Here is a 72089-nt window from a genome sequence, read left to right as displayed (position 1 = left end):
TATACTTACACATGATGACAAACTCATCCTTTGTTTAAGAAAATTATAACTAGTGTAAACATTTCAAAATGGAATTTTTTTTTTCAATTTAAATGAATTGTGCATATGAAAATTATTTAAATATTTATAATATCAAGTTAATGGAATAAAACACTTTATTAATTAAGAAAAACTTTCAAACATGTTTTTTATTTTACTTATTCTAAAAAACTTTTTTATTAACTCAACTAAACATGTTTTTTTTTAGAACAAAAACTATTTTCCAGAATTCAATTCCCAAATGCAATTTTTTTTTTTTCTGAAAACACAAAAAACTGTTCTCAAAAACTGTTTTCCAAAACAGTTTTCAAAAACAACAACCAAATAGGTCCTAAGTCTCATACTCTAAGAAAGTGGTTAGCTTAATACCTCATCCTTTAGCGATATTTCTATTGGGATTAAGCCTCTAAACACAACACATGAGGTAACAAAGTCAAACTTATTTGTCTTCTTGTTATCCCTTTTATGCATTGACATTGATTTGAGCATTTAGTTCATATATTTTACATTGTACATAACATGGGTGCATTAGGAGTTACATGGAGGATACAAGTTATGAGTTATTTGTAAATAGATAAGTTATTCACAGTTAGTTTATGGATTGATTTGGACAATCCACTAGAGACTATAGTATACCACCTCCTAATTGGAATGATGACTTGTCTTGGTCATCGGGATGAGTTTTCCATGGTAAATGCATTAGTGTATGTCATGCACAGTGGACATGACCTATAGTGAATCATGATGTAAGGCTATTAATTGTCATAATCTACTAAGTTATTATACTGCATGGACTTTCAACCTTAAAAGGATATTGAATCTATGTCAAAATCAATAAAGTGTTTTGACCTATGGGTGAGATCTTAAAATGGTTATATATTTCTATTAATTGGGTCATTATTGATGGAAGTTGATGATAACATGTATTCTCAATAGAGGCGTCATGATATCTCATTGGTTTAGGACTATATATCCCCTTTAGTGGAATTTGACATATGCTCCTTGAAGTTGGAGTATGTCAATTGATGACATAATAAGTAAGATTTTTAACTCAAGGATTTGAGAGGTAATCTTGATAGGTGATAACACTACTTTATTATATTATAAACACTAATTCATAGAGGGTTTGCATGCAATGGATAGTAGGTTACAAACCTGAGTTTCGTCTCATTATTATCTATATAAGATATTGAAGTGCAGTTAATTCTCTATAATGGGATGTTGAATCAACTTCAAAATTATATTCTAAGGGAGCCAATACTCTTATGGGTCCCAATGGTCCCCTATCTAAGCTCATATACCATGTTGGCATGGTGTATGAGGGTTGGATTAACTCTTGGTTCACTCTTGTGCATAAAGGCATTTTAGTAATTATGCAAGGTTGCACATGGGATAGTGAATAAGGTCTTTGGATTGAGAAAAATGATTAATTAGACGGCCTATGTAGTTAATTAATCAATTAGGACCCATTTTATGCTAAAGTAAGTGACCCAAACCTATGTGGGCTTAAGTTATTTAAACTCAGTACAAGAACCCCATAAATACCCCTTCATGGGGTTAAGGTTTCCTAATGGTCGTTTGACTACTGTCTTCCAGATCCAAAGAGAAAACGAGAATCTAGACATCCACATTTCCAAAGTTCATTCTTTAGAATGTCATGGACATGGTTCTAGTTGTCGGGCAAAAGACTTTGGGCATAGGACCTCTAGAGCATTCATGCACAGTCTTCATCAGATGGATTTCAATCTAGGAACATCAAGATCGTAGATATGAGTTTTAATCTCTATATTTGTATTATTCCATATTTTTTAAACCATTTATTTTCGTTGTGTTAGATTTAGAGATCCTTAGGGATAGATGCATGCACCCTACAAGATCCAAGGCATGGGAATTGAGTAATCCAGGTTTCCTAGATAACACTTTCTTTCTTATCGAGAGTATTCGACTAGCATGTTTACACTACTACCTCTTATGCCTTTCCCTCACTCTTCTACCTTAACCCACTCTTCCTTGGAAAAGAAAAAAAAATCCTCATGATTGATATTGAGGCCATGAAGGATCTCATATATATAGTAGAAGATTACTTCATTCTCATGATAGAAGGTGGAGAGTCAATTCCTTCTCAATTTAAAACCTTTCTAAATAAGGGCAACTCATGCTTAAATCAAGTCTCTCTTGTTCCCTTGAGAAGAAGGTTGCCCCTTATTGCTAACTCCTCATTATAAAAGGAAGAGTTATTGTAGCATTATCCTTGATCATCAAGGATTGCCCAAGAAATGGATTTTTTTATTCTTTGGAAAATGAATCCAAACGCTTGATCCCTAAAGGGATAGATGCATCTATAGATCTTAGGTGTAACGAAAACTAAATAAGTCTTTTAAAATTTATTTTAAGGTGATTAAAAGTAGAATCCATACATCAAATTTAGTTGTTCGCAAATCATTTTTCCAGTTAATTAAAAAAGACATCAAAAACCTAGGGATCTTTCATTCGATAGCTTTCTCTTAAATCTTGGCAATGGAGATTGGTAGACTTTGTTCTATAAGGATAAAGGCTAGGGTTTTCTCTCTTTAGAAGATAATAATTGTTAGGAATTTAAAACTAATCCAACTTATGGTAATCACCCTAGATGGGGGGTGAATAGGGTGATGGTCTCTTTTTCACAAATTTAAACTATGCAAAAATAAGAGACAATTATATGCAAGTATATAATAAACAAAATAAAGACAATTGCATATAATTTAAAAGAGTTAGGGAAGAGAGAGTGCAAACACGAGAGTTTATAGTGGTTCGGCACTTCCTTGCCTACGTCCACTCTCCTCAACCTCCTAACCGAGTGAGGGTTCCACTATCTTGAAGCTTCAACCAAGCTTCCAATCTCTTTACAATTGGATTATGGTTCTAATTCACCCTCTTGGACTTTTGGCTCCAAGCACCCTTTACACTTCTCAAGAGTTATCTCACTCTTGAACAACCTCTCAAGTGATACCCCTCACTTGAGAAAATTCCTCTCAAAGATATACAAAGATTGATCTCACAAAAATCCTAGTAATAGAATTTTAGGCTCAAAGATACAAGAAAAACTAGGATTGAATAGTGCACAAAGATATGCAAGTTATGAAACAATGGTGCACTCAAAAACACTCTTCTAAGGCTCAAATATATTCAAGAATGATTTGGGAAGGTTTAGCTTATGAAACAATGAAGTTTGGAGCCTTTTTATTGAAGAAAAAAGTCATACTAGCCGTTGGGGGTTCGACCAGTCGAGCTAGGGGTCGACCGGTTGACTAGCCGTTAGGGAAAGTGATCGTTGGGCCTCAATCGGACCTCAACCGGTTGAGGTTCAACCTTGATAGGGAAGAGAAGGCCACTGGGAGAGAGAGGAACTTTTTGGCCTCCCTCAACCGGTCCTCAACCGGACGAGCACAACCGGTTGACCGGTTGAGCCATTTTTTTGGCTCAACACTCAACCCTTTTCAACTTAAAACCTTTTAACACAAGTTTGAAAATCATTTAACACAAGGTTTTAGTTGAAAACATGAAATCATCTAATTCTTAAGATATTTAAAACAATATTACTCTTGAATGATTTTGGTGCATAAATAAAGAATGAAATGCATGAAAGTCCTAGTGCACCAACAACCTTACAAAGAGATCTTAAGAAGCTTTGATCTTGAAAAACTCTTCTCTTTAAGGTGGTCTTCTTCTTCATGATTTCTCCTTGGCTTGATTTGTCTTTGGATTGCCACTTTGGAAGTCGTCTTGCCTAATCACACTTGAAATATGATCATTAGTTCTAAACCTTGTTTTGTTATCATCAAAATCAAGATTAACCAAACCTTGGTTTCACAATAATGAATCATGATAGTCTATCCATAAACCTAAGAGGATTTATATATGAGTTCATCTTAGGCTTGGGTCACTTAATCTACTTCATTGATTCCTAATGAATTTATTAGCAGGATTAAACTCCAATTAATTAATTAACCAAATCTAAAAAAACCATTCATAAGTTGTGCAATCCTATATTTTTACCAAAATGCCTTTATGCACACATACGAGTGAAAACCTAAATTTCCCTCAAAATAACATGTCATTAAAGAGTGTCAGTTTGAGTAAGGACTATTGGGACCTATAAGAAAATATCTCCCTTATAATTCGATTATAAAGTTGACTCAACATTCCACTACATCGAGTCAACTATACTCTAGTATCATATGATATTAAATCGAGATGTAAATTAATAATTTAATCTATTTCTCAAGTCTATTACCTACTAAACATTACATGTAAGCTTCTCATAAATAGGTGTTCATAATTTAATGAGGTAAAAATTATCAACCTCTTAATATTACCTCTATCATCCTTGAGTCCTCTTATTATGTGATCGACTGATATACTCAAGCTCATAATAGGAAAACATAGTACTAATAGCAAGGGCAATATTTAAACAAAAACAAAATGAAATCTACTAAGAGTAAACAACTCATTTAACTAAGCAATTAACTACTCCTAAAAACTAATACATATGTTGAACTAAGAACTAATCAATAACTTAAACTAATTTAATGATAACTAGCAATTGCATTCTTAGCAACGATGGCAAATTTCTTCACTAATCCTCTATGATATATAAATTATTGAAGCTTTAATGCAGTAGCCAAGAAAAACTAATAGATTTATTATAGCTTATAGTATCTTGATATTATCTTCAAGGAATCAAAATAAATGGTGGGTTGTGCCTATGACAAATTAACTTGTTGTTGCTTTTATTTAAGAACCTAAGCTAAGAATTACTCATTAAAAGTATGATTTTCATATGGAAAACACAAACTTGATTTAGGAAAGACAATACATAAAAGCCTTAGAAATTTTTAAAAATTAAATTTTGATCCAAAGTAGATAAATAACATTTGAATATCTAATTAAGAATTATAGTCTTTCCAAGATTGAGTCATCTCTATAGATCATTAAATCTAGAACTTTGATTTTCAAACTTTGAATCCCAATTCTTAATAGTTATTCAATAATGAATGGATCATTGGTTTCTTATCTTAACACCCTTTATTCATCTAATAGTTTCTCCTCAATTAGTAATCATAGAGGATCACACCAGGTTAGCCATTGATCATATCCTCTTATGGATCGATAGACCCCTAGCATGCATCTACTACATCTTTAATAAGGATAAACTAACAAAAAAATTAATTCCTAAAAAAGCTTAAAACTTGAAACCATTAACCATGAAAAAATATACCTTTTTGCTACCCCATTTCTAGATTTTTCATCTTCAATACTACATCTCAAGAAAGAAAGAACTTATCCAATCATGGCTAAAAGTACTAATCGAATAATCGTTGGTTGAAAGAACCAACCTAATAATCATTATTGGCATTCAAGGAACAACAAAAATTTAGGAAATTCATCAAAAATATTAAAAGAAAATAAAAAATAACCTTATGTCTAATGATATAATCATCTTTATCTATTTCTCCATGCATGTCCTTCCCAAGAACACTAATGAAAGTACTTGTATAATTGTCTAACCTTAACCTTAACTAAAGCAATTCTAAAATAACTCAAAAATGATCAAAAGTTGAAAATGAACAATCCTCAAAAAAAAAAAAAAGGTTGAATTAATCATATGTCATAAGATTATGGGGTAATGGGAATTGAAGCCTTATAGTAAAAAATTGTATCAAAATGTCGATATCACATTGTACACTAAGGATCGATGCTATCATAAAAAATCTTTTGTTGAAATGAAACTGTGGTATTGATTTGATGATTGAAATTTTCTCTTTTACAATTTGCTAGCTTCAAATTTAGATTTTCAATAAATTTAGGTTGGGACAAGTCTCATTCAACTTTAATTCTCCCTAGAATTATACTCAAAAAGCACTTTTTCAAGTCTTTGTCAAAATCTAGATTTGGTATCTAAGTGGTGTTGAAATGGTTTAATAAAGACATCCTCAAATCTGAATCTTCTTAAATTTAAATAATACACGTCCCTGCTATTGAATTTAGTACTAAAATTTTAATACCAAGCTTTGTTGGTATCGACTTCTATTTTAGAACATATTAATATAAGGGACAATGTTTGAGTCTATTTAGTTCCTTCATCAAATTTTCAATATTGAAATGATTCTAATACTAGGTGTTATTAACAAATTTGGCATTGTTCATTATTTTGTTTCTGTATCAAAGTTTTGCACTAATATTATGATAAAAGGCTCCTTTGTTCAGGTTCCATCCATTATAGGGACCAATTTTGATTTGAGTTTCTTGGTATCAAAATAATGTAAAGAATCTGTTGGAATATCAAGATTACTCCATTCCAAGTCCTAGATCATAGGGGTGCATGCAAGACTATCCTAGGGATCTTTAGATTTATGTAACAGAAATATTCAAAATCATGAACCTTAGATCTAAGTGCATAGAAAACAAAAACTATGATTTGGATGTTTCTAGATCAATTCCATTCAGAGAAGAGGGTAGTGCGGATCTCTAATATTTTACAATATTTTGCCCAATGGCTTTCTCTTAGACTTTAGCATATGAGAATGGTGGAATACTCTATGTAGGGATCGAGGCTAGGGTTCTTATTTTTTTTTTATAAAAAAAAAAAAGAACTGAAAAAAGATGTAAAACTACCAACCCTAAATCCTTAAGGAGGTTTATATAAACTTGCATGTGGACTTAAGTGACTTAAGCCTAACTTGAGCTTTAGTCACTTAATCTAGCCCATTGGATCTTAATTAATTAATTAACCATATTGGACTTTATTTAGTTAATTAGTCCAATCTAGAAACATCATTTATAAGTTTTTGTGCAACCTTGCATATTTACCAAAACACCCTTATATACACACATGGGTAAAAACCTAACTATCCTTTAAATAATGTGTCACTAAAGAATATGAACTCAAGCAAGGACCATTAGGACCCATAATCAAGTGTTGGCTTTCTCATAATCCAATTTTGAAGTTGATTCAACATCTCACTATAAAGAATTAATTGCATTACAATATACTATGATATTGAATTGAAATAGAAAACTTGGGTTTGTGACTTATTAACAACTATATGAAAGCTCTCTGTGAACTAGTAACCATAATCTAACAAGTGAATGTTATCAACCTCTCAAGATTATCTCTACTATTCTTGAGTCTCAAATCCTCATATTATGTGATCATCTGACATACTCTAACTCTCTAAAAACATATGTCAAATTCTATTAAAAAAATTACTACGACCATAAATTTCATGATCACATGCCCTTAAGATCAGCCAAGAAGATATATCATCTCAAACCCATAAGATATCATGGTTCCCATCTTGAGAATACTTATAGTCACCTACCTTGATCAATAGTGCCCAATTTATAGGAAATATATGCTCACCTTAAAATCTCACTAGTAGTTTAAAGTCATTGAATACTTTAACACTAACTCAATATTTTCTTAAAACCAAGAGCTCATGCAACATAATAGCTTAGTGATAATAGTCAATGTCATCACTCACCATAAGTTCTATTCAATGTATAATCATATACACTAGTGTACTCACCATAGGAATTTCATCCTATTGATTAAGATAATTCATCCCTCTAATTAGGAGGTAGTGCACTACAACCTCGATGGCTTATGCAAATCTATAAACCGAGTGTGAATTACTAATCAACTTGTAAAGAACTCATAGCTTGAATCTTTTATACAAGGCCTAATGCACTCAAGTCATATACATTGTAAGTGATGAAAACCCAAATGCTTGACATTGATAAGGCAAAAATAGGATAGTGAAAATGAATTTGGAATCATAATATTAATAAAATCCATTTATTGTTAAATCATGATATACTTTGAAGGGATCTATCCTAAAGAAATCACAATCTAAAGGGGAGCAAAGATCTAAGATCCCTAGGTCTAAAGAAATATGCCTATTTTTAAAAAAATAGTATTTCTAGGGTGATTACAGTACACACCTCGATTTGGATGCTCTCAAATCTTTTCCAATGTAATATAAAGCAACTTTAATATCTTAGAACCTTCGACCCGATGGCTTTTTCATGGGATCTAAGCATAAGAGAAGTGTGATCTTCTCTTCCTTGATGAAGATGGTGAGGACCTTTTTTTTTTTTTTATGAAAAGTGAAAGAACAAGTCTTGCTAACCTTAAACCCTAAGAGGGTTTATATAGCTACTAATTGGACTTAAGTGATTAGGATCTCCTTGGGTTACTTAATCTAGGCCTAATAGGTTCTATTTAATTAAATAGCTCATTAGCCTCCAATTAATTAAATAGCCTAAGTAGAAACTATAAACCATTTAATTATAAACATTTATGTAACTCGTGCTTATGCAAAAGCACCAATGTGCATGCTTATGCAAAAGAAATTTCCCTCAAACCATGCGCCACCAAATATGTGAACTTGAGCAATGACCACTAGAACTATTAAGAAAATATTGATTCTTCATAATCAAATTTCGAAGTTGACTCAACACTCTACAAAAAAGAATCAATTGCACTTCAACATCATATAACATTAAATCAATCAATAAATTAATAAATTGTTAATTAATTAGTTTTTTGGGTCAACGACCCACTATTCATTGTATGTAGTTTTCCCATAAATTAATGTCTATAATCCAATGAAGTACTAGTTATCAACTTCTCAAGATTATCTCTTTAATCTTTGACTCTCAATCTATATATATCATGATCAATCAACATACTTTTTTCCATGAACAACATATGTTAAATTCCACTTAAGAAATTACTATAACTATAAATTTTTTAGTCATGAATTATTAAGATTACCCAAGACGACATACTTTCTCAAACCCATGAGATATTATGGTTTCTCTATCAAGAATATTTATTGTCATCTACCCAAAACACCAATCACCTCATTCATAAGAGATATATAATTGCTCTAAGATCTTAATCATAAATTAAAATCATTAATGACTTTAACACTAACATAAAATTCTGTCGAAATTGAGAACACGTGCAATATAGTAGCTTGGAGCAGTCATGACAACCAATAATCATTTTATCATGACTTTTTATATGTCCTATTTAATGTATGACCTTACACATTAGTATACCTACCATGAGATATACATCCTGATGAATAAGACAAATTATCCCACCAATTAGGAGGAACATTACAACTTCTAATATGACTTGAATATACTTATTAGAATCTTTCGTACAACTCTTGATATACTCAATTCATGTACAATATAAGTGATTAAATTTAAATATTCAAATATACTATAATGATGTAAATATGATTAAAAAAAATTATTTCAATACAATGAAATCAAATATTATATTATGTCACTACTTTTAAAGGCTCTATCTTAACAAATGAAGCTTTTGACATGATATTAGCTCATATTACTCTATTTTCCATCATTTTGTCGATTTTCCTTCCAAACAGCTTTAGATTTCTAAATCTCCTTGAGAACATTTTCTTCTACTCTTTTCTTGTTACATTTTTACTAAATTCACAAATTATCACAAGAAGTTTAGACTTAGTATTAGGATAGAGCCCATGAAAACATGACACGATGTAACAATATGAGTTTTCACTTTCATTTCACTATCCCACTTATGCATTCTAATTGATTTGATCATATAGGTTTAGATCACTAGCATTGTACATGACTTAGATGTATTAGAAATTGCACAGAAGATACAAGTCATGAGTTCTTTGCAAGTTGATGAGTTGTTCATAACTAGTTCATAGACTTAGTAAATTCATATAAAGCTATAGTGCACTACCTCTTGATTGGAGGAATGACTTGTCATGGTCATGTGGATGAGTTTCCCATAGTGAGTGCACTAGTATGTATGGCCACACATTGGACAAAACCTATGTTGAATCATGACATTAGCTATCAAGTAACCAATATTTCACCAAGATACTATACTGCATCAATTCTTAACCTTGAGAGAACATTGAACTAGTGTTGAAGTCTTCAGTAACTTTAACTTATGAATGAGATCGTAAGGTGGTCATATATTCTGTATGGATTGAGTTATTTTTTTATTAAGTCATATAATAATCAAAATTCTCAAAATAAGCACCATAATATCTTATGGGTTTGAAATAGTATGGGCCTGTTTGGTTGCTGTTTTTGAAAATTGTTCTGGAAAACAGTTTTTGAAAACAATTTTTAAAAACAATTTTTTGTGTTTTTAGAAAAAAAAAAATTGTGTTTGGGAACTAAATTTTGGAAAATAGTTTTTGTTTTCAAAAAAAAAAAAAAAACATGTTTGGTTGAGTTAATAAAAAAGTTTTTTAGAACAAGTAAAACAAAAAACATGTTTGAAAGATGTTTTTTTTTTTTTCCAATTAATAAAATGTTTTCTTCAAGTAACTTTATATTATAAATTTATAAATAATTTTTAGATACACGGTTCATTTAAATTAAAAAAATATATTTATTTTATTAATTTTAAAATAAAAATATTTTTTATATTTTTTTAAAATAAATCAAACATGATAAAATCATTTTTATTAACATTTTTTTTCTTGATTTAATCTTTAATTTTATTAAAAATTATAGTATATTTTATTAAGATGAAATAAAAATTTTTAAAAAGAATTAATTTAATTTTTACAACTAATTTTCACCTAACAAGCTTGTAAATAAAATAAATAGGACATGAATATAAATGCAAGGAGATGGTCATTTTCCAAGGGATCCCACGGCTGAAGATGGTGTTTTGCTTGGGTTGACCAATAGATTTTACCACCTAATATGTTTTGAAATTTGCACTTTATGTATGAAATTTTTTTTTACCAACCATGGCCCTTCAAAATATCTCTGCTCATTCCATTATTGAGAAAAGTGTTAACTCAATATTATTACCTTATTTACAAATGACTACCCTCACCCTCAGTCGTCTCTCATCTTCTTCAAAACTGAGAAAAAGTCACCTGCAAAACCCTCTCAAAGCAACTCATTTTCTTTCTCTTCCATGTCCTTAAGCAAGTTTTTTGTTTTTTTTTTAACAGAACAACTAAAAAAAAAATCAAAACTGAGAAACGGGAAAAATTAAGAATTGTTTTTTTCTATTTTCAATCTCGTTCCCCACTTTTCTCAGCATCCAAACAAGAAAATATAAATGGGAAAAAAAAAAACTAACAACACATGATAAAAAAAAGCTCAGATCTGGAAAAAAAAAAACACACACACACACACACACACAGAGAACAGGTGTTCTCTTTATGGTTTTTTATGTTCTGTAAACAGTAAAAAAAATGGGCAAAACACCATTTTTTTGTTCTCTAAAAAGTGTCATTTTGAGAACACAGAGAACAAGAAAAACAAAAACAACTTTCTTAACCAAACAAGTTTTTAGTATTTTTTGTTTTCAAGAACAGAAAATAGTTCTTGAAAACACCAACCAAACAGCCCCTATATCTCCTTGGGTGATCCCGACTTGTGATCATGAAATCTATGACACCCTTGTAATTCTTTTAATGGAATTTGACATATGCTCCTAGTAAGCAAAAATTTGTCAATTGGTCACATAATAGGGGGATCTAAGACTCAAAGATGGTATATGGAATTTTGAGAAGTTGTTAACTTCCATCTTGTTAGATTACACACATGAATTCATGGAAATTTTGCATATGGTGGTTAGTAGGTCACAAGCTTGAAAATTTGATTAAATTAGATTTAATCAATTTATTTTTTTGATTTAATTTAAAAGGATGTTGGAGTGTAATTGATTATTTGTAGTGAGATTTTAAGTTAACCTCAGAATTGTATTATGCGGGAGTCAGTATTTTCCTATGGGTACTAATGGTCCTTACTTGAACTCACACTCCTTAGTGGTATGTTATTTTGAGGGATATTTAGGTTTTTATTCATATGTATGCATAAATGTGTTTTGGTAAAAATATAGGGTTGCATAAAGTGTTTATGAATTATCTTTTTGGATTAAGCTAATTAATTAATTGAAGCATAAAAATGCTAATTAGTTAATTAAGACCTAGTGAACTAAATTAAGTAATCTAAAGCTAAGATGAACTCAAGTCACTTAAGCTCACAAAGAAGTCTATATAAACCCTATTATGATTTAGGGTTAGACACTCTAATTCACTATTGTCTTCCAAAGAGAGAAAGAAAATCCTAACCTTCATACATTTAGAGAGAGCAATCCACACTTTTCTATTGTCAAAATCTAATGAAGAGCTATTAGGCGAAAGATCTCTTGGTCCTCGAGATTGTGTTCTCTATCAACTGGAAAAAGATTTGGGAACATCCAAATCTAAGGTATGATTTCTTCTTGTTATCTTCACCTAAGAAAAGTTCTAAAGGCATATGTAGTTTTCTTGTTACGCTTAAGATCTTAATGCATGCACCCATTGGAGATCCAGGGCTTGGATATGGTTTTTCCACGATATCCCAACAACTATTTTAAGAGCCTTATATTAGGGAAAACATGATTAGATTAATTCTAGGATATGCTTGCATTTATTTTGCAAGGTTTTTATTTCTTCCATACCTAAGGAATGAATGCATAGAATTATTTTTTGAATATATATCTTGTTGCAATAGATTGAGTTGTAAGCTTTATTTGAAGAGCATAGACTATTTGTCTCTTGTAAAAAAATTATTTTTTTCTTCCATAGAATGGTTGTAAGCTTCATGATGGGAGCATAGAATTTTTTCAATGAAAATTTCTTTTTGGTTCTATGGTTGTAATCCAAGATAATCCCCTTTTGGGATTGCAATCATGAGAAGGATTGATATTTAGAAGATTTGAAAGCAATCCAACCACAAAATATGGTTTTTTTCTAAGAAGAAATGGAGAAAAGACAAACAAAAACCATGACAATTTATAAGCTTTGACTTTTAATATTCAAAATTCAGGTAGTCTCCCATGAGTTTCATGAGGCAAGCCATATATAATTTTAAAGCTTAAGAAGTTATGAATCCAACAATTCAAACAATTTGTGAATCAGTTGAGACAATGGAAATATGACAGATTGAAGTAGGGTTATGCAAAGGACAATGATACTTTGGAATTGAGTTTGAGCCTTGTGTGTGTGTGTGTGTGTGTGTGTGTGTGTGATGTCCCACATCGGATAGGGGAGCAAGTTCCTGACGCTATATATGTAGAGGCTCCTTTTAACCAAGTAGACGCGTTTTAAAGCCGTGAGGGTCTTCTTGGGCCCAAAGCGGACAATATCTATATGGTTGGGTGCGGGTCGTTACAAATGGTATCAGAGCCGATCCCCGACCCCGGTGTGGGGGTTTGTTTGGCTCCGTAAGGGGTGTCTGTCTGTTTGGCCCCGTAATCCCATGGGACACAACGAGGACGTTGTGTCTGCATGGGGGGGTATTTGTGATGTCCCACATCGGATAGGGGAGCAAGTTCCTGACGCTATATATGTAGAGGCTCCTTTTAACCAAGTAGACGCGTTTTAAAGCCGTGAGGGTCTTCTTGGGCCCAAAGCGGACAATATCTATATGGTTGGGTGCGGGTCGTTACAGTGTGTGTGTGTGTATTTTGTCAGTTTGGGCTCATTTTTGGGTCTTTTGTTAGGCTTAGTTTTTGGCATCAAGCTTGGATGCTTTTTCGGGATGTTTTGGATGTTTGATTGCAAAAAGGAAACAACTAAAATTAATCACTATAGGATTCTAGGACCATGAGAATCATTTTTATTTGGTTTCCATGTATGTGTTTATTTCCTTATATATGTCTAATTATATATGGATGTTAATGTGTGAGAATATGGATGTATATGAATTAAAATGGAAGTTTATTTATAATCCTAATTTTCTTATGCATGAATAGTCCTTCATATGCCTCTATGCACATACTCTCTTTCTACATCCTTTATACTCCTTTACCTATCTTTTAGTTCAAGATAAACATTAGATCATCAACTAGGGTGCTAAAATAAATTTGAGTTAAGTTGAATGGTTTATGCCTTAGATTGAATGTAAATCATATCGTTTGTGTAAAAGACATTATGGAGGTGATAGAGAGATATTCATTCAAGTTTGAAGGCATATTAGAAGTCAAAACAAGCCAAAAAAAAAAAAAAAAAAAAGAAAAAAAGAAAGAAGTATGCAAAATAGATTTTGGAAGGTGAAAAGACTCTTTTCAAAGCCTAAATTCTAAATACATAAATCCTTTCAAACTGAGGATTGCATAGAGGATGAAAAGTAATAGTTGAATTCAAAACCAGCCACCAATTTTGAATTCATAACTCATAATTTCAAACTCAACATTTAGGACGGTCAACAGTTACTTACCCATTCAAAATGATTTTGACTTCACCCACGAATTTCAAAGTCAAGGGTTGTTTAGGGTAAAACAAGCTTGAACCAATTCAAAATAAACTTTCCAAGCATCTATCCAATTCAAAACAACTCTAGAATATTTAGAATTCATAATTTTTCAAGTTTTTGGAAAACTTATGATGCAATTTTGATAAAAATGGTCAATGAGAGTGTACTATATGTCATGGTTATGCAAAGATTAGCAAAACACTTTTAGTTTTAGGGTCTTAGAGTTTCAGATTTTGGATTTTAGAGTTTTTGAAGAAGAAAACAATAGGTTGGTTATTTCTACTATGTTTGGCATTTTCTTTTTTATTTAATACTTGTTGATTTGGTTTCCTATGGCTTGTGTGCATGAAAAGACACCCATGAGGGGCTAAATAGCCATCTTAGGGTGTGAAACATGAAAGTCTAATGTTAGAACAAAAGGTGAACAGTGGGAATATGGAAAACCTAAATGGATTTGTCTAATGGTTCAAGGTAAAAGCAATAAGACTATAAAACTCTCGTAGTTTGGAGTAGGAAAGGACATGGTATAGTACTTCACTAAGGTGGCAACTTTAAAGTTGAGAGCTGAACCATAATCAATTTCATTAAATTGATGATAAATAGAAATTAGAATTTTAAAAGAAGAAAATTAGGTTTCAAATGTAATACGAAGTTATAGAACTCAAATTGACCACATGATCAACCACGAATCCTAAAAGCCCTAAGATTACCATAAATTAAGAGTCTTATTCACCCTAACTTCTATTCTCCAAATTGGATTGGTGAATCATAGGAATTAAAATCAATTATTTTCTTTGTTTTCTTTAATTAATTTCCTAAATTATAATCCATAAAACCATCTTTTTACCTTTGGATTTAAATAAAGTCATCAACCTAAGCTAATATTGACAAATTTCATAATCATTCTTTGAAGACGATACCCAACATATTACAAAGCTGTTGCAACTTGATCACTAAATTTTCTCAACAAGATAATTAGTCTGGGTATTTAGGGACAAGAAAAATAAATTACGTCAGCTTCTTGTTGGCCAAATAAAGATATTGGGTCATAAAAACTTCCAACAATCCTCAGAAGTTGTGACTAGAATTTTGAGGTAGTTGGTGGAACCAGGCCAAGGCGTGGCTATGTGGGATAGCGGAGAACACTTTGCATAGGAGTGGGTCATGACTTGTTGATAGTGCATGAGTTGGTCGAACATACATTGTACATAGTGAACTTTGGCATTGCAAATCAACATGATTGCTCCCATTACCGAATGAAGTTTAAGAACTAGGTAGACAATATATCGTCCAACATCCTTACGGTTGATCTAAGTGGGCCTTAGAGCTAGCCACATTGCATAAATGGTTCAAGGTTGCTTGGTTATAAGTAAGGGCCATAGGTAGGCTCTTGGAAGGTGTGCATTTTCCTGTGCAACTCTGGTTTTCACTAAGGTCATATGCACTCTAAGCAGGTTCAACTAAGGATTAATTCACTATCAAAGGGCATGAAAGGTTAGCATGACTATCTACTTCTATCACTAGGGTTTGGGTGACATTAGGTTGTAGAGGTCGTTTGGCAATGTCCCTACCTCCAGGTGACCAATCTTAGTTGGGGGCTCTATTGTTGCTGAGTGAGCTTTGGCTATCAGGCTCACTTGAGCAATCACTTCTTTGTTCTCATGATAGTCTTTTAATCCCTCTTCGTATTTTCTCCTTCCATTAATTGTTCTTCACGTTTTCTCCATCTGTGTATGATACTCAACCAACTAGACCTCCATGGTCTTTTGCATCACTATGAGATGCTGTTCTAGAGTAGGAGTGGGAGTCCAACCATCCTCCATAGTGCTTGCGGCTTAGCTGGTCACCATGTAACTCACACAATTTCCTATCCGTTCCCACAGACGACTTCAGATGTTTATGCACAAGCTTCCAAAGTAGGTCAATAAACGGGCAAGTTCAATAGCAGCTTGGCCTTGCTATCTGGTGATCAAGTGAGTAATGTATTCAATGAGGATGAACTCCAACAAGTAAGGGGATTCCCTATTATGCCCCTTTGACAATCAAGTTAGTACGAGGCACCTCAATAAAATTTACATAAAGTGATTGGCTCAAGGCTAGTAGCCTAATTCTAATACCCATGCAGTGGTTGATAGACAATTGAGAATATCCCCATTGATAAGATTGGTCAACTTCCAAACGTCCTCCTAATGTGTCAACCCTAAACGTGCCAATTAAAGAATGTGTTATGCCCACCCTGACATGCTATACTCAAGCGTTGATGCTTAGGGTTTGTAAAAATACTTAAGTTTTTGATTTCGAAAAATTCGAAGGAAAATGTGAGAGAAATAAAATAAAAAGAAAAAGTGGAAGAAAAGAAAAAAATAAAAAATAAATTTAAAATTAATAAATTATTTTATATGTTTCTTTAAATTCATTTCACTTAATTTCTTTCATTATATAAAAATTAAGTAATTTTAAAATATATAAATTTCTAACTAATTTTAATTATATTTAATTTTTTAAAAATTATAGTGGAATCAAATATGAGAAAACCATTTTTCTTTATATATTTTTTTTTCTTTTTGGTACTTTCTGGACTAAACATAAACTTAAAGAATTTCCCATAGGCAAGCTTCAGCCCAACCCTTATTGTCGTGGGTTTCTCTTGTCCTTGACACCTTGTTGAGCCTATAGTACGGTTATGCCTCTGGGCCTTTTCTGGTTTGCTTAGGCTCGAGCCCATTTATGCTGTTAGAGTGGGCCACTCCTTCACTAACCATCATCAAAGCTTCTTCATAGATCCCATTTTGAGCGTTTCCGGTTTTTGGAGCATACCATAAAATAATCTCTTATTTCAAGCACTTTCCATACAATAAGACTCCTTTCCCTACTTATTACGTCTCTATTTATGATTTCCCTACTTGTTATGAAAATGTTAAAAAAACGAATGATGAATATTAATGCACGTGGAGAAATTTTATTGATTTCATTATTTGAAGACAATTTTTTTACTAAAACTATTAAAAATCCTTTTCATTTCATCTATATCCATTTATTTGGAAAAAAAAAAAATAGATGTAAAAGAAATCATTAATTTTATTGAAACATTTTGAACAAAAAATTAAATCATTCAAAATCTTAAAACAAAATTTAATGTGAAATATTTTATTTGAGAGTTCATCTTAAAAGTCTTCAAAATTTTTGAAAAGTTTTTGTCACTAATTTATTTAAATTATTATTCGAAAACTAAATTTATTATGTATCTTATCAAATTAATTTTCATTTAAAATTTATTTTATAAAGTATTTAAAATTTTATTTTTATTAAGTTTTTAAGATTTTAGTTGTCTGCAAATTTAAATAACTTTATCATTTTTAATTTTTTAAACATAAAAATTAAAATAATAAATATGATTAAAAAATTAAAATAAATTGTTCCCTCAATTATTAGTGATTTTTAAAATAAAAATTAAGAGGGAAAATATGAAAAATATAAAAATAAAAAATAAAAAAGATAGGTATGAGTCTTATGACCAATTTCTTTTTTTTTTTTTTTTTTAAAAAAAAGAAAATCGCCAATTAATAAGGTAATATATAATACCTACTCGATCAAATAGATAAGATAAACCTAGCTGGGTTTGAGAACTTGTACCAATGTTCATCAAACAAATTAGTACAAGGGTCTTTGACAGGTCTGTCCTTAAAACCAGATGGAAATATCCTATGCTGCTATAGCTCCGTTGTTCCAATTGCAATATTAAAATTCTCCACAAGTCACATATTGCACATCAAAGGACATAGGAGGTACACAAAAGCCAGCAAAGATCCATCTTCAGTGTCCTGCTTCAGCGTCTGCCAAACAACAACAATCAATCGTCCTCTCTTTCAGGGGGGAGACCGCAAGGCAAAAGCATTTTCTGTTTGGGAATTACACATGAAACGAAGAGAATTAGATGATGTTATAGACACCAATGTGGGCTGTGGACAAAGGATGGATAAACCATTGTTCAATATAAAAGCAGGCATAGTATTGTGAAAAACTAGTACATCCTGAATTTAACACCAAAGCTTGTACTTCACATTTAGCTTACATTTTGAAAGGCAATTATCATGTACACAGCTTCTCAAGTAATCATTGCAAAAATGCTAAATTATCTTTGCAGACGAGAATTGATGTTCAAACAAATGCATAAAGAACCAGAGGATACTTCGGCAGGCTACATGTATTATATTACTAATATAGTAATAAATTGGAAGAACAATAAAGCAAATACCATATATTTCAGAAATGTCAAAGGAAAAAAAAAAATTGTAGTCAAATGAGTTATGATTACAAATTCAAAAGGAAATACCTTATAGTAAGCAAGCAATGAGGTCAGAAAAAAGAACAAAATAATAAAGGAGAGAAAAAATAATAATTCTAACATGCCCAAAAAGAAATACAAGAAGAAAAATTTGTAGCCTAATGAGGCTATGACCCCTACTTCAAAAGAAAATGGCATTCCAGTAAGGAAGAGCTCAGACCAATAGAGGAGAATCATGCCTTGCATTCCCACAAGTAAATACAACTAAATTTGATATAAACAGGAACTGGAAGGAGGACAAGAAACAAAAATACATATTCTCAGGATAATAAGCAATGCAGTATGTGAGAAAGATACACGTCATTCTGATATTTTTATTGAGACCAAGCAGGGCATGCCAAAGAAAGGTAATTCATCTAAAAGGTGGATTGTAATGCCAAAATCTGAGGTGGGTGAGGAAGAGGATAACAAGACCATATTGACATTCTTGATGTAAAAAAGCAGAATACCTTAAGTTGTCAGATCGATACAGGTAGGATTTCCAGTTTTTCCACCAAATCAAAATACTCTTAGTGGTTATTCTTGTGACATGTTTCAGATTAACCATTGTGAAAATATACATGATAAAAGCTGAGAAGTTCATATATGATCATATTTATTTCATCCAAACAGAATCAGACATTATAATAGACCCTATTTTCTGGGGGGAGAGGGGGGAAAGAAAAAAAGGAGGCAGGAAATTTGTTGAAACTCATATGGGCCAGAACAAGTTCAACAACAAATGGGCCTAAATGATGTTAAATCGACTGGTTCAACATTAACAAGCTGAAATGCAACAAAAATCCCACACAGCATGAAAGCTCAAATGCTTCAGTTTGCCATAAAAAAAAGGATCAAAATGGACCACATTTGGCCATATTCAAGAAAATATACGGCATCAGATAGAATTTAACATAGCAGTGTGGCTAGGGAAGACCATTCTTGACAAATTATTTTGTTCCCTAAATTTGTACACATTGAATCCCATTGTTAACCATCTCATGCACACATTTTTTTAATGGTTTCTTATATATATATCATATATTCTCTTTGAAAAGAACCCTGTTCTTCCTTGTCCTTCATCACCTTGGATATCATCTATGACACCACTTAAAGGAACTTCTGCTCCTGCCATGTTTCTGCTTATCCTTAAGAAAGTGAAATTCAAAGCCGATGGTGATGCTAATCAAGAAGCTCCAAGCATCAGAGATGGCAGATGAAAAACCAAGCTTGCCAGGTTGTTCAATGAAGTTAACCAACCAAAGCCAGTGGCAGAGCAGGAATTTATTTTAGAAGGGCAAAGAGGAAGACACTTATTCAGGAGGGCAATAACTAATAGAAGTGCTAAATTCAGCCTAGAGGTCAGTACATTTTGGCTTATCAAAGATGTCTAGGGTTCATCTAATACTCTAATCAATATTTTGTTTTAGATTTTTCAAGAAGGGCATGTGCCTCCCCTGCTCACCTGCTTTCATCCCTGACTACAATTCAATTGACAGCAAAGCTAGGCTAGTTGAAAAATTACTCACATACGGCAACCAGAAACCAAGCTTGGAAACTCCAGGTATTGGTTCTCACAACTCCACATCTAGAATCATGATGAAGGGGTAAAATGAGACTGGAAAAGTCTTGTTACCCTTTAACATCAGTAAACAAGTCAATAATACGACAGGGAGATGTTTTCTACGACATGGTCAGTATGAGACTTGTTACACTATTTTCACAACTTCTATTTTCTTGATCACTCAGTCGCAAATGAAATTTACAATTGCCTGTCACAAAATCTTCCATTTAAAAAGAACTTGAACAAGATTAAAAAACCCAAAAATAAATAAATAATCCAGAGATAGATTCAACAAATAAGAAAAAATAATATGTATGTCTGTTGGGAAATATTATTCCTTGGTGCTACATGCTAATTCCCTAACATTCACTGATAATATCCAGCAGGTTGGAACAGACCAAGATATTCATTATAAAATTCTAACCCTGATTCCCCTTTTCTATATCAAATCCACCACCTATGGCTGCCAGCACTAAGTATTGGTACTGCAAATTACAAAACAGAAAGGAAAAAGGTAAGTCAGGTAGAATTAGCATTTGTGAAAGATGCACAGTAGAAAATTCTCCTATGCAAATAGTTTTGGCTTTAAGAATATTTGGGAAATTAGGGCACAGTGAAACGCTTTTTTGCAGGCCCCTTAAAACATAATTTGCCTTGAAAAAGGGAAATTAAAAAGAATAAATCTTCTATACTGCAGAATGAGAGAGAAGGTCAACACATGATTATCTATCAAATGCTCTCCCAAAGGTTGAGGAGGTCCCTAAAATACCATATAATTCATCTTCAACCTTATTAGCTACTTCTGAAATCAGAAAATGACTTTTCTAAATGTATAAAAGAAGAACTTCAAACAATTTGCAGCAAAAGTGGGTCCCTCAAGGTGAGGCATTGTGAATTAGTTTTAAGGCCATAGCCTTAGTATAGGGTAATTGAGGCCTAAGTCTCACCTTGCTGAGGCTTACAGCCTTGAGGCTGTTGAGGCTTCAAACACTCGTGTTTTTAATAGGTTTTGGTCTTTCTTTGATTTTTGGTATATATTTTATAAGAGACTTGAGCCTATTTAATAAGTTTTAATAGGTTTGAACTTTTGTTATATATTTCACAAGTTTTAAGTCTTAGGTCTAGGACTTGGGTTAAACCTTTTACAAATAAGAGCTTAACCAGCTTCAATTTAAGCCTTTAAAAGAAACATTTTTTTTTTAAATAAATAAATAAAGAGAGAGACAAAAAGAAATAGAGGGTTGTTGGTTGCTATAACAGTTAGACTCATATATAATCATTATCGTGTTATTCATTGATAAAGGAAGAAGACCATTACAATTGAAGGATGAAGAAGAATGAATGGACATCAACACTGATTGGGAGGATGACAATGCAACTAGATATGATGTTGATTCCTTGGAGATTCTACTAGTGATAATGATGGTGGTGCTAGACTATTTGATGAAGTTATAAAAGAGAGTTAGATTTTGGAAGAAAGAAAGAGAAACTAAATTAGAAACTATTGATCTGACAATTAATTTTTTATTATGAAATTTAAGGTTTTCTTATTATTCTATTTCTATGTGATTTTTATTAGCATTTTTGTGAACTTTTGAGAATTTTTTATTTCCTTTTTTAAATTTTTATTGTTTAAGTGGAGGCTCATGCATAAGTTCTACATTGAAGCTTATGCCTTACCTTGTTAGAGTAAAATGCTGTAAGATTGTCTTTAGCTTTTTAAAACATTGAAAGAAGGTTCCAAGATGCACCCACTTGACAAAGAACTACATACCTCATTACTTAAGTAGTAGAATTTACTCTTTAATGATATCTTCCCTGAGCCATTTATGTACTCCCTTTCCCTTCTAATATCATGCTCATCATCAATCAAGAAAATTTACCACCAAGTCCATTAAGACACAAGGCTTTCTCAGGCTGGGCTCACATAAATGATGCTTAAGACCAATGGCAGCAGCAGCAAGCACAATATATATGGCACAAGTTAAAGGCTCAGCAAGGTCTAGGTGAACACAAAAGATATTGAGCTGATTTTTTACTTTTTAATTTTTTTTATTATATATCACTAAAATAAGAAATATAAGGCCTGAATACAGTGGAATTCAAAGAGATTTCATGCAGCTAATCCAAATAGTTGGAATATGGCTTTTCTAAGTTGAGTTTACTTAAAAATTGCCAGATGCGAATCATGAGATGATGTACTTTTAGACCCACATTCCATTGCAAAGGACATCTGATGGTAGCAATGCCACATGTAATAATGCAATGACACCCTCACTGAATTATCATCACTTCAACTTTGAAAGACCTTATCCCGACCAATGGGGCCAGCAACATGAACCTTTCTTTGCTATGTTGCTCTATTTAAGGCCACAATTAAAAAGGAAAAAAAAAAATCATAACTGTCCATCTTGTCTTTTTTAAAACCCTGACCAACATATGCCTTTTGGCTTCTAGCTTGTCCTTGTAGCACCTTCAACTTGAATTAAATCACTCATTGCTAACGTCTCTTTGTGTTTTTTTTTTTTTTTTAATGTGACTAAAGCATCAGGGCAATTTCCTCTCATCCTGTCTTCAGTCAGTACCCTCTCCAACTTCTCACAAACGCACTTGTTTCTAATTCATTGCATCATCTTTACTCCGTCCATGCTAACTGCCCAACATTATGAGCCATGATGACCTCTTCATTCCTCATAACTTTATTTCTTTATCTTCTTTTTCAGAAGACAGATAAATACTCCCCTCATAATAAGCCAACATACCCAGGTATAGACATATTAAACCCACCAATGGGTCAACTTTTTGACTGCTAAACAATTGTTTTTACCTCAATAACAATTTGGCTAATACTTAAAATTGATCTCTTTCCAAAAAGGAAGTCAAACATTTCTCGATCATTCAATGGTCACACAACCTATCACAGACATTTATTTTTGTATGTAATGTTTTTTGTACCTGGTACCATAGATACCAATAAGTCACATATGCAAGGAAAAGGAATTCTACAGGGTGTGGAGCATAATAGTGCATTAAAAATATGACAGAATGAAAAACAGCTAATAGTAAATATGATCATACCTTAAATTCCTTTTCTCAATTTGTTCATTAAACAACAATTTTAAAGAAAACTGCAATACAACTACTATAATACATAGAGCAAACCTGCATAAAATTGTAGCGCTCTCTTCCAATTGATTCGTTTTCAGCAATAGCAAAATACGCCAGTAAGGGGTAGTGGCCAACATATGATGCATAGCTATCACGCTGGATATTCACCGCCCATTCACTGCCCACACAAAACATCAAATCTAAGAAAGAAAAACCTATAAATAAAATGATGACAACCAAATCTAAAATAATAGGTTACTTACAATCTATTCAAGTCAGCATGACCAGTTCCAACATATTTTGCTTGCAGATGCTCAAGCTGGGAGTTAATATTAAACCTATCACTGGCCTGTGCAATTACAGATGACAATGTTTATCAATTACAAGTAAACATGGATAAGTGCTTGACACAATTCAAAGTATTTCAAAAATAAAAAATACTACACACAATATATAAAAGGATGCCATGACATGACTGAGCCCAACACAAAAAATGGATAGCAATAATATAAATAAATAAGAAAACAGAGATACCTAAGTTTGACTAATTCACCTAAATTTCTGTAATAACTTGGAAGAAGGTGAAGCCTGACAAATATAATATGCTATATACACGTATAAAAAAAAATGATGCCTTGAAATAGAATCAACAAAATTGCTTCTCCAACAGACAAATGAGATGTCATATATGTGTGTGCTGTTCTTCTTTGCATCATACCGAAATCCTTAGTACTCTAAATCGGATAAAATAGCAAAATTACCTCTCCAACAGACACAGTGAGATGCCATGTATGTGCGTTGTTCTTTTTCACATCATACCAAAATCCTTTGTACTCTAAATTTGATAAAAATAATACACTTCTTCTTTTTATCATCCAGATTTGCTTTTGTGGAAATAAAGTATAATGGCATGAGTGGAGTCAAAAAGAAGCATATACTTTATACATTTAATTTTAGTTAGAACTAGTCACTAGAGTTAATGATAATATTTCAAATATTTTTTCACAAAGTTTTATCCCATTTTATATTCGGTTAATTAGTTTCTAATAGCTTTTATGCTCTAACTGATATAGTTGCCCATGTACAAATTTGTTGTTTATTAAGACATAATAAACAGGATCTTGAGAGCTCACCTATGTTTCCCAAACATAGGTTGCAATTGCAACTGTTGCAGAAGCCTTAGTTTGATCCTATTAATTAGTCTATCTAGGACCTAACAATCAAAGAAATTCAATGAATTAAGAGTTCCACAATAAATTCCAAAACTCTTTCCATCATGTGGTTTGCTTAATCCATCAAACTGTAGGAAGAATCTCCCCTCCATTTTCTCTTGTTCTCCCTTTACTTTCTTTCATTTTCTTTATAAGAAAACATCACCCAAAATTTAGGATACTCTCTAGGAATTGAGTCTAACAACCCCTTCCTCTTAAAAACCTTTAATTTAGGAAACTTCTCAGATTTGGTACTCATTGAAAGTATTTATCATCCTCCTTTGTCGTCGCTATTTCCATGCAATAAAATAGTTGTTTGTGATAAATAAAAAATAAAAAATAAAAAAATAAAAACCCTTTAAGCATAAGTCCAGCCTTAAACACAACCGAACCAAATAAAACTCTAATTATTAAAAATTCAGTCCCAATAACCCTTTGAAACTTTCTCAGCAACATTACCAAATTTTCCAGTCTACTAAACAATATAGAACACCGAAACTCGAATTGAAAACAAAGTCCAAAAAATTAAGTCTCCGGCACAGAAACCCTAGATTGGAGAAGGCTGAGGAACCCAACGCAAACATTAAGCGAGTAAAGGGAATGGAGAGTTAGAGCTTAGGGTTTTGGATGCGTTGTTCAAGGGCACTGGGAGAAATAAACCAAAAATTAAAAATGAAAAACATTAAAAGTCAGGAATAGGAAGAAGAAACTCTCACCTGCATCTTAGATTGAGAAAATCAACAAACGCCGAGAGAGAGTTACGGAGAAGCCTAGATCCAGACTCAGATGAAGTGGCAGTGCCGACGTAGCCGAGAGGAAAGGAACGTAAGCCGCTTCAATATCAGAAGGAAGGCCGCGCCTTATCAACTTAACCTTAGGTTTTAATTTCAACAGAAAAATATCGATGTAAATTAGTGAAGGGATGCCATTATTTTAAATTTAAATTTAATTATATAAAAGATGTATTTATATAATTTATCAATAATAATGTTTTTTTTTAAATTCGGAGATTGATGTTATAGATTTTTTACATATTATCATTACGTACAAAAAAATTTCCATTTTTTTTATTAATAGAGTGTTATATTTAATATTTTATTTGTTAAACGGTGGTTGGTAGTAAATTAAATTTGTATGAAAGCTATTATTCTTGAGGATTGACTTTAGTATATTTAGTGAACTTTGATTATATATTTTCTTATATTAAATTTATGTATTTGACCATCAACTCATTATTAACGAATATAATTAAATATAAATTGGTACCGTATTGATTTAATGTGGAATTAATTAATAGCACTTAGTATTAATTATTTTTAAAAATAAAAAATAAGAAATGTAAGACAAATGATGGAAACTGTTTTTAAAAATGATTTTCTATTCTCAAAAACAAAAAAAAAAAATACTATTTGACAACTTGCTTTTTTATTTTTTATTTTTATTTTTAAAAACAAAAGGTAGGATATTTTTTAAAAATATTTTTTATTATTTTCACTTGTTTTCTAAAAGTTATTTTAAGAATTAATAATACAAACTGATTAAAACAAAATATTATATATAAAAATTATTTTTAAAATATTAAAATTAAATTAAAAATATTTTAAATTATCAAACATACTTTTATTTTATAATAATCAGAGGATGGTTTTTGAAAACTATTTTTTAAAATTGTTTTAAAAAACAGTTAACAAACATACGTTTAATATCTCCAAACATGGCTGAGGCTTTCACCCGTCACTCCAGTAAGCCTCTAAGCCTCATGGATCAAAAATAAAGAAATAAGAGGTTTAAGGTTTCAATTATTTCCTAAGAAGAACGAACTGGTATACCTATCAATTAACCAAACCTCAAGGAGTTAATTACATGGGAACCCATGACTACGGGTTTTGTAAGAAAAAAAATTACAAGTGAAAATTGAACGAATTACACTATATATTTTTTCACAAAATACTTTACAAAGACCAACACCCAATCTGATACAAAGCCACCTGCTATCCTCCAAAAACCCACGCATTCTTTTAGGCCCTAAAACTTCCGGTGTCAACATAAAAACTAAATGCAGGAAGCCGGCAAACAAAAGTTATTCATCAGGGACAAGTTTCATCTTGTTTGGTTGGATCTCTGATGCCATTTGATTTGAATGATAAGATTAATGGGGTCTATGGGGATCACCATGTTTTTGGGACACTTCTAGTTTGGGGGGTAAGAGGTTGAGAAAGCTCCCCTGGACAGGTTCATTGGCAGCTGCACCAGATTCATCATCTGCAACATGAGAGCATATGTGATGAGGAACAAGCGAATAAGGCCTAACCTCTGGATAACTTCTCTTTATTATTTTACTCATTCATTTGACACTCTCGTTGAGCACACAGATGAAACTGCACATTGTCAACCAAGAAAAAAAAAAAAAAAAAAGGATTGATGTATCACGGGAACGTGACAATAGTCACTCCAAACACACCAGCCATGGCTAGAAAGAGCCACTTCAAAGGCTCAAGGCATGCTTGGAGTGGGTGTCCTTGCAGGACAAAACTTAAAACCTAAAACGTAAAACCTTAATGAAATTGGTAAGACTGCAAGAAGAAAAAATCTGCACCGAAGAATCAAATTTCAACAAGCATTGCTTTCAAAGCTGAAACCAAACGAATTTATTCAACTAGAATTATCTTATCCAAATTTAAACAATAAGACAGCTCCAAAATAATTAGCAGTTGGAAACTTGGAAAAATGACTATCAATTGTGAATTTTTCATCAATATAGAAAAAATCTGCAGAAGAAACTGGTTTATGCTGATTTGAACCAACATGCAGCTAACCAACAACCAAGGAATGCATGATACCTAGTGGGAAAAGGACAATCTTCTTAAACACATACCTTACAGCTAGAAATTCTATTGCATGCTAGTGTAACAACATCCTATTACTTGACTCAAACAACAAAAACTGCCTCAGGAATTCAAAACGTGTCGAAGGCAACAGTTACTGTAATGATGTAACACCAATCACCAATAATTATGAAAAGTAACATACATTTTACAGAATAAACAGTGGTTATCATGTTCTAGTAAAAATTGAGGGAAAAAAAAAAAAAAAAGGCTCACCAAAGAGGGACTTGATGGAGGGCCTTTTGGTTTTGGTGCTCTTCTTCTTCAATTCAGCTGTAAGGAGCAATTGTAAAACAAATCATAAATAAATATCATATAGAAGCAAGAATTTTGGTAAAAACTTGAGAATTTGCACCAAAAGAAAAAAATGTGTAAAATGGCATTTTTTCCCCAATTATCAAGAGAGTGCTGCTTTATGCTCACTTAGGAGTAGTAATTAGAACATCTCTTCTATATATTATTTCTTAATTATAATATATTTCAATACAGTTACTGAACACTCATATACTATAATATCATAGATAACCAGGCAGAGTTGGACAAGCACTGCCTCCAATTTAAACAAGGAGGTCTTAGGGAATAATGAGACAAATTGAGGAAAAAAGCTCTGCTAAAAGGATCAAACAGAAAAATATAATAATATGTATGGAAGAATGAGGGAAGATAGATACCTATCCCAGGTACTGGCTGATCATTTACAATTTCAAAGTTCTTATACGTGTAGCCTACAAAGTTGATGTCTTTAGATGAAAGCATCTGCAGCAAAGTAAAAGTAAAATACAACAACAATAAATCAACATGTAGCTCTTAGAAACATGATATTATAATCAAAATTTTGATAGGAAAATAAAAAGAAATTCATAGGAAAAAAACAGGGGCATAAACCTATTACTCAGGAAGTATAAAGGGGACACAAGGCCAAAGAAGAACAAAGCCACAACTATCTACCCTGACTACTACATATGCAAAACATCAACAATATACCAATCTTCAATGACAAAATCAAAAGTAAAAGAACAAAGTTCAAGCTGCACAAAGAAGGTTAGATTCAAGGAATGAACCCTTGGGATATCTACTAATACTCAGTCTCATCCAAGATTTATCAAACCCTGCAGGGATAAAAGTACACCTGACAAAATGAACTACACCAACTGACACTGGTTTGATAAAAGTAATGTTCTCCACACAATACTTTTGATGGCCCAATGCAACGAAATACTGACATAACAAAATAAAGTGCCGGAATATGGTTGTCTCTTGTCAGCCACTTGAAAAGGGGGTGCTTACCAGTTTAGCAATGAAACAAAGCCAACTCAACTAGAAATAGTGCTAGCATTATGTGCTAACATGAGGAACATAAATAAATATACAATTCCAGAAGCTCTCTATGTTTATGACGCCCATTATGTAAGTTTTATGCACTAACCTTCCTCCATGGACCTGCTTTTGACGAAGTCTGAATTTGGTCATCAGCCTGCCTCATAATCAATAGGGGGTAAATCAGCAACAAAAACATCTCCAAGCAGGAGTATCCACAACACTCATACAAGTAGAAGCACTCCTCACCTCTTCAAACTTCTCAAAGTTTTGGGTATCTAACTCATCATTGACCTCAGGAATAAATGCAGCTTCAATTTGATACAATTTGTCCCAGTCAACACCTTCAAACCAGGGGTGAGCCTGAATTTACAGAGCCAACCACATTATTCCTCACTTTGTAATTCCATTGTGAACCAAATCCAGTAATTCAGAATTGAACACACCACACAACACCTTTATTTCATCTGCCCCTTTAGTTCCAAGCCTCTGGTCAACATTACATAAGAGCTTACTAATAAGGTCCTTTGCTTCTGGAGATAACTTTGCTTCTTCTGGAAATTTTAGATGAGTTCTCCAGTTTACTATCTACATAAGTGACAAGTGACAATGTTGAGTCACGGAAAGGAAAAAAAAGGAAGGAAAGGGAAGAATTAAAAAAATAAGGAAAATGAAAAAATAATAATGCAGCATTCTGTAAGAGCTGAACAAGCTTCCATTTATCAACAACCATTAAGGTGAGTCTGGGTGCCAGGATCTAGTCCATTAGCATTCAAGTAGCTTTGATTACGAACATCTTCTATTTGCTATTTTTTGTATGTTCTATTTATTGAGTTCAAAGGAAATTATTTATGTGTGTACATGAAATAGAAAAAATGCACTTTCAATCAGGTTTTTCTAGTAAGAGAAGAAACCTAAGATTTAGAAAATGAAGACAGGTTTAATAGAAATTTTTGGAAGATCATTAGCATGTGAAGGAGATAAGCATTTTACAAACTCATTGGTGCAATTGTAGAAACATTTACACAGACAACATCTTTCAAGATCAGCATTCCAAGAACTACCTTCCTACAAGTTGTCATAGGTTCATCTGAATAAAAAGGTGGATATCCCACAAGCATTTCGTACATGATAGCACCAAGAGACCACCTGGAGAAATTCAAACAGATGGTTATATGAGGAAACTAATCCATGGGGAAAACAGATCATAGAAGATGATGACAGTTTTAGAGAACCAACCAATCACACTCCATCCCATATCCTTTCTTAAGCAGCACTTCTGGAGCAATGTAGTCAGGGGTACCAACAGTAGAATAGGCCTGCAGTATTCCAATATCAAAAGTTTAGTTGATATAAACCCTTATGCAGTTAGCGCAGGGTCCTGCATAAACATTTCTTATAACAGAGGAAACAAAGTGAATTTAGGGCCTTTCTAAAATACTTAAGGCAACAGAGATCTATGATGGGTCTTTCAAAAATATTTCAAGACAGTAAAATCTTGTGAAGTACAAGTGTTACAACAATTGAAATGACATCCATTCCCCAAGAATAAAACCTTCATGATGGGGAATAAAGGATAAAAAAAAAACATGCTAATAGGAAACCAGATGCTTTATCTAATAAAATACCATTATAGCAAAGCAACAGAAAATTCAATCAGGTGAAGGTAAGTAAATTACAAGCATTCTCCTGTTCCTCTGCCAATGCTGCAATTGCTCCTGCTGTGTGCGTCTCGGTGCTGCAGGGCGCCCATCACTTTGAAGGGCCCCGCTTAGGTTGTTTCCTAGAGAAAAGTCCTTCTCATGAAGATTACTGCAATCCAATGGTTTACATAATCCAAAATCTGACAATTTCATATGTCCATATCTATCGAGCAGTAAATTGTCGGGCTTGATATCTCTGTAATAAGTAAATATGGAGAGGGTTATTGCTTCTTAAGTCATGATCAGAAGCATGCATATGGTTCCCACATACAATCATGATAAAATCTTACACAAACCTATGAATATAATTATGCTTATGGATGGACTCGATAGCAAGGACGGTTTCACCAACATAAAATCTGGCCTCATCTTCAGTCAAAGTATCCTTTCGCATCAGTAAAGTCATCATATCTCCACCAGGTAGATATTCCATTACAAGATAAAGAAACTCTTCATCTTGGAATGAACAATAAAGTTTGACAATGCAATTGCTATCAACCTCTGCAAGTAAATTCCTCTCAGCCTTCACATGTTCAACCTAAATATTAAGAAGCAAATCGGGCAATAAGAAAAATAAATATAACACACAATAAATTGTCTGCCAGGCCAACAGAAGTCATACCTGGCCCCTTCGAAGCATCTCTGATTTCTTAAGCTTCTTCATGGCATATACATGGCCGGTTTTCTTCTCCCTGCAGACTCTAACCTACAGAACAGAAAAGTAAGAACAAGGGGTGCAATCAAGTTAAATGAAATGTTATAACAGCATCAAAGAAAACAGACAGTGCAGAAAATTTTCCACAAACTGCTTATCTACAGTATTTCTATGTTCTAACTATGAAAGGAGAATCATTAATATCACCACCAGCAACCTAACACTGGCAATCCACCCGTGAATCCTTCCTGATTCATGCTCAAATAGGTTTACCTCAGCAACAAACCTTTCAACCTAGGGAATGATCCTGCACCTACAAGTTTCAAACTCTTTACAGATGAACTAAAAAATCCAGCCCCACTCAAGCAACACAAACACACAAAAAAATCAAAGAGAGAGAGAGAGAGAAGAATACTTCCATGAGTTTGTGTCAAGAACAATCCAATTCCTCTTTTCAAGACATTTGAATTGATGGAAATTTGGGAAGCCGGTTAAAATAAAAAAATAAAAAATAAATAAATAAAAAGAAGAAACAAAATCACCACTGACTACTGGCACCTGCAGAAGGGACAGAACATTTTGGATTTGTATCCAGCAGAAAGATATGCTACCAGCCCTTAGCAGAACCATTTTAGAATGTATAAGATGAAACCCCAGTTTAGTGTCATAATTCATTTCTCAATTAATCATTTTCTTGTTGTCAATTCACAAAGGCACAGCACATGCAGTTCTAATAAATAGATATAGATATAAATATAGCACAACCAATACACACATGCATATACAGACAGACAATTGATGAACAAATTTGTCATAATCCTTTGTAATATCTTTTTTAAGGAAATATTTGTTTTTTCTATAAAGTATACAAATCTCATCTTGCATAACGGCACCCAAAAGGGGATCTTTAGCAGTGGCAATAAATGTAGTAGGCTTGACTGTCTGATGTGATGCTGAGTTTTTGACCTGATGAAAAGGTGAGTTGGCTGGTGAAATAAGCTAGTTAACCAGATGTTGAGTGGATGAATGACAATGTGGCAATATAGATACAGATATAGCTCAACCAATACACACATGCATATACATATAGAGCATTGATGAACAAATTTGCCATAATCCTGCCTATATATTTTTAAGGAAATAATTGCTTGTATGTTAAAAACACATGTATACAAAATTGTAGATGTATAGCACTTTGGGTAGTCCTAAAAAGAAGCAATGTAGATCTAGGCATTCTTTTTCAAAGATCTTTATGCCAGGTAACATATATGCACTTAGAAAAAATATATAAACATGGAAAGAGTGCTATATAATGCCTTTTGCCATGATGTGAGAGAGAGAGAGAGAGAGAGAGAGATTGCTAACTGCAAATATTATTCAGAAGGTTGAAAAGCCAAAAATTAATGCACTGTTTTGTATTTGAGAAACTTGGGGAAAAGAAATGAATTTTCAACCCATGTTTCTTAGTTTTTGGTTCTCAAAGAAAAAGAAAAAGAAAAAAAAAAAAAAAAGAATCTACTCATCTGGGACTTGTATCATCATCTAAGTAGCTGGGTATCTCACCTCTAAGGGGCTTTTTTCAAGACAAAAAGGGGCAGTAGAAGCATAAGCATGGATCCACTTATTTTTATTTGCAAGCAAACCAACATATCTTTCTAATGTGCAGATTGTAAGCAAAAGCTTGAGCTACCATACTCATTGAAAGGCAAAGCAAATTATGGAAATTTTTAAATGGTCCAGGTTTTATGCAGCTGCCCACTGTTTGAGTGTTTCAAAAAGCCCTTTTAGTAATCAGAACCAAAAAAAATAGAAAATGAGGGACTTCAATTTTTTTTTTCCCCTGAAGGCTTTAAGGCAACTTGAACAGAGCTAAAAGAAACAGCAAGATGAACACAATAAGCACTAAAAAGATAATTGCCCACTAACATGATGATTGCCAGAGTTATATATGCTGAGTTTTTTCATCCCATTTGAGCTGTTTGCACTTTCTTGGAAAAAACCAGCATAGTCTAAACAAATCCACTTTTCAGTTCTAAAAGGAAAACTTAAAGTACTTTTTTGGTTTTAAGTTTGTATTTAACAAAATCTTGAACCACTGTACTCATTGAAATGCAGAAGCAAGCTATAGAAATTTTAAAACCTTTCACATTGTACACAGCTAGGCAGTAACAATTTCCCAAACAGTCCCTTCAGAACTAAAACAAGAAAATGAGAGATCTTAAAAATTCTTTCTTTTTCTTTTCCATGGTTTTTTGGGCAATCAAACTGAGGCTAAAGGAAACAGGAATCTGAATGCAAGACATAGGGGATGGGGAGGTTGGGCAATCTTTGACAATAGTACCATAAAGAAATATTCAACTGACAATTGATACTGATGAGTTTTTATATTTAGAAAGCATGGCATGATCATTGTTATTGAATCCATTCCACTCTGAAAGGTAAACAATATTCAAACACAAGTATGTGGCATGTCAAATAAGTAATTCCAATAATATCTTTTAGAAAAAATTCAAAGAAAAAAACAAATTTCATACACATGGTTACACACACATTGCAAATAAACTAAAACGACAAAAAGTTTTAGTAAAACAAGTTTAAAATTCTCTGACAAAATAATTTTAGTAATAATTCTAGTAATAATTTTAGTAACAAAATCTAAATATGTAAATTTCAGTAAAGATTTTCAGATAGATGAAGCATGTAATAACCTGGAGGGCTCCAAAATGCAGGAAAAATATAATCCAGTATAAAGCAAGAAAGTCATACCTCCCCAAATGCACCTTTTCCTATCATTGTCAATGGCTCAAAATCATCCGCACCCATTTTATGCCTCTGGAGGCGCATATATTCTGTTTCCTTCTTCTCCAAATGCTTCAGTAGGTTATTTTGCTCTTCCTCAGAGACTTCAGCATCAGCTAATTTCTTCTCTAGTATATTACGTCTGTATGAACACACATGTAAGAAAAGACCATCATTTAGAAGTAACAAATTCATAACAAATCAACAATCACCCAATGGTATGAATATCTTTGATGAGTTCTTTATCATACAATACATTATTCCAGATAAGCTGTTTGAAACTATTCATGTATGATAACTTATGCTAACACTGAGCTGTAAGAATTGATCATACCATAAGCAATATATATAACCTTCGAGAAACTGCTAAAGATTACTTAAAGAACAATAATCATACAAAGAACAATAACATAAGCAATATGTATGACCTTCGAGAAACTATTAACACGTTACTTAAAGAACAATGACCACACAAAATAAATTTCTTTAGAACCTTAATTAGCACAAGAAATGCCACTAGACTTTGATAAAAGTACAAAGAAAAACTTCACAAAACTATGCTGAAGGGACCCAACATTGTTCCATTAATTATGCTTTTCCATACTTCATTTAGGGGTGTAACTCCCCCAAACAGGCATGAAACTGCTTCTGAAATAGTGTCTGTAACTTCATCACCATAGGATGCAAAGATGCAACATATGGAGATTATCAATTTTCTGTTTATTGGTCATTTATAAGAAGGATAGATGAATATTCAAAGATAAAAGAGTTATTTGTTCAGTGAGTGTTCCTTTCCCAAAATTTTATGGAATCTGTGACCCAATTATAGCTTCCTCGTTGCCCACCATAGAGATTAGAGGCATGTTAGTTCAGTTTGCACATACTCTTACACAAATACACTTGCTTAACATATAACTATATTATGAAGATAAACTAAGCTACATTAGTCTTGTTGAATAAGAGATTTTTTAAGGTTGTTCCATTTCTACTTATGGTCATTTTGTTTTAAATCTAATGCTTATTTGGTAAGTTAAGTCAACATCTTTGATGGGGAACAACATTGAAAACATCCTTTGATGACTTAGAAGGAGAAAGGCTAGTTCCAATGTCCAAGCCTTAGGAAAAGGTCATAAGAGTCTATATACATCTCTGTAGTCTTTCAAGGTAAGGAAGCAGAATTTTATTGAAGTTTCAGCATCTATTATGCTTCCTTCAAGGGTGTGATTACCTTCTTCCTAAGTGTGATTGCTAGGAAACCCGAAGTGTGATTGCCTAGTAACCTTGGTGTAATTTTTTAGTTTCTTCATCTTATTCTATAACACAAGAGAGTCATATAGTGCTATAAATTTAAAATCCTGCATCAATATTCTATTGTTACTTCAGGTGATATTTTCTCCTTTGCTTCTACAGATTCATTTTCTAAGCTTTAATCTTCCAATAATCCTATAACCCTACAAGTAAATAGAACCATAAACAGCCATCCAGACACTGATTAGTAATACAACGACCTGGAACAGAACCAGCTTTTCGGTCTTCATTGTTTATTTTGATAGGCTATAAAATCCAGCCTCATTGAAACTAGTCCAAGTCTCGCATAGTAAATCCAATTGTGATAGCTATTGTTTGAATTTCTGACATCAAAAAACCCAAAATCGTCAAATCCCAACCCTTTCTTTGTCCAAAAAGTTCCTCGATTAAACAATGTAGAGCAGCCTTCAAATATCGCAGGTATTTCATTTATCTTTCTTCTCTTTGAATCAAAATTAAACGTGACCTTGCAGACAACAATTAGCTACAAAAAAAACCTTACAGAACCAGCCCTTTCTCTCCCATCTTAGCCATACTCTTCCAAAAAACCATAAGTCAAATATATATCACATACAACCTAGAACTTCATATCCATACTCACACACCAGGTTATTTGATAGGTTCTGCATTGCACCATACAGAGTTAGAAGCTGCAGCTCTTTATATGATGGTTCTAAATGACTAAAATTGGTAGCTCTTGCTGCAAGAGTTTCAAAATGTAATAAAAGAATAAGTAGTAAAATTTGCTTCTTTTTGTACATAATGAATTAATATACTTTGCTTCGGCCATCTAAAACAAACATAGCACAAATAATTTTGAAAGTTTGCATGCCTCTAGGCAAAGCCTAAGGAACATATATCACATGCTTTTTCATGCCTTCAAAACAATCTTTTGCCTCTCTTTTTCTTTAGCCCCTAGATGGGCCATCCTACAATAGCAGTGGTTATATTTGACACAGAGAAAGGAATTTAAATGGTTATATTCTCCTTATTTGATGTGCAGTGGGTCCTGCACTCCTCAATCAAAAGGAATTTGATTGGTTGGCATGGTGCTTTTGTGAGTAAGAGAAAGGAAAAGGCTTGGAGGGCTGCCCCCCTTTGTTTAATGTGGACCTTATGGAAGGAAAGAAATGAGAGTGTTTAATGACACAGAACAATCCGACCAAGCTTTAAAACTTTCTTTTTTGTACACTTTTGTGAATTGGTGTGGGGTGTATTTAGAGGATCATTCTTTGTCCATGATTGATTTTATAGAGTGGCTTTTGTCTAGTTAGGTGAAAGGTTTTTGTCTTTCTTTTTGCCTAGCTCTTGGGTATTGTTTCTATATTTCGTGTGTACTTTTTTCGCCGCTTCTAGGCATTACTAATACAAACTCTTATTTACCTATCAAAAAAAAAAAAAATTGACATAGAAAGCTATTTAAAAAACCAAGAGAATTCTCTCTCTCTTCTTTGTTGAAGAACTTTTTTGTGGGTCAAAGAACCCTAACATCAAAAGCTTGAAGTCTCTTCCCCTCTTTGTCAAAGAACCTTGACATTTGAAGGCTTGAAAACAATAGATATTTTGCTTCGGCTATCCAAAACAAAAGTAGCAGACAATTTTTGGAGTTTGCACGCTCTCTAGGTGAAACCCTAAAGCGTGCATCACATGCCTTTCAATGCCTACAGAAAAATCTTTCCCTCTTTTTTTCTTTGGCCCTCAGATGGACCATCGTACAATAGCTATGGCGTTTTTTGACTCAGTAAAGCTATTTAGAAAACCACAGAATTCTCTCTCTTCTATATAAAAGAACTCTAATATTGAAAGTTTGGAGACACTCTCCTCACCCCCAACAACCACCCCCCTGGGGCGTCAAAGAACCCTAACATTCAAAGGATTGAAGACGATGGAACCTGGTTCGCCCTCTTCTTTTCCAAAAAGCCTTAACATTGAAGGCCTAAAGGATGGAATTCTCTTTGGTCTCTCTCTTTGGCATAACTATTTAATCTCTTTTCCTTAGTAATGACAAGTAGTCTGTTTAACACTCTTTCTGATCTCTCTTCAACACTTTCTTTGATCTCTCTCTTTAATACTCCCTCTGATCTCTCTCCCTTCATCATCCTCTCTGGTCTTACTCTTTAATAATCTTTTTGATATATCTCACTCTTCAACACCCCTTTTTTCAATATTTCCTGATCTCATTCTCACTTTGACACTTTTTCGGTGATATATCACTGATATTTCAGCAATATACCTCCAATCTTCCAAGGATATCTCCTGATAAAGTCAATATATGAGGAGATATCCCCAATATTTACACATGGTGATAAGTCATCAATGTATCAACCATGTTTCAGTGTTGTCCAGACAAAATGGTTCTCTCTCTCAACACTCCTCCCTCCCTCCTTACTCTTCTCTCCACTGAGAAAATCACATTACAGGGAGATATCCCCAAGATTTCCACCCACCAAAACATCATCAATAATTCAGTGACATCTAGACTAGTAAAGAGTTTGTCTCACTTTTTCTTCTTCTTTGTCAAAGAACCCAAACACTGAAGTCTTGAGACAGCTGAACTCTCTCTGATCTTTCTCTTCGGTATGACAGGTATGCTGTTTGACACAACTCTCTCTCTCTCTCTCTCTCTCTCTCTCTCTCTACGGCAAAGTGCCCATTGCCCATTTCACTTTTTCTTTTCTCTGTCAAAGAAGCCTTCTCTTTGGTATAGCAGGTACGTTGTTCAACACTCTTTTCTCTTTCTTAAACATGTTCTCTGATCTCTCTTCCATACTTTCTTTGATCTCTTCCATAAACACCCCCCTCTGATCTCTCTCCATTCCACACTCTCTCTGATCTCTTTCACTCTTCAACACCCTCCCTCTTTTCCACGCTCTCTTATCTCGCTCTCACTTTGACACTCTTTTTCGGTGATTTATTGCTGATATATCAGCATAATTCAATCTTTATATCTACGAAGGATATCTCCTGAGAAAATAACATAATGGGGGAGATACTACCAATATTTCCACCCATCGAAGTATCATTAATATGTCAGCAATATTTCCATGATGTCACGACAAAACAATTTGTCAGGATGCTGCAGCAGTGGGTTACTGCTGATAAACTGACATTTCTGCTATATTTTGCAGAAACTGTCAAACTTTCATCTTTGGATGAAATATGATACGTCAAAAGTTTTACATAGCATTAGTTGCAATAGCTTTAGATACATTGGTCACTAAGCACGCATTCCTAAGAAATTTCTGTTTATAAGGAAAGTATATATAGAGATTTTATAATCAAATCTATTTCTAAAAAGAAATTGAATAAAGAAACAAAAGAAAATTCTAAACAAGAATAAAGTGTTGAAACCCAAAAGATTGTTAATATTTGAAATATATACGACAAGATTTAGCTAGAGAACTGAGGCATTTTGGCCTAGAGTTCAAAAGGACTAAAACAATCTTAACCAACCATATTCAACCTGTGCCACATGGCATCAAAGTAGCAATTAATAGTTTAAAACATCATTGACCCATTGCAAATATCATACAAAGCACCAAATCAAAATTATGTATGAGATTGTGTACTTGCACATGGGTATTGCATTTATGTGGGTGTATCTGTCTTAGAGAGAGAGAGAGAGAGAGAGAGAGAGAGAGAGAGAGATGAGAAAGAGAGATGTAATCTCAGGCTTAGTTGGAAAGTTTCGATTTTCTGTTTTTTCAGTATTCCCATATCAAGCTTTTGTATTGATGTTCTTGGAGCATAACACAAACAAAAAAACAAAAAGTATTATAATCACCACCAACACATTGACTGCCCAATAAAAAGGGAACTTAGATGCACACATATTACAAATAAAAGAATTCATGGTCTGATACTGCCGACAGGCCTGACTATTATATTAATATAACTGCAGAAAGATCCCAGGTTCATTGACATGTGCCTAGATGATAATTTAGCATAAGTCATATATAGCAAGGTTTTATGTATCAAAAACAAAGGAAACAACAAGCTTCAAAATTAAGAAATGTCAATTAAAGTACCGATTCTGAAGTAAATATCAAGAAAATTATAGTATGTTTAGGAAAATGGAAAAACGTGAAATTTTAGTAGACATTACAAAGTCCAAAATTGTCTGGAAGCATTAAAAAGAATGACAGCCCAAAATGATATTAGAACCCTAAAGATGCAGATCCAAGCCTCACTACAACCTGGAGGCTAGAGCGAACACTCAAGTTTGGCCCACCCTATAATATATGCTAGCGTGCTGGCATATGCAATACATGCAAAAAATGAAAAATAACTTGCACTGCTGTTTTAAGATCTATAATAAAATATGGGTAGCATATTTTGACTCAAACTTTTGCTGAATCCTTTACACCCTCTGCATTAATGCAAAACCTATTATCTGACAATGTAAAGTAGGTTTTGGGCTACCCTCAAATGATTTAAAACAAAATAATCTTAGGGGCATTCTCATATTGGCACACCCCCAACTACAGGTTTATTCAGATTGAAGAGAACATGATAATTTTTGTCTTTGTTTCCTATTCACTAAATTAATTTCTTTATGACACCCATTCCTAATCTATCATATATTGGTAAAGCTTAGAAATGAGATTGTGTAATTTACATTTCAAAAGAATCAGCCTGTAGTAGATGAGGGACATTTTTTGAATACAGATGATGAATGATTCAAGAAAACAACCCGAGATTCTAAATGTAAGTCCTGTAGAAAAGAATATGAATAGTAGAAAAGAGGGATAAGAAGCGAAGGTAATTGAGAAACAGGAAGGTAGAACCTACCTCTTACAACTGGTTACCACAGTTGAAAAGGACTATTTTCCCAAGAGGAAACAAAACTCTACTTTATTAGTCACACTAGTAAAAATAAGCATATTCATACCTTCATCTACTCTTAATTTTTTAATCCCTGATGGCTTAGGCTCTTACCTCAATACAGAAATACTCCTAAAACATCTTGAATGTTTTCTAAAACTTTTTTTTTTTTTCTGATAGACGTGAATGTTTTCTAAAACATGACTCCTGCATATTTGGGAAAACAAAAAAAAGAAATTTACAAGAAAATAGAAAACCAAATTGAACATAAAAATTAAGATTGCAATTGAGCTTTCTTCAACAAAAACCAAAACCTGAAAAAACCTATACTTACTAAAGCTCAGATTTGCAACTTATTCAGAGAATACTATCCCACTTCTAATTATTCAATGGGGCAACTCCTTGCACATACTTAAGGGAGCCATTTGAAACATGATTGAAACACTAAAAATGGGGAATATCAAGCTAAAGATAGAGGAAAGACCACTTTCCAGCTGGGCCTTACTATAACCAACCCCATGGATACCACTCAATCTTTTACCCTGATGCATCGTATACCCTCCACCAAGTCATCATAAGAAAATGCTGCTAATCTTTCCAAAGTGAGAGGAGTGAAGACAGACTACAACTAACACAAAAGCCAGTCTGGTGGTGTGGTATGGAAGGCATGGACTCTGCAAATCTCCCATGCCCCCTTCACTAATAAAGGAAGAAAGCTTCAACGAGAACTCCATTTCTTTTGCTTGCAGATTTAACCGTCTGTCCATATTCTTCATGGTTCCCTGCTTCCTAGGCTGGTTCTCATTTGCACACACATGAAACAACCCAACAAACAGGAGAAGGATGTGCCTCATGGCATCTGAGAGTGATTCGAGCCATATGAAGGGAAACTTTCATGCACAATTTATTTGTTGTAATATTCTGGTGGGTAGGGGGTTTAGCAAAGGAGCCAGACAAGTTCACTGCACTAACCTGGCCGATGCCTAAATGAAGGTGAAGTAGTGGGCCTACTCGTCCCAATAGGCTAATGCTGGCATTCGCACACCAGTGCCTAAAATTTATGAATGTATGTCATATGTTCACAAACATAACAACAAACAAGACCAAAATTGACTCAATCTAACTAGTAATGAAATTTAGAAACTTAAAATACCCAAAGCATGCTGTTTACAGATAAATGTAGATCCGAAGCTTTGAGGTGGGGCATGAGTATCTTTATCAATTCTGCACCAACTATGCTAAGGCGTGTATGGACTGGATGAGCAAACAGGACAAAAAACATTGTGGGCTCCATGGCTAAAATTTTCTCTCCTATGTAAAGGCCTTTGTAAGGGCTGAAAGTTTTCCAAACATCCAATGAAAGTTGCATCATATCTGTAGCTGATAGTGACAACAAGGCCAAACCTCACTTAGATATTAACATGTTTTAAAAGAGAAGATTAAAACTTTGGAGTGGCCATGGGATCATGGTGTTGTTCCTGGAAATAGCACACATCAGCCAGAGGTTTTCCCCTAAAATTCATGTAACCAAAGGTATTTGCTTTGAGATGATATTTTTACTTTCATTCTCTCCAAATAAATGGACCTTGTTTTTACCATATCATCAGGGAAGAACTGTCAATCTAGTATGTTGTTTTTACTCCTCTTTACTTTACTTATTTTTCATTGTTCTTCTATTGGAGTAAAGTTCAAGGTTGCTGTGTCTTTTGTGGAAAAAAAAGGTGCTCTGAACATTAACCAATTGATAATGCTTCCTTGCCATATTTCTCAAAATGTCTGATCCCTGCTTTATCCTTGAGGGTCAAATACAGAGGAATATAAGTAAAAATAGAAATCTAGGAAGTAAAATACAATCAATTGATAAATCAAGATTGATATCAATATGGAGAGAAGAAAGCATGATATCTGAAAGAAAAAAATTGGAAAATATTTCAGTTCTGCATTTTTAAGTTCAATGATTTGTACTTATAAGTTAGGAGCAAGAAACATGTGCAACTCGAGTACACTGGGCATATTGAGGGAGTACAAAGGACTAAACAGCTACAAGAAGAAAAACAAAACACAACCCTAAGTTCTACCCAAACTATCTATGAAATCTAATTAAGCAATAGTGTCAACCCCCACCAATAAATGAAACCAACCAAATAAATATTTATTAGATAAATCATTCCCTAACAACTAAAAGCCCTTTTAATCCTCAAAATCCTCCATTTCACTCTTAAAAACCGCATAATGAAATTTAATACACTATGCTCAAAAAATCACAAAAATAATGATTTACACACACATGCTTGCAGCTAACACAATGATATGACATACTGATTTGCATATCCACCTATCAAACCAGGAAATTGATGTGTTTGAGTTAGCTGATGTGCAAGCCGAGTCCATTGGATGATAATTTGCTCAGGTTGGAGAGAACATATCAACAATGTAAAAGTGACCAGCCTGAACTAAAGTTAATAGAGCAAATTTGTAATTTGATGTTGAAAAATAAAACAATAAATATCTTGGTCATTTAAAATTGAGCTCAGGTTGGAAGGACAAGTCAAGTACTGCTAGCTCCATCCATTCAATAATGCATACGCTGAACTTTTTCACATGGTATTTATGATCTGAATAGACCCAGAAGAAGCAAGCCTTATCCAAATGGTGAATCAGCTGTATGGATGGATAGAAGGATCATGAAACAAGGGCAGAAGGCAACATCAAATGTTCTCAGTAATGTCACTTTCTCTCTCAAGTTTTGATTAAAAGGTTCAATGTTGAAAATAGGCCTTATGATATATTGGAGAGAACACTAAAAATTTCCAAAAGTAGCTGAAATTTCATATTTCAACACATTGTTCATAGACATGCTAGTATGCAAGTGTCTATGAAGAAAGAAATACAGGAAATGTTGGCAAACATGCTAACATATCAATAATGGAATTTCAGATGATTTAATGATGCATTACTAGATTTATATTTGAAGGACAGCCCCCTTCTAACATATATTCTCACTCACCATAAAGAAAATAAATAAATAAATAAATTATAATTCCCGATAAAACTTGAACTTATGGAGACCAAGAGTTAACATGGTTGCAGCAGTTTTTTCCCCACAAAGGAGGTGGACCAGGCAGCATGATGATGGAAGCAGTGAAGGTATTAAAATTAATTTGGCAATGTACTAGTTATAATGACTTAGTATTGGATATGGTGGGAAGTTGGTAATAGTGGCTTAAAGTGGTGATCATGGCGGTGGTTTTGAGTGGGTGCTGAAGATGGTAATGTGTGTGATGTAGAAATCAGATAACTGGTGACAGATTGATGGTGGTCCTGAAGAGGTGCTCATGAAGAGAAACAGTAGGATTGGCCTATTTGTTGGACATGATGCTGCTAGTCCTATGATGATGATAAGTTCGCAGAGGCATCAACAGTGAAGATGGTGGCAACAGGTCACTGAAGGTGGTAGTGATGACAGGACAGTAACAATGGTGATAGTGCCTCTTTTCAATCTTGTTTCCCCCTCATTTTTTAACCATAAATTGTGACCTTTTCCTAAATGTTCATTTTATTACTAGAGCCTAGTTTTGGATCAAAGGTGAAATTTCAAATCTACACCAGGGGTTGTAGCTCCCAGTATGATTGCAAGATTGGATCTCCAATTCCATCCTCCATTCCCAATTTCCGATTAGCAAATGCATACCTAATATTATAAGATAATCCAAGTTCTTTCTCTTTGTGAATTTAAAATGATAATATAGCACCAATGTCCCAGCATCTCCCAGCATCTCCCAGAACAGAAATATAAATTTATTTTTTAAAACACAATGAATAGAAATTAAATATTCTCATAGTAGCATTCTCAGCATCCCTCAAAAATTAAATCTTACTTAACAACACCAAAACCAAGGACAATTGTGGTAGAAAAGTGAAAGGGATGAGCTAGGAATTCAGAGAATTCTGGTCAATTTCGAAAGGATTACCCATAAAAATCCAGAAATAAGAGAATGCCACTGTTTTCCATTTGCAGTATTATGTAGACAGACTAATGGTATGTCGAATAAGTACATTCAAGTGTGAGGAGACCACCACTTGATAAGCCAGAGATGGAATACACCCTTCTCTCAACACTTATCCAGTTTGATCAGATATTGGACGTTAACAATTTTTTTATTGAAAGTGCCATATTTCTGACCAGTCAAAAAGGACATGTATTCAATTGTTCTAAGAAAAAAAAAATCACAACTGGCATCTCTTAGGCATACCCTAATTCTAGCCTAATCACCATGCATCATCCATTTCAGTAAAATAGGAGGTTACCCACAAAGCATATTAGGCATTACCATTTGTCACATACTATCCTAGTACATTAGCACAATAATCTCACAAGTTCCTTCAGTTCAGGAGCCTAAACTATGAAAATGTTTGATTCAAAGGAACTCATAGATAATTTATTCAAAATTGAGGGACAAATATGTATACACGATATGCAATCTCCCAAGACAAACCAACATGTGTCATTGTTATCAAATATTGTCTCATTGCTAGCTGCCAAAATTTAAGTTTGAGAAATGGTCTACAGGATGAAATTATAATAAATAGATTTCTATGGTCAGTACGTATTTATGGAGCATTCAGGAGAATCAGGACAACAAAATATAGGACAACATATTATCATGAGGAAAATTACAAATTTGGCTTACAGGTGTATTGTACAACTATGTAGTGGCAGTAAAGGAAATAGTGCGCATTTGCAAATAATGGAACAGAAAGAAATTTTAAAAAAATAAAAATCAAAGATACTGTATCACATCTTCTGACCAAAATAAATGTGGGGAAAAAAGCAACAAATTCTACCAAGTACATTTATAGATGAAGAATGGAAGCCATACCGCTCCTTCCTCTCCTGAAGATTCTTCATCTGCTCCTTATAATGGTTTTCTATATACTGCTTTGCAGCTGCAACCTTCTGCTTGGTCACATTTGAGGGCGCTTCCTCACTTGTCACTGCTTTTGACCCTTCTTTTCCATTATTAGTAGCTTCTTTCTTTGAAGACTTGGCCTTATCTCTTGATTTAAGCTTATTGAACCAACATCCTATTGACTTCATTTTGCTTTTCCTTCAACTAATGCCTCAAAATCTGCACTTTCAAACTGCTTTCTTTCTCCAATTACAAGGAGCGCATCATCAATTTACGGTATCACGTAGATCTCCATGCACTCTTAATTCTGAAACAACCCAATTTCATCCGATCTGTCTTAAAAGAGAAAAAAATATATATTTTACAAAAAATAGAAATCAACATAGTACAACCCAAATTAACATAATCAATCATCCCATCAACTCATGCCAAACAATAAGACAATGATTTATAACCTAAAAAACTTGGCATTTCCGTTTGGTTGACCAGAAAATAAAGGAAAAATGAAGTTACACCTCCTCAACCCCATTTCAAGGTGGGAGTAAAAGGATGTGGTAGGTGCTGTGAAAAAGACAAGATTGACAAGGAGTCAATAGATTATACAGCTCCAGACAGAGGTAAAAGGCTATTCATAATCCACTCCAATTACTTGAAATTAAGGCTTGATCAAGTCAAATTATTCACATTTCTTTTCTTCTTTTTTTTCCTTTTCTCCGAAGAGCAAAAATCAAGAAAAAATCACCTCAAACAACCCAAGTAATTGTATCACCCACAATTGAGTCCCCAATAATTAAAACCCCTAAATTCAGCACTCAAATTTCCTCCCTTTTCCCACATTTTCTCGCCAACCAAACAAAACACAAAACGCATCGAAATCCATAACAATCCACACATTCAACGAAATTCCACCCACACACACATCTCCAACACCAAAAACCCACAAAATTAAACCCAAAAGACATCAGAAAATTTGAAAAAATCGTCCAAGACCCTAAAGTCAGCAATCCCAGTACAGCAGAAGTAAAATCGAAGTCAGCAAAAATGACAAAACAAAAAGAAAGAAAGAAACGAAGAAAGCAGCAGTTACCGCGTGAGAAAAACTGAGTGGAAAAACCCTAGCAAAACGCGGAGACATAAGAGGCCGCCATTTTCGGCGTGGAACGAACTAGAGCCAACACTTCGAGCTTTGCATGATGATGATCTTCTTTTCCTTTAGAAAGTGCTGTAGAAATGAAATCCAAGGTTTTTTTTTTTTCTTTTTTTCTTTTTGCTTTTCGTTTTCAAATATGTTTTTGTTTTGTATATTGCAGTTACTGTTTTCTTTTGTTTTTATTTTATTTTCGGGATTCGCCTGTAGAACGCAGCATGGTGGCGTTGAATCTCTCGCGAGAAGTTTCCAGTCACTTTGAAGTCCGCGTTGACAGATCATCTATTTCCTCTTTTACAAAATTTTATTTCATTTATTTATTATATTAATTTTTATTTATTTTACACGTCAGAAATTTGTAAGAATAATAATTTAAAAGAAAGAAAATGCATTTAATAAATATCCAAAAAGGGAAATACACCCTCTTGAAATTTCATTCAAACTTTTTCCAAAAATAAAATGATATCCACAATACTTGCTTAAGAAATGGAGCAGCCCATGAGTGTGAATCATTTGGAATGATTGAGGAAAATTTTGAGATTTTAAATAAAGGCCAATTAAGAAATAATATTTTTTTATTAATTGTTTTATTAGAAGTAAAATATTTTAGGTATATGTTTATGGTGGGTAAAGTTTTTGAAATAGTTAATATAAGAAATTAGAGAATATTTGAAACTTTCTAATTTAATTTTTATTATATTTTTAATTTTAAAAATTAAATTTGATCAGTTTTAAAATTATGTTTAATATTTGATTCTAAGAAGTTTTTGGAATATTTTAAAATTGGTATTTGATTTTAAAAAGAATCTTTAGGATATTTTTACAATTATGAAACATTCCATAAAATAGAGATATTTTATTTGAAAAAAGATGCAACAGATTTTCATATACTCATAAAAAAACATAGTCATTCATCAAAACTTTCAAATTTACAATAAGCATCAAATATTTCATCATGAAACTTTATTAGGGTTTTGAGATATTTATTAAGGAGTATAGGAGAATGTTCTATCCAAAATTAACAAGGAGTGTAGGTGTGATGATATAAGACTTTACGGAGTAGTGTATTCAATTTTTTTTTCTCAAGATTATTTAGCGATCGAGTAATTTTTTACTAAGTAGTTTTTTCCCGTTATATTTTGTGTTCATTTAAATGATTGATATTTTATTAATATTTGTATGAGATTTTTTTTCTATCTTTAAAGAATTAGTATAAAAGGACAAATATAAAATAGACAATGAAACATTAATTTAGGGATTAATTCAAATTGTCTTTGTATATTATTTAAAACTCGTTTTATTTATTTATGTTTCTTTTTTTATGTAGAGCATAAGACTATTTTTATTTCTCAAAAAAAGTAAAAAAAAAAAAAATATTAAAATAAATGATATTTTCATATTTCATTGAAAAATATGGAAAAAATATATTAAATATAATTAAAATTAGTAAGACACATGTATATTTTTAAATAATTTAACTACCGGAAAGAATTAAGATAGTATATAATAATAATTTATTAATTTTACTTTATTTTTAGTTTTTTCTCTTATATTTTCTTTTAAAATTTTCTAAAACTTTTAAAATTTTCTAAAATGTTTAAATAATTTTAAAATATATAAAATTTTAATTATATTTAATTGTTTTTTCATATTTAAAAATATATATTTTTCTTATTTTTTAAAATCCCATCTAAGAATTAAACATTTGCATCAATCTTATAAAATTTAAACCTAACGATCAGACAAACTCACCGCCGTACGGTTCTCATGCATAAAAAATAAAATAATTAAAAAAAGAGAAAAAGAAAATATGAGACAAGCAAACGAGAAATTTACGAGATGGAAATGGAAATGGATATGGAGACTCAAATTAAAAAAAAATGTAAAGTTTTCAAAAGGCGAGTGAAGAAAAAGAGAGAGAACTCGCGTGGTGAGCTGGACCACTTGAAACAAAATTAAAAAATGAAAAAAGAAATTGAAGAGAATAATTGCCACAACAACGACCTTTACTTACACATTCAAAGCCTGGATGTCCGCCAGCCTGCATGCTAGCCACGTGTCACGCCGGAAACCCCTCTCTGCCCCTACCTGCTCCGCCCTCCGCAACCACCCACCAGTCGCTGTTCTCTCCTAAAATTCCTGACATCATCACAAGGTGGGTGTCTCTGTCCCATTATCACCCATATTTTCCATTTTAACAAATAAATTAATTGGTATTAAGTGTATTAAGTGAAATAAATTTTATTTTAAGAACATAAAATCAAAACTAAATTATAGCTTTAAATAAAAATGTTAATATTTAAAAAATATTAAAAACGAAATAGCTTATTATGTAAGCTAAAACAATTTTTTCTTAATTTTATATCAATTTTTAAAATTTACAAAATCTTTTAATAAAATTATGACAAATACTAAATTATATTTTAAGTTACCAAACTATTTTTAGAATAGAGAGTGACTTAATAACTTAATTTAAGTTATTTAATAAATTTAGTATATTTGATAAAATAATTTAATAGTATAATTTAAAATTAAAAATAATTTTAAGTAATAAAAAAAATAATTAACTTATTTTGAAATTCATATTTTTATTTTATTTTTATATTTTTATTTACATTAGTTACTTTCATAATCTTTTGTTATTTCACAACTTATTACTCGACCTTCTTTATTTTTGCTTTATTTATAATCTATGAGGATAAATATATTTATTTGATGATTTAAAATAAACTTTAAATTAATTTTATTAAGCAACCTTAATACTTAATATATAAATTAAGTAATAAGTTTTAAGTCAATAATTTAAATAATACAATATTAAGTAAAAGAAATAAAAAAAATTATATTTTTTAAAAATTAAAACCTCTAGGTTTTAATCTCTAAAAAATACTCCATATATCACGTAAAAAAGATTTAATTAAAAAAAAACTCTCAATTGTACGTAAAACAATCCAAACAGGATTTTACTCCTAAATATATGATTTAGAAAAAAAGAAAGCCTTGTTACCTTTTGTGTAATCTTGCTATGGTCCACCTTTCCAGAAGGGGGAAAAAGTAAAGATTATTGGATAAATTGTTATCCTTTGAAGAATTGACCAGCGCTGGACAAAAAAAATAACAGAAGAAGAAGAAAGAAAATACCCATCAACAATCCTTTTCTTAGCATAAATCCCAAGTATGAAGATTTCTAGTTTTAGAGAAGTGACTATTGCTAGTCCTGGCTGTTGGTTAGTTTAATGACACAACTGTCGTATTCCATGGCATTCTACCTCCCAATTCTCAAAACCATTCCTACCCATCCAAAAATAACCCAACAAAACCTCTCTCTTGAATCTCCATGGAGAATAGTCCACCAAATACTAGAGACAAACCGATGGCAAAGCAAAGCAGTACATACTTCAATGCATTCCGTTGAAATGTTGCACCAAAGGATGACACCAGAAACCCGTTGATGAAGATGGTGGGTCCACCACATAAGGCAACTTGAGGAGGGCAATGGGTTCCCATACAGTTAGGGCATCATGGGGGGCCAGGCTTGAGGCATTTTAGGTATACATCACTTCAGGAAAAGAGGGAAAAGGGGGGCATTGGATGGGGCCAATAGCCATAACTTTGTCAAATTATCCCACTGGATTACACTGGATTTGAATTATTTATCACATTAAGTCCAAAAAGTGCCATTCCTAACCACTAAATCAAATCATCACTAACCCCGATTTTTTGGTTCCTTCTTTTTAATGGACAACGGGACAAGGAGATGGACATATGCCATTTAAAAGTTTGTTGCCTTGTTCAAGACACACGATGTCTTTTTAGGGATTTCAAAGGTGATGTATCACAACGTATCTAATTTTTAATGGTTTTTGAATAAAAAATTACTTAGTATGTAGTTCTACAGTTAGATGCATAAAATATGTTTTTGAAAACTGTTATGAAAAATAATTTTTTTAATAATAACTTTTAAGAACAGTATTTTATATTTTTAGAAAAAAAAAATTATGTTTGATAACCGAATATTATAAAACAATTTTTATTCTAAAAAAACATATTTGGTTGAGTTAATAAAAAAAAATTAGAATAAAGTAAAATAAAAAATATATTTGAAAGTTATTTTTTTTAATTAATAAAATATTTTGTTCCATTAACTTGGTATGATAAATATATAAATAATTTTCATGCACAATTTATTTAAATTAAAAAAAAATATTTTATTTTATAATTTTTATACAAATTATAATTTTATTAAACAAATGATGATTTTGTAATCATGTGTAAGTATATTAATTTCAATAATTTAAAGAAGAAGAAAGGACTTGTAGGTGGGGGTGTGATAGTTGGATGGAAGTCACATTTATGGAAACATAAAAAAATAATTAAAAAATATAAAAAAATAATTTATTCTTTAAATAGTGAAAATATCTTTTTATTATTTTAAAAAAAGTGATTTTTGAGAATATAGAAAACATAAAAAATAAAAACACACCCCTTTTCTCAAACAAATTTTTTATATTTTTTATTTTTAATAACAAAAAACAATTCCTAAAAACAGGAATGAAACATGTCCTCAATCCCCCTTCTTGATGGCAATTGTTTTTTTCTACAAATCTTATAAGTAAAATCGTGCATAAAACTCCTCCGGTCCTTCTGGATAAGGGACAGGAGTTTGAGTCAAATTCAACTAATTTATGTTTAATTTGTCTAAAAAGAAAAAGATAAGACTAGTCTTTTCTTTGGACTTGGAGCCCACAAAAAACCTACGGGCGGTAAAAGACATGGAGACTGTTATTTCTCTTTTTTTGCATCTTGAATGGGGCTTTTTGGATATAAGATTCATCATTGAGGGATACTTTTTCACTGGAGAGCATCATCAGAGGATTCAGATTAACTGATGTCTGGATGTAGATCTTGCACTATATATTGCCATGTTTATGTGGTACTATCTTTATTACTGTCATTGTTAAGAAATGGAAAATATGCTCACAATCCACCTTTTATATTTTTGGAGACTTTTTACTACACAAAATATATAAATTTTTTTAATAGATATATTTACAAGATTATCATTATGAACTTTCCAACAAGATATGCCTTACAATTTTTTTTTGATAAATTTGTAAAAGAAGTGATTTTTCAAATATTGAAGTAAAATTAAAGAAGAAAAATATAATTTTTTTTTCTAGAAATACAAATCCATTATTAGAAGAGATTGTTTTTCAAACACAAACTTTAAGAGATTAAGAGTACATTTGACAGTTATTTTAAAAAATGTTTCTAATTTTTTTAACATTTAAAATTTTTTATCTTTCAAATATAAGAAAAAATACTTATCCGAACTACCAAATACACTTTAAATAAAATAAAATAGAACAACGAAACCTAAGATTGAGGGGAGGAGATTGGCGGTAGCTAGGAATCCAACGGTCGCTAAGAAGAGTGTCACTTGTTGGGTAGTTGCGTGGACGGCAGAATGACATGGGCTACCATAGCCCACATGTCAGCCACACCAATGCACACCGTCAGCATAGAGATGACACATGAGACACAATTTGATGTGTTAGACATCATTGATGAGTGACAACTCTTATTTTTCTTGATTTTCTAAGTTTTTTTTTAATAATTATTTTGTAGTCCTCTTATTTTTTAAAAATTAAAAACAACATTTTTTTTAAGCAAGTGGGAGCATTCATGCATTTTATTTAAGTGAATTATCATTGTAATAACTATCTTTTAGGCATGAAAAATTGTATAGAAAATAATTTTCTATGACATTTTTGCACAAATTTAGTAATGCATTTATGTAATGCAAGAGATGATGATTAAGAACTTAGTTCTTGTTTGGGTTTTACAACAAATGAAATTACTAATTTTTTTTCCTATTATTTTGGTGGAAGAAATTATTAAGATGTGTCAATTAATTAATCATTAATTTTTCTATGCATTAGCAGGCAAAAATATAGTAGTTAATTGAGTTGTATGCAAATCATGGCTTTCTATGAGCTTAAAAGTGATTATTTTGTGGAGGAAAAGTGTACAGATTATTTGACTTAACCTATTGTGGACCCCGTATTTCGGCTCATGCGTTTTCCACTCGATGACGAGCTCGATTTTAATTTGAAAATGATTTTATTTATTAAAATAATGACTTGGAGTCGCCACTTATTTTTGTTTTATTTTTAAAAGGGTAAACAAAATAAGAAAGAAAACCCTAAGTGTGACTCCTTATTTTGGAAAAGGTGGTCTGTAAAAAAAACCGGATCAGGCTCGGGGGTCAGGTTACTTATCGGGAAGGTACGGTAAAGACCGTAGCACCCCTCTAAGTCCTTAAAGTCGGGTCTCTACTAATAAAATGAAGCTGACGTGACAATCAATGGGAAAATTGATGGATACTCAAATCGACCATGCACACGTGGGAATCAAAATATGCATAGAGAATGATCGAAATGGGAAGGGATGCGTACCTGGGCCACGAACGACCAATGCGCTATCATAAAAATGGAGTCAGTGTATAATAAAGAACACAAAACATATCACATGCGTCACCAAATAGATATTAAAAACAGTTTGAGGGAAAACTGGATTTTTGAAATTTATTTGAAAATTGGAGTCTTAAAGATTATTTGAAAATTGGAATTTTAGGAACTAAATACAAGAATGAGAATTCTAGAAATTAAATTTGAAAGGAATTGAAATTTCGGAAAACTAAATCTAGGAATCGGGATTTTGAAGAATTATTTAAAGACGGAATTTTAATAAACGAATGAGTGAATAAATAAATAAATGAAATAATAATAATGATGAAATTAAACATTAAACAACTGAATGTGAATAGTGGAATTTCTGATATTAAAAATTAAATTTGGAAAACGGAATTTTGAAAATTTGAACTTTAATTATTGGAATTTGTAAAATAAAATGAATGAAATAATAATAATAATAATAATAATGAGAATTATATTTAAACGAATGAACGTGAATAGTGGAATCTTTGAAATTGAAAGTTTGAAGAGTTATTTAGAAATGGGATTTTAAATGAAAGAATAAGTGAATAGATAAACGAATGGAATAATAGTAATGATGATTAGGAAAATAGTTGTGAACTTGGGAATTGGAAAATTGAAGAATTATTTAGAGAAGGAATGTCGAAAAATTAAATTTCAAAAATTGGGTACCCGAAAAATTATTTTAAGGACGGAACGCCGGAAAATTAAATTTCAAAAATTAGAAACCTGAAAAATTATTAAGGATGAAATTTTAAAAATAAATAAATAAATAAATAAAATAATTTAAGTTTGGGGGGGCAAAGTTGTGAAAACTATATATATATATTTTTAATAGGATTTTTTTAATAATTAAATTAAAAATAAAATTTTGAAAATGAATCTTTGGCATCAAAAATTGGAAAAACTAAGAAAATGATAAAAATAGGAGTGGCCTTAGCGTGGCAAACAGGCGTGCACTTAAGAAAAGCAAACAAACAAATAATAATAATAATAATAATAATAATAAAGGCCACAAACCCATAGAAACCCATTTTCCCGTCAACCCAATCCACGTGGGGCTTAAATGCAAGTGAATGAACTCGTGTGACTCACTAAATCTATTTGCAGCAGCCTTTGCCAATCTTCTGCCACCCACGATGGTCAACAGCAACGCAAATAATTGGATTATAAAGGATTCAAGGCCTTTTTTTTTTCTTCTGCACCATCAAAGTCATATCTTCCCTCATGAGGATCATCTGCACCTCCAACTGATAGCGGTTCATACACTCTTAAAGATGATACAAATGTCTGCCACAAAGGTCCTTATTCTCCATAATAGCTCTCTAGATATTTCATGACACCTCAATGTATTTTCACTGTTATTGCCTCGGGTTCATGAAGAGGTTATAATGGGTCGGTAGGATTCAGGACGACTAAGAGGGATGAAAATACAAGATGTCCAGTCGGTGTCTAGGTGTTGCTATTCATGCCAATGGGAAAATCAGTGCTCTGTAATGATGCCGTTTAGTGAGGAAACCCATTGAACGTTTCTTCAAACCATGATCTATTCTCACCATATTGGCTGCCAAAAAAAGAATAACGCTGACGAAGCCAGAGTGTTGAATCATTTGAAGTCTTTTCTATTCAGTTCTGTTCTTCCATGTCATTTAAACCTTGTGAACATATACCCTTGCAAAAGTTCGCAGTCAAACCCAGATTTCCTCTCTCACAGTTCATGCACTGAACATGGTCCAAGAACAAGGAATAGCCACAACAAAGAAGAAATCATGGAAACAGAGCATGAAAAATAAGAGATGAAAATATCCTCAAATGAGACTTCATTCGTGGGTTGTTCGTGAGCCCTCTGACTAGGTGAGAAGAACAATATCAAATGCAAATATTGGCATGATTTTTGGGGCGTTTCGCAACAGAGATAAGACATGCTCAGACTAACAATGCCAAACATGAATGCACGGTTATATCTCAATAAGCAACAAGTGGCCTTTATTATCCACTCCAAACAAAACAACAAATATCCAAAATATCAATAAGAAAATGCAGAGGGATAGCAAGAATCCGAAATAAACCATAGCCTGTTGCATTCATGGGATAGCAAGAATCCGAATCAAACCATAACTCGTTGCATTCATACCTGAGGAGGTCTTTGCCAGCAAGACCAGCAGGACTCCAAGCTTCTCTCCAGAAAATCCGTCCGCTCCCCGCTTTTTCCCCCAAGCTTCCTCTTTTCAAAATCCGTCTGCTACCCTGTTCCTATCTTCTTTGGCAAGTCTTTACTTGCCCTACTGTTCCTCGCATCAGCAGCATGGCCCCTGCCATCTTGACTTGCTGCACATCCCATCTCTCGTAGCTGCTTTCATGCCGAAAGGGAGGTCCCCCCTCCTCACTAAATCCCACTCCGGGATCATCCTTGAAATGCCACCTTGCTTCAACTTATATCTATAATAAGAAGGCAATAATAATAAAAATCATATCACTTGAACCAATACATTTGGTTCAAAACAGGGGGTCTACAAATATGCCCCTCTTCGGTAGAGTTCACGAGTGTAAGGAATATGAGCACTAGAATGAAAAAGAAAGTGTGAATAGTGAGTGGAATGAAGTGAACTCTACCGAAGAACCAAGGAGACCCCCATAAGGACGCCAATAAAACATGAACTCACTCAGGTCAAAAGACGAACAACGAGCCCCTAATCCTAAAAGGAAATGAAGTCTCAAAATGTCTCTGAAAGCGACTCGAGAGACCATGACAAAGATGAGTAACGGTCAAACCACTCTAGAGTACAAGAAATAAAGTGCCCGAAAGGAGACTGTCCCGCGTAAACCACAGGAAAACAACAGGTGCAGGGTGCTCAATAACATGACAGAAATACGTATCGTGAACTCAGACGAATAGGTGGTAAGCACTGGGCAAAAAGTGAGGAAAACGAGGATAAATGCAAACCCATGAAGGTAAGACGCGCGATGCCAGTGAATATGAATGTCGGAGACCATGACTTTGAATGATACAGCTAGGGAGAAGTGACTCTGAACGTCAAAACACGGGAAAGATAAGGACTCAAGGTGCCCGAACGGATATGTACAATGGCTCTAGACGCCAAACTAAAGAAAGATGGTGGCATCGAATGCCTAAATGAGTATGAAAAATGGCTCTGAACGCCAAAACTGAGAATGACGACGGATTTGACCGTCGAAACTGGAAATGGTGATGGCTCTAAACGTCGAAACGGATGAGTGATGATGGCTCTGAACGCCAAGACTGGAAATGTCGATGGCTCTGAACGTTGACTGAGAAGTGATGACGACTCTGAACGCCAAACTGAAAATAGTGATGGCTCTGAATGCCGAAACTGAAAAGCGATGATGGCTTTAAACGCCAAAACTGAGAAGCGATGATGGCTCTGAACGCCAAAACTGAAAATAGTGGTGAAGGCTCTGAACGCCAAACTGAGAAGTGATGAAGGCTCTGAATGCCAAACTGAAAATAGTGATGGCTCTGAACGCCAAAACTGAGAAGCGATGATAGCTCTGAACGCCAAACTGAGAACGATGATGGCTCTGAACGCCAAAGCTGAAAAACGATGATGGCTCTGAACGCCAAAATTGAAAAGCGATGATGACTCTGAACGCCAAACTAAAAGTAGTGATGGCTATGAATGCCAAAACTGAGAGACGATGATGGCTCCAAACACCAAAATTGAGAAGTGATGAAGGCTCTGAACGCCAAACTGAAAATAGCGATGGCTCTGAACGCCAAACTAAAAGTAGTGATGGCTATGAATGCCAAAACTGAGAGATGATGATGGCTCCGAACGCCAAAAACTGAGAAGTGATGAAGGCTCTGAACGCCAAACTGAAAATAGTGATGGCTCTGAACGCCAAAACTGAGAAGCGATGATGGCTCTGAACGCCACACTGAAAATAGTGATGATGGCTCTGAACGCCAAACTGAAAACACGGTGATGGCTCTGAACGCCGAAACCTAAAAGTGATGATGGCTCTGAACGCCGGAGCTGAGAAATGATGATGATGACTCTGAATGTTGATCTGAAAACCGACAATGGCTTTGAACGCCGAAACTGAAAACACAGTGATGGCTCTGAACACCAAAACTGAAAAGTGATGATGGTGACTCTGAACGTCAAACTGAAAAAATAATAGCTCTGGAAGCCTAATCAAAAAGCTAACTCTAAACACTAAACTAGAAGAATAATGGCTCTGGAAGCCAAACCAAAAAAATAACTCTAACTACTAAACTGAGAAAATAATAGCTCTGAAAGCCAAACCAAAAAGCTAACTCTAAACACTAAACGATAAGGCCCATAGGTGAAGACCTACGGTGGTGATAAATCTGAAACAAAAGGAGATGCCCTAAGCGAACTGACGGTAGGGGAATGCTCTAAACAAACTGAAAATAGGGGGATGCCCTAAACAGACCAAAAATAGGAGGATGCCCTAAACAAGATGACGGTAGGGGGATGCCCTAAACAAGACGACGGTAGGGGGATGCCTCAAATGTAAATAACAGTGGGGAGATGCCCCAAACAAAATGACAGTGGGGGGATGCCCCAAACGTAAATGACAGTGGGGAGATGCCCCAAGCGTAAATGACAGTGGGGGGATGCCCCAAACGAAATGACAGTGGGGGGATGCCCCAAACGTAAATGACAGTGGGGGGATGCCCCAAACGAAATGACAGTGGGGGGATGCCCCGAACGTAAATGACAGTGGGGGGATGCCCCAAACGAAATGACAGTGGGGGATGCCCCAAACGAAATGACAGTGGGGGGATGCCTCGAACGCAAATGACAGTGGGGGATGCCCCAAACGTAAATGATAGTGGGGGGATGCCCCGAACGTAAATGACAGTGGGGGGATGCCCCAAACGAAATGACAGTGGGGGGATGCCCCAAACGTAAATGACAGTGGGGGGATGCCCCAAATGAAAATGACAGTGGGGGGATGCCCCAAACGTAAATGACAGTGGGGGGATGCCCCAAATGAAAATGACAGTGGGGAATGCCCCAAACGAAAATGACAGCGGGGGGATGCCCCAAACAAAAATGACAGTGGGGGGATGCCCCAAACGTAAATGACAGTAAGGGGGATGCCCTAGGTGATAACTCGTAAAGATCAAGAAATGGATTGAGTAGTGAGAAAGATCTGCAAAACATCCGATGAACTCAAAGATGGGGGTATGCCCTAGTGTGGCGTGCCACTGCAAATCTCAATCTACTGGAAATGGCTGAAAAGGGACTCTACGAGTCTCGAACGACGCTCCGCTGAGAGCTCATATCGATGAAAAGCTCAGGAATAATGGTCAGTGAGGCGAATACAATATATCTCGGCCGAGTGATGGAAACTGTAACGGATATGTGAGAGAGCGATCGCCTCCATGGCTAAATGAGGGAAATATGCCCCAGTATGGCGTCAGATGTACCCGATCTGTCCTGATAACCCGAGAATAACACCGTAGGGCGCATAACAGATCTGATATGTACCCCACTGAAATGATGACGCGGGAACCCCAGGCACCTAAAGTAATTCCATCTAGGAATCACGACTATATCAAAGAGTACGAATCTGGTTGAATGACTCAAGAGGGGCTCCTCGGAGTATCCGGACAAAATGAAGTCAAACACCGACCTAGCGTGTATCCCATAATCGTGGATGATCACGTAAACTAGTGGGGATCTATAAATCTCGATCAAGATGGAGAATATGCCCCAGTATGGCATCAGATGTATGATATGTCGAAGATCGGGTGGCATGAAATCATCTATCATCGAACACGCGACATCTGTGAAGAACCATAAATCACATCTAAAACGGAAAATACGCCCCAGTATGGCGTCAGGTGTACGACAGGTCAGAAACTAGGTGGCACAGAACCATCTATCGGCGAACATGCGACATAAGTGAAGATCCGTAAATCACATCTGAAATGGAAAATATGCCCCAGTATGGGCATCGGATGCACGACAGGTCGAAAATCGGGCGACATGAAATCATCTATCATCAATCATGCGACATAAGCGAAGACCCATAAATCTCATCTGAAATGGAAAATATGCCCCAGTATGGCATCAGGTGCGCGACAGGCCTGAAGAGCAAATGTCATGAAATCATCCATCATCGCACATGTGACCTCTATGACAGTCCGTAAATCTCATCCGAAACGGAAAATATGCCCCAGTATGGCATCAGGTGCGCGACAGGCCTGAAGAGCAAATGTCATGAAATCATCCATCATCGCACATGTGACCTCCATGACAGTCCGTAAATCTCATCCGAAACGGAAAATATGCCCCAATATGGGCATCGGATGCACGACCGGTCAGAAATCGAGCGACACGAAAGCATCTGTCATCGAACATGTAACAATGGTCGTCTGAATCCATAACTGAATCATGCACACATATCCAAGATGTACCTCCCAGATGGAGAGGCATGATGACATCCAAGTGTCGAGAAGTGCGGACCTGGCCGGGTGGATCTCAGGGGCTCCGTAAGGTAACGATCATGTCTACGTCTCAGTGAGCATCCAGTAAGTGATGATCGTGCAAGTCCGTGAGGATCCATGAACCTCCAAATGAAATGGGATATGCCCCAGTGTGGCACCAGAGGTATGATAGGTCAAAAAATCAAGTGACACCAAATCAATCATCATCAAACCCACGATCCTGGTAATCCGAACACAACTGAATTAGACCTACACATCAAAGAGGCAACTCCCAGAAGAAGAAGCATGGCGATATCTAAACATCAACCAGATCTCAATCACCTGTCCAAGTAGAGGCTGCCGAAGACGACATTTGATCCCATGGCCTCAAGGTGGTCTTAAGACACGGGACGTAACGTAGGCCAAGGTGATAGGGTGATAGAAACGAAAGAAAACTAGGCTCAAATACCCAATGATCAAAACTCATGCCCTCATATATGAAATGCAACATGTATAGTGAACCTCGTGAGCCATGGACCTGAGGATGCCTAACGTGAATACGATATCGATAAGGAGACAAATGAAACAGGATGAACTGATAGTGATATGTGTAATGATGATGCGAAATGAGCATCGAACCTGAGATGGGTCGCTGTAAGGAGAGAATAAGACGCGAAGGGAATGAGATGAATCACAAGCAACGATAAAAACGATAGCGAACAATGAATACGTGAAGAAAAGTGGTGATCGACCCAGATCAAACATGAAGTGAAGTCACATCAATAATGAATGTAATGATGGAAAGGACAATGACTCGGAGTCCTTAGGAGAAGGTCACTCATCTCTCTCACAAATAGATACGACGAAGCAGTACAAATAACATGGGATCTCAGAGAGCTCACATACGAGCTCCCAATAACGAACATACTCGATAAAAATGACCCCCCAGACATCAATATACATACTCAATGATCGAGAACACTATGCACATACACACATGTGCTAATAATAATAATAATGATTTTTTTTTTTTTTTTTACATATATACAAATACGCATACCCTGAACATGAACAAATGAACCCCAAAGGTGATGTCGATAACGGATGGACACCGACCCAAGTGCTAAGGCAACCCAAAACTCTCTCTAACGAGATGACCTTCTCAAACTAAAGATCTCTAAACCAATGTCCGTGAGATAGATGGTGGAAATGATGTGACTACCCTCCATGTGATGAACTGAGGAGGCTCACCACCCAGGGTGAAGAGAAATATGAAACAAACGAATAGTAGATAGGATAAGGAACAAGAGATGAATAACATAACCAACAAGATGAGATGAAAATGCAGAGGTGCAGTGATAGGAAAAGATAATGAGAAAAACATGCATCTAGGTCCAAAGCTCATGAAACTACCAAACAATGCATGCATACATTAAAGGGCCCCTATCCCGGTGTGAAAATGTGAGCAAGGCGATAAGAAAGAAAGGTTATAATGCGCATGCGAGGCTCAATGGGCTAGCAACGGACTATGTATCAAAAGGGAATAACAAGGTAACGACTAACTGAAATGATGGCCACCCATCCTGCGACCATGGTCTCAAACATAGTACCTCTTTAGCTGATCCACATTGGTTGGCTCTGAGAATCGGTTTCCATCTAAATCCATCAACCATGCAGCGCCCTCTGGGGTCAACTCCCTGATGAAATAAGGTCCGCTCCAGTTGGGTCTGAACTTCCCTCTAGGATCCCTGATCAATCCCCTGATGACTTTCAGAACCAAGTCACCAATCCGTAATGGTCTGGGCCTGACCCGCTTATTGAAAGCGCGGGCCATCTTCCTCTGATACGCACGAACATGGTCTGCTGCTCTCAATCTCCTCTCATCTAGGAGATTGAGCTGATCAAATCGAGCCTGAGCCCAATCTGCCTCGGGAATCTGCTGCTCTAATGCTACTCTCAACGAACCCATCTCAATCTCAACGGGTAGCATCGCCTCCATGCCATATACCAAGGAGTAGGGTGTGGCGCCTGTAGAGGTGCGAAAAGAAGTCCGATAAGCCCACAATGCAAATGGGAGCTTCTCTGACCAATCCCGAGAAGTCTCGACCATCCTCCGTAATATCCTCTTGATATTCTTATTCGCGGCCTCTACTGCCCCATTCGTCTGCGGCCTGTACGCAGACGATCTATGATGCCGGATGCTGTATCTCTGTACTAAGGTGTCAACCTCTGCTCTGAAATGTACCCCTCTATCCGAAATCAACTCATGGGGGACTCCATAGCGACAGATAATGTGTGATCTGATAAAACTAGCAACTCCAGCTGATGTCAATCTCGCATATGAGGCGGCCTCCACCCACTTGGTGAAGTAATCGATGGCGACCAGGATAAACTCATGACCACTGGAAGATTTCGATGAAATCTTCCCGATGATATCAATACCCCAGACGGAAAATGGCCATGGTGAAGTTAGTGCGTGCAGCTCGGAGGGCGGCACGTGAATGAGATCTCCGTGTATCTGACACTCGGGACACCTCTGAACAAACTGGCAGCAATCTGTCTTCATGGTCAACCAGAAGTATCCTGTCCTCATGATCTTACAAGCCAACATATGTCCTCCCATATGTGGTCCGCAGACTCCCGCATGAACCTCTCTCATCACCCGATCGGCAGAGGCGCGGTCCAAACACAATAATAGCATCCCGTCAGGTGATCGCCTGTATAGTGTCTTGCCACAAATCACGAATCGAGTGGCCAACTGTCTCAATGCTCTCTTATCCTTGGTCGTGGCGGCCTCAGGATATACGCCGAGTCTCAAAAAGTGATATATGTCGTGATACCATGGCAAACCATCATCTGGCTCTACATCATCGATCAGGCAACAGTAAGCAGGAGCAGATCTCGACTCGATCAACAGAGGTCGAACAGTGGCATCAACGGGAATATCGATGATGGAAGCTAGAGTAGCTAAAGCATCAGCAAACTGGTTCTGCGCTCTAGGCAGATGGGTATATCTCAAATCATCAAATCTCCCAACCAGTAGCTCCAAATATGCATGATAAGGCTTAAGCTTCACATCTCTAGTCTTCCACTCGCCCTGAATCTGTCTCAATACCAGATTAGAGTCACCAAACACCTCCATCTGTCTTATCCCAAGCTCAAGGGCCGTCTCTAATCCCAAAATACAAGCCTCATACTCAACAATGTTGTTCGTGGCAGGATGTCGATCTGAGAATGCCAAACGAACTGATCTGGGAATGTGATCACCGTGGGGGGATATCAACAAGACGCCTATCCCATATCCAGAATGGTTGGCCGCACCATCAAAGTACATGCGCCACCCCGACAGACTAGTCACAGTAGCGACATCCTCGTCTGGAAAATCATCGTCAATAGCTCTGGCATCAGAAACTGGTAATGAGGCTAGGTGGTCTGCTACAATGCTCCCTCTGATGGACTTCTGAGTGACATAATGGATGTCAAACTCAGTCAGAAGTACCAACCATCTCATGAGGCGACCGACTAGGGCGGGCCTATCAAACAAATATCTCAAAGGATCTAGACGGGATATCAAGTGCACGGAATACTCGGTCATGTAATGTCTCAATCGGCGAGTGGCCCAAACCAATGCCAAACAATAACGCTCAATCATGACATACCTCGTCTCGTAGTCTAACATCCTCTTACTCAAATAGTAAATGGCTCGATCCTTGCCCGAATCATCGAGCTGAGCTAACATGCAACCCAAGGCCACGTCTGATACGGACAAGTATAAGAGTAGAGGACGGCTTGGTGTAGGAGGCGCCAAAACAGGAGGTGACAACAAGTACTCTCTGATCCTCTCGAAGGCACGCTGGCATTGGTCATCCCAAACAGTAGGTTGACTCTTCCTCAAGAGTCGAAATATGGGCTCGCAGATGTCTGTCAATCCGGCTATGAATCTACTGATGTACTGAAGTCTGCCCAAGAAGCCTCTGACCTCTCTCTCTGTCCTCGGCACAGGCATGTCAAGAATGGCTCTAATCTTGTCCGGATCTACCTCTATGCCTCGCTCACTGACCATATATCCCAAGAGTTTCCCAGAAGTCACTCCGAAAGTGCACTTCTTGGGATTCAGTCTCAATCTGAACTGTCTGATCCTCTCAAAGAACCTCTCAAGAGCTGCCAAGTGATTTGATCTATCTTGGGACTTCACTATCATATCGTCTACATAAACCTCGACATCCCGATGCATCATGTCATGGAAGAGTGTGGTAGCTGCTCTCTGATATGTGGCTCCTGCGTTCTTCAATCCGAATGGCATGACTCTATAGCAATAAGTACCTCACTCGGTAATGAAGGATGTCTTCTCCATGTCCTCTGGAGCCATCAAGATCTGACTGTACCCGGAAAATCCGTCCATAAAGGACAACATCGAATGACCTGCCGTACTGTCAACTAGCATGTCGATGTGTGGAAGAGGAAAATCATCCTTAGGACTGGCCTTGTTGAGATCTCGGAAATCAACACAGACTCTCACCTTGCCGTCCTTCTTGGGAACAAGGACGACATTGGCCAGCCACTCCGGGTACTCGACTACTGATAAGAATCCTACACTGAGCTGCTTCTGGATCTCCTCTTTCACCTGCAAGCTCCAACGAGGGTGCAATCGTCTCAACTTCTGCTTAACTGGTCTGGCATGGGGCAGAAGTGGCAAACGATGTTGGACGATAGATGGATCAAGGCCTGGCATGTCCTCATAGGACCATGCGAAAACGTCTAAGTAAGATCTGAGTAGCTGGATGAGGCTATCTCTCTCATCTGTAGACAAATCCGATCCGATCCTCAACTCCCTAGGTTGATCTGCCGTGCCAAAGTCAACAATCTCGGTGTCCCCTACAGTAGGTGAAACTCTCTGATCAACGGGGTCTGAATCGAAATCGGGAGATGAGTCATCATCTGAATCATGCTGTGCAATCTCATCATCAATGTCAAAAATTTGTGATGTGGGTGAAGATGGTGCAGATAAATCAATAACATGAGAGACAGACAAATACTCAAAGGTGCTCAAATCCATAGATGAAAAGTCAGAAACATAGTCATGACGGGAGACAAATCCCGATAAAACATCAAAGGGGAGAGGTGGGTCCACAAGGTCGGACGCTCCCTCAACTAGGCCAACAGAGCCATCAAACAAATCAACAGCAACTATAACATCCTCGACGACCTCTGGAGTGGGCGCAACCTGGATCTCCTCGGCGATCTTGAGGACGGACACCCCGAAGAGATCAAATGGTGAAGCGAGCTCCGGCGAGGCTATCTCCTCGGTCTGGCTCAAGCTCATCGCGAGCATCTCATCAACGTACTCGTCATGCGGCACGGTTCCATCCACTACGTCTCCAATCTCGGCAAAAGTCTCGTGATCATCGATCTCATCCGGGAAGCAAAGCGTCATAAGGCTCGTGCGATCTGGGGAGGGAGGAGCAATCAACATAGAAGCCGAAGGGCCAGGGGCTCCGTCACTCAACTGTAACTGCTGGACGAGGCGCTGAAGCTCGGCCTCCTGAGTGGTGCTGAGTCCTCCGATGATCCCATCAGATGGTGCATGTGGCTCTGATGCCTTCATGAAGTAATCGGCTAGGCTCATGGTGTATGGGCGGACAGGATAATAAAAGGGCATATGAGTCAAGCGAGCCCTCACCCTCTCCCTGCGCAGCCGCGCCATATGACGATAGTCGACCTCAGTGGGAATGAATCCGAGCCCGAATGGTACATCGCGGTCCGGAAAGGTCATGAACTCACTAGGCCCGTGCTGACGCCGCCCCAAACCAATACCAGGAAGATAAGACATGCTCCTCATAATATCGAGTACCGTCGTGCTGCTGTGCTGGTCGAAGGACATGGCTACAAAGTCTCGACAGAAGTCCTCCATCTCCAGAGTCTGCACCTCATCAAAGGTGAATCCGGTCAGAAAAAGATCATCATCAGCATGACTGATCTCAAGTACGGGCTCGGCCGAAATGAACATATCCCCTACAGACTGTACCACGACGACCCGACCATCATGAATAAACTTCACCTTCTGATGAAGGGAAGAAGGAATAACTCCGGCTCTATGGATCCATGGTCGGCCTAGAAGCAGGTTAAAGGATGTAGGAATCCTCAAAACCTGAAACACGGCGACAAAAGTGGCTGGACCAATCAGAAGCTCAATCTCTACGGGTGCTGTCATAAGCTCGGACGGTCTGAGTGGATGGGCTGAAATTGGATGGTGCGTATCCAAGAGCGATGGCGGTGGCCAGAGGACATACATTCAGGGCTGAGCCATTGTCCAGAAGGACAGATGGAACTCGGCGACTTGAACAGCCAACAGATATATAGAGAGGACGCGTGTGGCCAGAACCCTCTGGTGGCAAGTCGTCATCGGAAAAGACGATACAAGTGGCTCTGCCAGCCGTCATCATATGAATGAGTCCTTCAGGAGTGGTCGTGGTATCAACTCTGATCTGGCTCAGAGCTCGAGTCAGTGCATCCCGATAAGTACTGGAAGACGCTAAAAGGCTCCAGATAGAAATACGAGCCTGAGTGCTCTGCAACTGCCTCAAAATCTCGTCATCCTCTGTTCTGACCTCCTCCTGGGATGACGTACCCCCTAAGGGTCTAGCGGCAGCGGCTGGAGGTGGCTGTCTCATCACTCTACCTCCTCGGAGAACATACTGAATGTCCAGAGTCTGAGAATCATCAACGTACGGAGCCTGAACCCCCTCAACATCCGGGATCAAGATGAAAGGCGTCCGGACACTGTAATGCGGCAAAATCAATGGCTCAACGGTGGCAGCCTGCACGGACGCCGCCTCGGGAACTAATCGGAATGGAGCAGGCATCCGAGGACCCAGAGTCACCCCACTCGTCTCATAAATCACATCTAGCATGATAGGCTCTGGGTCTGAATCATCATCACTCAGCATGTGGATGTGGTCATCGATCACATCAAACTCTAAGAAATGAATGCCATCGGCTGGTGGAGGGACTGCATGTGTGGTGTGAGCAGGTAACGGGTTCGTGGTCACACTCGGCTGACCCAAGTGTACCAAACCCTGGTCGATCAAATCCTGAACGGCATGCCTCAAAGCGGTGCATCGATCGGTCTCATGTCCAGGCCCCTGATGGTATGCACAGTGTAGATCCATCCTGAACTGAGGTGGAATCGGTTGAGGCGGGGGCCGAGGGGTGAGAGTAGTCAATAACCCAGCCTCTGTAAGCTTCCGAAGAGCCTGGCTCAACGGTATGTCTATCTGTGAAAACTGTCTCTGCGTCCTCAAAACAAAAGGTGCAGAGGTCTGCTGAGCTCGAGGCCTAAGGTATGAAGGTGCAGGCCTCAGAGTGAACTGTACAGCGTAGCATGGCTGTCCAGTGGCCGTGTATGAAACAGGAGGTCTCTCAATGCCCTGAGTGGCATAGTAAGGTAGAGCCAATGGCTTAGCCTGATATGTCTGATCAAAAGCCGGGCAAGGTGCTCGTGACCTGAACTGCCGAGGTGTGTAAGACGGATGAGTCTCAAGGAGCTGTGGGACCGGCTGATGACGCCTAGGAGGCCTCTGACTGGATGAACTGATAGTACTAACATCTGTCGATCTTTGTCCTACGAATGGTTTCTTCCCCTTAACATCACTAGGGGAAGAATCTGTCCATAAACCTCTCGAGATACCGTCCTCGACATCATACAAAGCCATAACTAGAGACCCAAAATCCGTGAACGGGGCCCCTACCACATGTCTGGCGATCCGCGGCTGCAGGCTCCTCAAAACCATCTGAATCTGGTCCCTCTCTGATGGTCTATCGATAATCTCAGCTATCTTCCCGCGCTAGCGGGAAATGAAAGAAGAAACAGACTCCTCCGCCCTCTGTCTCAAAGCCTCGAGCTCCCTTCTCGATACATCTACGACAGTGTTAAACGAAAACTGTCGTAGGAACTCCTGGGCCAAGTCGTCCCATGTGCGGCGCCTCGAGGCCTCCAGAGATGCAAACCAACGCTGGGCCGCCCCACTCAAAGATAGTGGGAAAAGAGTAATCATCTGAGGCTCGTCCAGTCCATGAGCCCTCATCACGGTGTTGTATAATCGGAGATGGAGGCGTGGACAACCAATGCCAGTATACCTCTCAATGTCAGGCATCCTGAACTTAGCCGGCAAGCTGGCTACCGGCACTCCATCAAAACCCTCCCAAGTAATGGCTCTGTCGGAAGTCCTCAACTGCCTCAACCCCCGCTCAAGCCTATCCATGCGAGCATGTGGGTCCTCTGAGGTCGGGGTAGGCATGGTGACGGGAGGCGGAGCAACCTCGGTCTGGCTATGTAGGGTGAACGACATGGCCTGTGGTGTTGACTGACTGGGTGGAGAGGGTGGTGGCACTGTATGGTCATACTGGGCACCATCCAGGGGCGGGACCTGCTGGGCCTGCTGGGCCTGCTGCCCATCTATCCTGCGGCCAAGGCTAGCTATAGCCTCCTGAATCGAAGCCATGGCCTCAGCGAACTGATCGACGGTAACTATCTGTGACTCCATATCTCTCTGATCTGATCTCTGGTCTAACTGGTCCGATGCCCTGATCAATCTACCCCCAACTCTGATCCAAGAAGTCGAACCCAGACTGAACGTATCGGTACTCCTACAATAGTGGAAATACTAGATAAGGTGCGGGGTAAGGGAAACTTCACAAAGAATGTCTATCAAATGTGTCAAAAGGTAGCCTGGAAGCAAACAAATTGATATCCAATCCTGAGCAGATATATAAGAGACTACTGCGAAGGTAACCAAACCTGTTACTACTGAACTGGCTCTGAAGGCCCACAGATGCACCCACGTGTAGGGAGGGAGTCCTAATCGGAGGATCTACGGCTCAACCTACAAAGTGAAGGTGGCTTTAAATGGATATGGGTGGACTTTAAAAGATCCATAGCAGAAGCAATCGTACCCTCCGGCGGTACGCAACCATCTGCACGCCTCAAAAAGAGACGGGGTGTTTCCATGCAAGGTGGTCATCACCTCCACACATGCACTACCTCGACATCCCAGGAGGTTTCCTATGGTGAAACCTCTCAAACTCTCAACGCTCAATGGTCAACTAAAGTGCACAGTGAATAGTGTGGGCGCATCCGAAAAACCTAAGAATCTAAAGCAGAAGAGGAAACACACTGGTCGCACAACTATCTATGAAACCTAGCTTGGGGCTATACAGGTCTTCAATGATCGGATTCCAGTCGACATCAAAGTGTCGCCCTTCTCCGGAATGCTTCCTTACATCGATATAGCCCGTCGCTAGACCCTACTCCTAATCTCTGGCTCGGTCAGGGAGCAAGCACATAGAAGGTCTCACACTTGCAATAGTGAGAACCGAGATGAAAGGAATGACCGAAACCAAGAGAGTTGGAGGTAGGGGGATAAAAGTGAGACCCACATAGACAGACGACATGCAATCACACAGAAAAATGGCAGTCATGCAACATACAATCAGGCAAAGCTCATATATATCATCATGTATACACAAGATAAACGAGAATACGACAAACAAGACGAATAGTGATACAAACATCATGCTCAAAGACGATCAAAATAGTATACAAGTCAGAGAAACAACATGTCAAGCTGAGTGATATACAATGGTGAGTGTATGCATGTGAAGTGATCAGAACAATCATGCCAAAATCAGAATCAATATGCTAAGCAATGCAATAAGATCAATCATCAATAATCCAACATGTCGAAATCTCAAATGATCACGACATCTAAGCATGCATCAAGAAATCCTCAATCTACAATCAAGAGATGAGCCATCCACTGATCGTCCAATCAAATGCCACGTTTGCTTCACTCTAAGTTCAAGCTTGACCCTCTAAAAAAAGTCCCCAGCGGAGTCGCCATTTTGTGGACCCCGCATTTCGGCTCATGCGTTTTCCACTCGATGACGAGCTCGATTTTAATTTGAAAATGATTTTATTTATTAAAATAATGACTTGGAGTCGCCACTTATTTTTGTTTTATTTTTAAAAGGGTAAACAAAATAAGAAAGAAAACCCTAAGTGTGACTCCTTATTTTGGAAAAGGTGGTCTGTAAAAAAAACCGGATCAGGCTCGGGGGTCAGGTTACTTATCGGGAAGGTACGGTAAAGACCGTAGCACCCCTCTAAGTCCTTAAAGTCGGGTCTCTACTAATAAAATGAAGCTGACGTGACAATCAATGGGAAAATTGATGGATACTCAAATCGACCATGCACACGTGGGAATCAAAATATGCATAGAGAATGATCGAAATGGGAAGGGATGCGTACCTGGGCCACGAACGACCAATGCGCTATCATAAAAATGGAGTCAGTGTATAATAAAGAACACAAAACATATCACATGCGTCACCAAATAGATATTAAAAACAGTTTGAGAAAAAACTGGATTTTTGAAATTTATTTGAAAATTGGAGTCTTAAAGATTATTTGAAAATTGGAATTTTAGGAACTAAATACAAGAATGAGAATTCTAGAAATTAAATTTGAAAGGAATTGAAATTTCGGAAAACTAAATCTAGGAATCGGGATTTTGAAGAATTATTTAAAGACGGAATTTTAATAAACGAATGAGTGAATAAATAAATAAATGAAATAATAATAATGATGAAATTAAACATTAAACAACTGAATGTGAATAATGGAATTTCTGATATTAAAAATTAAATTTGGAAAACGGAATTTTGAAAATTTGAACTTTAATTATTGGAATTTGTAAAATAAAATGAATGAAATAATAATAATAATAATGAGAATTATATTTAAACGAATGAACGTGAATAGTGGAATCTTTGAAATTGAAAGTTTGAAGAGTTATTTAGAAATGGGATTTTAAATGAAAGAATAAGTGAATAGATAAACGAATGGAATAATAGTAATGATGATTAGGAAAATAGTTGTGAACTTGGGAATTGGAAAATTGAAGAATTATTTAGAGAAGGAATGTCGAAAAATTAAATTTCAAAAATTGGGTACCCGAAAAATTATTTTAAGGACGGAACGCCGGAAAATTAAATTTCAAAAATTAGAAACCTGAAAAATTATTAAGGATGAAATTTTAAAAATAAATAAATAAATAAATAAAATAATTTAAGTTTGGGGGGGGGGGGCAAAGTTGTGAAAACTATATATATATATATTTTTAATAGGATTTTTTTTAATAATTAAATTAAAAATAAAATTTTGAAAATGAATCTTTGGCATCAAAAATTGGAAAAACTAAGAAAATGATAAAAATAGGAGTGGCCTTAGCGTGGCAAACAGGCGTGCACTTAAGAAAAGCAAACAAACAAATAATAATAATAATAATAATAATAAAAAAGGCCACAAACCCATAGAAACCCATTTTCCCGTCAACCCAATCCACGTGGGGCTTAAATGCAAGTGAATGAACTCGTGTGACTCACTAAATCTATTTGCAGCAGCCTTTGACAATCTTCAGCCACCCACGATGGTCAACAGCAACGCAAATAATTGGATTATAAAGGATTCAAGGCCTTTTTTTTTCTTCTGCACCATCAAAGTCATATCTTCCCTCATGAGGATCATCTGCACCTCCAACTGATAGCGGTTCATACACTCTTAAAGATGATACAAATGTCTGCCACAAAGGTCCTTATTCTCCATAATAGCTCTCTAGATATTTCATGACACCTCAATGTATTTTCACTGTTATTGCCTCGGGTTCATGAAGAGGTTATAATGGGTCGGTAGGATTCAGGGCGACTAAGAGGGATGAAAATACAAGATGTCCAGTCGGTGTCTAGGTGCTGCTATTCATGCCAATGGGAAAATCAGTGCTCTGTAATGATGCCGTTTAGTGAGGAAACCCATTGAACGTTTCTTCAAACCATGATCTATTCTCACCATATTGGCTGCCAAAAAAAGAATAACGCTGACGAAGCCGGAGTGTTGAATCATTTGAAGTCTTTTCTATTCAGTTCTGTTCTTCCATGTCATTTAAACCTTGTGAACATATACCCTTGCAAAAGTTCGCAGTCAAACCCAGATTTCCTCTCTCACAGTTCATGCACTGAACATGGTCAAAGAATAAGGAATAGCCACAACAAAGAAGAAATCATGGAAACAGAGCATGAAAAATAAGAGATGAAAATATCCTCAAATGAGACTTCATTCGTGGGTCGTTCGTGAGCCCTCTGACTAGGTGAGAAGAACAATATCAAATGCAAATATTGGCATGATTTTTGGGGCGTTTCGCAACAGAGATAAGACATGCTCAGACTAACAATGCCAAACATGAATGCACGGTTATATCTCAATAAGCAACAAGTGGCCTTTATTATCCACTCCAAACAAAACAACAAATATCTAAAATATCAATAAGAAAATGCAGAGGGATAGCAAGAATCCGAAATAAACCATAGCCTGTTGCATTCATGGGATAGCAAGAATCCGAATCAAACCATAACTCGTTGCATTCATACATGAGGAGGTCTTTTCCAGCAAGACCAGCAGGACTCCAAGCTTCTCTCCAGAAAATCCGTCCGCTCCCCGCTTTTTCCCCCAAGCTTCCTCTTTTCAAAATCCGTCCGCTACCCTGTTCCTATTTTCTTTGGCAAGTCTTTACTTGCCCTACTGTTCCTCGCATCAGCAGCATGGCCCTCCAATCACCAGCATGGGCCCTGCCATCTTGACTTGCTGCACATCCCATCTCTCGTAGCTGCTTTCATGCCGAAAGGGAGGTCCCCCCTCCTCACTAAATCCCACTCTGGGATCATCCTTGAAATGCCACCTTGCTTCAACTTATATCTATAATAAGAAGGCAATAATAATAAAAATCATATCACTTGAACCAATACACTTGGTTCAAAACAGGGGGTCTACACCTATGTTTTTGTTAATGTCTATGTAGTGGCTAATGAAGATGCTTGAAGGTTTTATACAACAAAATATTGATGAAAACTCAGTATTTTGATGATGAAAAACAAGTGAAGGAGAGCATGAATGAGGAAAGGAAGGAAAGCTTAAGAGGATA

The 72089-nt window shown here is 35.8% G+C and overlaps 1 protein-coding gene and 1 long non-coding RNA gene across 5 annotated transcripts; both read right to left on the bottom strand.

Moving 5' to 3' along the window:
• Positions 1-17924: 17924 nt before the first annotated feature.
• Positions 17925-25493, bottom strand: LOC100247773 (uncharacterized protein At4g14342). Of its 2 annotated transcripts, XR_785803.2 has the most exons (4): positions 25288-25493; positions 23624-23709; positions 23415-23538; positions 17925-18262 (listed from the first exon to the last, which is right to left on the bottom strand). It is a non-coding gene; the product is annotated as an uncharacterized protein At4g14342 (long non-coding RNA). The 2 variants fall into 2 exon arrangements; XR_009465668.1 differs by lacking the exon at positions 17925-18262 and having other exon boundaries at positions 23299-23538; positions 25288-25472.
• An 877-nt stretch (positions 25494-26370) lies between these two features.
• On the bottom strand, positions 26371-46381 carry LOC100252887 (uncharacterized). Of its 3 annotated transcripts, none has more exons than XM_010651802.3 (14): positions 46060-46381; positions 44943-45304; positions 33898-34072; positions 31099-31182; positions 30773-31014; positions 30453-30672; positions 30013-30092; positions 29838-29922; positions 29230-29361; positions 29023-29136; positions 28883-28930; positions 28128-28212; positions 27673-27729; positions 26371-26833 (listed from the first exon to the last, which is right to left on the bottom strand). In XM_010651802.3, exons 2-14 carry the CDS (start codon positions 45158-45160, stop codon positions 26721-26723), a joined length of 1653 nt encoding a protein of 550 aa, XP_010650104.1. In that variant the 5' UTR covers positions 45161-45304; positions 46060-46381; the 3' UTR covers positions 26371-26720. The 3 variants fall into 3 exon arrangements, with proteins under 3 accessions (XP_010650104.1, XP_019075525.1, XP_019075526.1); XM_019219980.2 differs by having other exon boundaries at positions 44943-45308; positions 46060-46362; XM_019219981.2 differs by having other exon boundaries at positions 44943-45279; positions 46060-46340.
• Positions 46382-72089: the final 25708 nt, after the last annotated feature.

This window comes from Vitis vinifera, chromosome 5, assembly GCF_030704535.1.
Source record: "Vitis vinifera cultivar Pinot Noir 40024 chromosome 5, ASM3070453v1".
Lineage (NCBI taxonomy): Eukaryota > Viridiplantae > Streptophyta > Magnoliopsida > Vitales > Vitaceae > Vitis > Vitis vinifera.
The sequence above is the reverse complement of the archived record's forward strand: the minus strand, read 5'-3'. Positions and strand labels throughout refer to the sequence as shown.

Excerpts from the sequence above, each read along its gene's own strand:
- LOC100252887 (XM_010651802.3), bottom strand. The coding sequence starts at position 45,160 with ATGAAGTCAATAGGATGTTGGTTCAATAAGCTTAAATCAAGAGATAAG. Across the intron at positions 31,183-33,897 it reads GAAAAGGTGCATTTGGGGAG|GTTAGAGTCTGCAGGGAGAA; the intron begins GTATGACTTTCT and ends TCTGTTCTGTAG. Across the intron at positions 28,931-29,022 it reads ACTTTGAGAAGTTTGAAGAG|GCTGATGACCAAATTCAGAC; the intron begins GTGAGGAGTGCT and ends ATTATGAGGCAG.